Genomic DNA, 72,089 nt, shown 5'->3' on the forward strand with positions numbered 1-72,089 from the left:
CGTTGGAAAGCTTACAAAATCATATGCAATCCACTTTGAATAGTAATCTATTAAAACAATAAGATATTTCATATTACTACTCAAAATGTTATATGGCCCAGAAAAATCTATTGCTAATTTCTCCCAAGGCTAATCTGGCAATAAATTAGTTGAAGTAGTACTTTTACTGATTTTCAAATGTTTATCCGAGAGTAAACATTCAGGACATTTATTTACAAATTGATCTACGTATGATTCCATACTAGGCCACCAGTAATACTTTCTAATTAATTTTTTAGTTCCTGCCATACCTGGATGACCAATATGAGCTTTTTTTTATAAGACTTTCAATAAGATTCTTTGGAGGAACAAAAAGACCATTTCTTGTCACAATATCATTTTCTACACTTAGTTCTGAAGAAACCTGTTGAAAAGGTACCAAGTTTTTATCTAAATTTCTTAACGGTGGCCATCCATTGGTAATATACTTCATGACTTTTATAAGCACATCATCATTCTTATAACCATTAATCCAATCATCTTCAGAAATTACTTCCATTGAATTTTCGGATGCATCAATTGCCGAGACAACGACACATTCATCATCATCAAATTCAGGAGTTTCTTTAGTGTTGTTAACTGGTAATCTAGACAAACAATCCGCTCTAAAATTTGCTCCACCAGAAATATGCTTTATATCAAAATTGTATTCCTGCAACCTTGATATGATCCTTACCAATCTCGAAGATGCCAAACCAGTTCCGTTTCCATTCATTAAAAATATCAAAGGTTTATGGTCAGTAAACAAATCAAAATGACTACCCCATAAATAGCTTTTGAACTTCTCAACAGCCCAAGATCAGGCCTTATTTCTTTTTTTTTATTTTCCATCTTCAAGTCCAAAAAGAATTATCCCACGAAGAAAGCAGCACTTCTGTTGCGATGCTGTCAGGTCCGGTATCAAGATCAGAATGGCCTCGACAGCATCGCATCAGGAGTGAGTTCCAGAACATAGACCCAAGAACACAACAAAGTAATAAAGAGATTTAAAGGTACAGATACAACAGACTCCAATGCGAACAAACTACATATTCTTCCTGAACCAGGAGTGGAAACAAAAACCAGACGGACTTGTTTGCTTTGGGCGCCCCCCCCCACTTTTAATTTCTTGACTTACACTAATTGAGAACTTTATGAGAGCCTTTATTATTATTTTTAAGATGGAAAGAGATATAATAATGAACACCGAACAACAGGACCTTGACTCTGTGTATAAACAAACCAGCCCCCTTGACCTCCTTAAGTTCAGCGACATACAACAACCGCCTCGTGTTGCCGGGGAAACGAGGCAGGCGACACCGGTAGGCTCGGGGCAGCAGCGCACCGCCACTCCAGCAGCCTGGCAGTCTGACGGGTCCCCACGCTGCTGCTAGCTTGTCAGGAAGTGCCTCATGGGGCTGGGAATGGCCCTACGTCACTGCAAAGCACTGCGACAAGCCTGGTGTCCTGTTAATCAGGTGGGTCTGCATTGTCAGGCAGGATGGCAGCAGATGGGCATCGGCGACGGGAAAGTCTCTAAAGCTCGGCTGCCATCTTAGCCATCCAGGCCTTGCCACCTGATATGTCTGACTACATTCTAAACTGAGAGTATAAGAATGAGAGGGCAAAACAGGCAAGTTAGAAACGTGAGTAATCCCCTCAATACAGGAGAACATTGGACAGCTATTCTTGATGCCGTCAGAATTGTGGGAACCTTTACAAAGTATTACAAAGCATTATATTCTAGGTAAAATCCCCCTTACATAGAACGGGAGTGCCCAGTAGCGGAAGACCTCATTTTAGACACTTTTTCAGAGACAGGCTGAGGCAACTAGACCTCTCAATTGCAGCTGATAAGGTCCATCAGGCTATTGTGGACATACTCTCTGTAAGGTCCACAGCCTGAGTGGATTTCCATTGGAATTCCTTAAGAGGTAAGCTTTGCTGAAATTGACACATCTACAGGCACTCTTCGTGAAAGTGCTGAATACTGGCACTCGCAAGAAATTTGCAGGGTGCCCTAATCCCTGTAATTCTGAAACCTACCAACCCTCTCCTTATACCAACCTATATCATTGCCAAACGTGGAAGCAAAGCTCCTTGATGAAATTCTTGCCACCAGATTGAGTAGGGTAACATGTATTCTAATCCATAGCGACCAGAATGGCTTCATGCCAGAGAGGTGCACTAGGTATTGTCTTGTTTGCCTATAGGTGGCTCAGGGTAGCTCAAACAAACATAGTGGTCCGGCACCCATACTGCCAGCAGACATTTAAAAAAAGAATTTGATAGTGATTGAACCACTGGTAGATCCGAGATGCACAATTGACAGGTTTCCATTGGAGAAGTGGGACTGAAGACAGAGTGTTGCTTTATGCAGATAACTTGCTCCTCTAAATCCAGCAACCCTTCAATGTTATTCCGCGTAAAATTTTATTTCGCGTAGAATTCAAATGTTAGGGATCTTTGGAGACACCTCAACCCTTAGAGTAAACTTGGCAAATCTATATACCTGACAGTGAGAGGAAGATCGCAAACAGTTAGAAAGGACCAATATGTACATTGCAGTTGACCACTTTAGATACCTGGCTCTGATGTTAGAAAGAACGAGATGAGGTATTGGAACCAGCAGATTACTCCATTCCAGCAAGCCAAATGGGAACTCGAGGGATGGACCACTTTACCATTGCCCTTAATGGGAAATTGAGCCTTGTTTAAAGTGGTCACATTACCCCGTTTTTTTATACATCACTTAAAACTACACATTTTCCCTTACAGCGAAGTTCTTCCAACCTATACAGTTTCTACCCTGTAATTTTCTGTGGGCAGGCTCAACGCCAATATTTTCATTTAAAGGCGGGTTATGAATACCTGACATCTGGCAATATTACAGGGCCTCCCAACTGATTCTAGTCAATGATAGGCTTTTTTTGCGACAGGACTGACTCGGCTGTGAGCCTGGAACTAGATCTCCTACAGCCAAACGACCTGTAGGTCCTGCTTTATGGAGTATCCATCCCCCATGTCCTGTCACCCTTTACAAGGACACCCCTAAGATGCTGGGAGGCAGATGTGAGGTGAAATAAATGCAGCAAAAGATTACTAACAAAACCTCCCTGTGGCACGGGAAGTGGCTTACCCACGTAGATGGTCTTAAGACTTAAGGGATTCCACCTTGGGACATTATTGCCATTTCTAAATTCGAGGACGTTTGGGAGTCAAACCGCATTAAAACATTTGAGTATCTGGCGAAAAAATATGACTTTTGTAAAACTCAGTTCTTTAGATAGTTCCTGCTCCACCATGCACTGAAACCCTACAAAGAGATGGTAGCAGAAACACCTGTTTTCATTCCACCAGGAGCCAAGATAACGATGGAACAGCTGGGTAAGGGTGGCATATCCAGGGACTATAAGTCACTGCTACTCAATGCTCCAGACCACTTTTATGGAAGTTGAGTGGAGGCTGCAGAACCCCACTCCTTCTCGTAATGGCAGAATAGCGTAGGGCTATGGACAACTGTGCATCGACAGAGAAAAACATTTACAATGGATGCGGATGTATAAGGAAATAACAGATTTTTTTACCTTATGGGGTAGAGATGAGGGACGCAAATTTAAGTTATATATCAACTCCGACGCTACAACCTGAAGAACTGGATAAGGAGGGGGTGGGAAGTGTGGAGCACAGTAAAGTAATGAACTCAGTGTATACCACTTTCATATGGCACACCATGTCGGACTGTATGCACACTATCTGTAATGTTAAAGGAAAATAATAAAAGAGCTATAAAAAAAGATCACTAGCTAGATTTCTAAATCTTCTAATGTTCTATTTCCCGCCATCTCATTTATTTTTCATAGATTCAATCTTTCGTTGCCCTGGAACACCACATTTTAAATATATCCCTTTTTGCTCTTCTCTTCTCTTTCTTTTTCATTTAAATTTTTTCTATTAAGGCAGCTCGATATTGATAATTTTATTAATGTGACTTTTTGCACATACTTGTACTGTTTTATTTATTTTCAATCTTACCATTTGTAGATTCTGGTACTGAATTTGTGTAACTAGCAATAGAAAATTGCTTCAAAAAGAAATATTACACCTACACTGAGAAAATTAAAGCTTTTTTAATGTAAATATTTGTATAAGGTCTTAATTAATAGTGGTCCGGTGTATTGGCCGATATTTACCTGACGTGAAAAAAATCAGACCTTGCAGAGGTGACAAATTAACACGTCAATTTTGGTGCTTAGTGCACCACTTTTCACCAGATAATTTTGGGTGATAACAGGATTTACCGCAGACCACTCGTTAGGGGGTCTAACCGTGTGGCACATGGTAGTCCACCCAGTCTAAAATCTACATCACTGCAGCTTGCAGTCCTCTGAGGAAATGCTAGAATGCCTGAATGGCGAGAGTGACCCTGACAATTGTAACGTCTCAAACCCCCAAACTATTGGTTTATGAATGAGGGTGAAGTTCATTAGTTAGGTGGGTGAGCCAAGGGAACTGGTCGAATTGAATGATAATTTGATAAACCGCTTTAAGAGGGTGATAAATTTGCAAAGAGGTCGACCTTACTGACGTCTTTGGGAATGTCGTTTTTGGAAGATGAATATTATTGAAAAGCCGTTGAAGATTATTGAAAAGCTAATAATGGACACGGCGTCTGTTTACAATACTAAGTGTGTGGTGAAAAGCTATATAAAAAGCAAGTTATTAATACGAACACAGGTTCTCCAACCTTAAGTCTCACCTCTTTGTAGAGGGAACATGCCCCATGAACGCCATTTCACTTAACGGCTGCTGGAGTCAATTTGGGCAAGGGTGGTATTTTTTAACGGTTCACATCTGCCCTCGGCCTCCTCAGTTAGCAGCTCTAGCTGTGAAATGTATAATTAGGGGTCAGTCGGAAGCCCCCTGCTCTCAAATTCGTGTCAGCCAATAGGCGGACAGCGCGCGGGCCGTTGGTGGCGGCGCCATGATGGGGGGAGGCAGACAAAGCGGCGAAAGAAACAAAAAAAAAATAGGAACGATTAGAAGGACATTAAAAATGCTCATTTCTCTTCCCATTTCAAGTCCCTGGAAGTTTAATCTGGAGCAGAGGGGAATGGCTGGCCGGCCGGCCCCCTCCGGAGCGCGCGGCAGGGGGAGCGCGGGGGCGGCGGGGCTGAGAGGACAGTCATTTGTATAATGCGCCTCCCCGCAGGCCGCCTAATGGCTGCTCCTTTTGTGCCGCATTCAGCGGCTGCCAGTGATGGACTGGAAGCTGCAGCGTCCCTTTGTTCCACATTCATATTTAGCAATTTAGATCCATCATAAGAGAAGAAGAAAAGAAAATCAGACGTGAGCGCTCGTTCGCGGTCCCTGGGTCCGACGGCGCTCGGCCTAACCTTCGGTTAATTCCGAGCTCCAGCGTGGAAAATGTCAGACAGCCGGAGGGGGACGGGGCAGAGGGCCGCGGGAGGGACGCGGAGGCTGGAGACGAAGAGCGCGAGGGCATAGGGACGGCGAGCCAGAGGGGCTATGGGAGAGAGCGAGAACCTGCAGACACAGGGCTGTACAGGTTAGAGGGACATAAGGATGGACAGAGGACCTGCAGGCACAGTGCTATGGAGATTAGAGGGACCGACGCGGCATAAGCGGGGACAGAGGGTATGCAGACACAGGTCCAAAGAGGGAGAGGTATAAGGGAGCCAGAGAGGGAAAGGTGGGCAATGTAAAGAGGGACAAGGCAAAGGTGGCACAGACGCGAGGAACAGATAGAGGGACTACAGGAGGAGACAGAGGGGGTCTGCACTGCCGATGGAGGCTGGAGAGAGAGGCAAAGGAGCTAGACGGATGTTTTTTTTGCAGATTTATAAAGCGCGAACTCGACCCAAAGGTATTGGAGAGCTTTACATGAGCACCAGTTACGCTACACAAGAACACATTCCTTTTTTGGTAGGCACCAGGAGATTACGTTATTTTCCCAGAATCACAGGATGTGGAGTCGACCCGAGGCTCGAACCATGGTTTCTTGGTTTCCCAGCTCCAAGGTCAGCAGTCTAGCCGTGAGACCACATTCTCTCTCCCAGATGCATGGAGATGGACCATACCTGGAGAGATAGGGGGTCTAGAGGGGTGGCATAAGGATGCAAGATGGGGGAGAGAGAGGGAAAGGTGGGCATATGGGAGCAATTCAGAGAGGGACAAGGCAGAGGTTTCACAGACGCAATAAAGGGGAAGATATAGAGGGACTACAGGAGGGTCTGCACTGCAAGGGTGAAGGAGGCTAGTGAGAGGCAGAGGAGCTAGCAGAGAAAGATAGGGCATAGAGAGGGGCCACACTTGGAGAGACACCAGGCCTACAGATCCGTGGCTGGAGAGGGAAATGTAGGTAAGCTAGAGAGGGGAAAGGTGGTCAGAGGTACTAGAGAGGCTGTGAAGAGGGTGCACTACCGTGTGGCACCTTTTAGCAATTGAGCGATTGTCCCACAGCTTAGCTAACTCCTAGAAGAAATTTCAGCGCATCTGTAAGCCACTGATACACTACCTCATTCATATAGAATTTACATGCTTTAGCCCCCCGAAACCTAGGGCACTCAATCTCTTCGACTGACATTGGGTACACAAACCTCAGTCGCTAATGCAGGGATTGCTTCAGGTCTCTGCCGATCTGCCTCCGCGATGAGCTGGGCCGGTCCCAGTGCATGCCTGACGCAAAACATATTGCGGTCTGTGTAGATATTGTTAGTTAAATGTTTGAGTTACTATATGACAATGCTGTCAAGAATCTAGGAATCTGAGCACATGGGACCACGTAAACATACTCATCAGGGCGGGGCTGTGGGCGGATTATGAGCAAGGGATGGTTAGCATAGCAGCGGTAAAACTTGGCTCTGTACCCTACAGAGGTATGAGGCCTGTCCTTTGCCCTGCTTGCACCACGCTTTGTGCCTCTCAAAACAGAGACCTCCAGCACGCTCTCATTATGAGAATGCATCATTGCCTATTGCTTTCACTATCTAACACTTGTGAACAAACTCGGCCGGCCCGAAGAGGTAGTAGGCCCCTTGATGTGTATATACTGCATGTGCGTGTATCAAGAGGGAGAGAGTGGACCAGATAGCTAGTCCAGATCCCCGGTTTATATGTACAGTTAATCAAAAAAGGACTAGCTGGGATGGGGTTGGTATGATATTATATTATAATCATAATAGTGACTCAGTATTGTTTTGTCAGAAGGGGATGGCACCTGTTGGGTGTCTTTAGAAAGCCCTCACCCACCAACCTAGTTGGTGGCATGCTTCATCATCGGGCCCACCCAGTGACACCTAGCGTGTCCTTGGTGTGCTACGACGCCTGACTACAGCGGAGCAGGTATGTCACTGTGTGTGCGGTGAAGGGTGTTAAGTAAGTGAGTTTAAAACGGCTTGGCGGGGGTCCCAATACCCAAATGGTAAGAACACTTTATTAAATGGGCCTCCGCCAGCGGTTAAAAATAAGGCAGTGGGACGTTAGAGGCGGGTTACGACCTCCTACGTCCTTTGATGTGTCAACATGTTTCAGCCAGTGCCTTATCTGTAATCTGGCTTTCTTCAGGACTGATAAAAAGTGTGTGTAGTTAAAATAGGGGTTGTGTAGTGCAGGCTATGTGTCTACACGCCCTAAAGTGTATCTAACTGTGAGAGGGGGGATTCCCTTCTCAAGATCACCTGTACAAATAACATAAAGGGACATAGACAAAACATACATGGGAGAAAAGAGTCACTAGGAGAAATTTGTCATAGGTACTGACAGCCGGCTAAATAGCGATGGGGTGCAGGCTATTCACGGCTCAAGTGTAATGGTACTGGTGGTACCATTATGGTGAAAGATCGCACTAGAACTTCGGTGGTGAAGTGGTTAAAACAACGGAAATGTTAAACATAGGTGAAGAAAGTGAAAAAATTAGGCGTAAGGGCTATGGCTTACGCTAGTTTTAGGTAGGTCTGGCTTCAAGGTTATTGAAGTGGCATGGGGTTGACCCTATATAGGAGACAAAGGTGGGACCACTGGGGTTAGGAAACCTGTAGGGAGAAAGGTAGCGCTTACCCAGCGTAGAGGTGGTAGATCAGCATACTCACAGGATTTCTGGTCTGGGCCGGCGTGGGACCGGTTGTGCCTCCTTCGCAGAACCGGTAAATGATGGCTTGATCTGCTGGTTTATATACTGGTGCTGATAGGCAAAATGAGGGCACCTGGGGGTGGAGGTAATGGTAGAAAGACTCGAATTTTCGAGTCATAGTCGCGTTGCACGGACGCTGATAGGCTAAATGGGGCCACCTGGAGGGGGAAAGACTCGAGTTTCGAGTCATAATCGCTCTGCAGGTGTGCCGGTTGCTTAGCGCTGTTGCGCGTCGTTGTGGCTCGTTTTTGCGCATGCGCGCGAGTCAGCGGCTTGTCTTCGCGCATGCGCGAAACGGAAATCCGAAAGGGCGCATGCGCGGTAAAGCAGTGTTGCCGCGCATGCGTCTGAGTTGTTCTGGGCGCCCTAGTGTTACCGATGCTGTTGGCGCTGGGAGATAATCGGGATGGGTGGCATTCATTGGGTTATTTCAGAGGGGTGCCAATAAATAAAGGATTACAGAGAGTTACAGAGAATGTGCAAAATGATGAAATAATAAAGCACAAAATAATAAATTGCTTGTCACGAAGGCTGGTAGTAAATGGAAGTGTCATGGTGGTGACAAGCAACAAGACCCAGTATTCAGGGGAAAATGCAACCCAAATGTGCTGAGGGGTTCTGGGGGTTACTCAATGAGTGGGTAATTACGTGGTAGACAGAGAGTTCCAGGGGATGGCATCGTTCAGGCCATTAGTGGATGTAGAAAGGCGGTATATCCATCTTTGTTCTTAATTGAGCAGTTTTTTATCATTATTGATGGGGCTTTCGGGGATTTGCTCAATGACTGTCCAGGAGAAGTCATTGGGTGTGTGGCATTGGGTGATGAAATGGTTTGTCAGTTTACTGATATTCTTTTTACATCGCATCGTACTGCGATGCTCGGTGATCCTGGTTCTGACTTTACGTGTGGTCATGCCCACATATCTGAGGCCACATGTGCACGTGATTAAGTAAATCACATTACGGGAGTTACAGTTGGTGTGGCTCCTTTGGGACCAGATTTTGTTAGGTTCCAGGTCTAAAGTTTTAGTGTGGGATGTGAGATGGCATACACTGCAGTCATTGCAGGGGTAATGTCCTGTGACTCTGGGCATGCCCCAGGCATTGAGTATGGTGTTCTCCGCCGGTTTTGGGGGTGGTTTTGGGCGGGTGCTGACTAGTTGGTCTCGCAGGTTATGGCACCTCTTGTAAGCGAACCTTGGTAACTCCCAGTTTCTCTGTCCAGAGTTAATGATTTTCCAGTGCTTCTTGATAATCTTCGCCACCTCATTGGAGGCAGTGTTGTAAGTGGTGACACAGGTTGTAGGTTGTTCCTCATCTTCTTTGATGATGTCCTCCAGTAGTGCTTCCCGGTTTTGGTTTCTGGCCCTTTTCTGGGTCTTCTTAATGATGGCCTTAGGGTAACCGCGGTTTTCTAGTTTTGTAGCTAGATCCGTAGATTGTGATTTGTAATCATTCACATTTGTGCAGTTTCTTCTGATCCGAAGGAACTGACTGAACGGTAGGTTTTCTTTGAGCGGCCGGGGGTGGAAGCTGGTGAAATGGAGTAATGAGTTCCTCGCTGTGGGTTTATAGTAGGTGGTGGTCACCAGTGTTCCATTCATGGCAGTTATTTGTAGGTCAAGAAAAGGGAGTTGATAGTTGCTGGCTGTACTTGTGAAGTTTAGATATGGGTCTCTGCTGTTGAGCCAGTTCAAGAAGTTGTCCAGTTCATGCTGTGAACCTTGCCAGATGACCAGTATATCATCGATATACCTGTGCCATTTCAGGATATGGTGTTTGAACGGGTTGGTTTCCACTGCGATGTTGGTGCTTTCGAAGTGGTGTACATAAAGTCCAGCCACGCTCGGCGCGAAAACACTGCCCATTGAGGTTCCATTCGTCTGCAGGTAGAAGGTGCCGTCGTACTCGAAATAGTTTTCTTTCAGGGCGAGGGCTGCACATGCCAGTACAAAGCTCCTCGGAGTGTGGTAAGGCCAGGGTGAGGCTTCCAGGATGTCATGTAGTACCTGCAGGATAGCATCTTGTGGAAGACTGGTGTACAGGCTTTCCACGTCAAGCCCTACCAGTAATTGTGTGTCAGGGTTGAAGGTGATGTTATTGATTACCTGTAACAGGTGTTTGGTATCTTTAATGTAGGAGGGGGTCTTTTGTACCAGGGGATTCAAGAAGAAGTCACAATATCTAGAGAGTGGCTCTAGTACAGAGTTGATGCCCGACACAATTGGTCTTCCTGGGGGTGGGATGACCCCTTTGTGTACTTTCGGTACTGTATAGAAGTACGGTATTCTGGTATGTACTGGGCAAAGGTATTCGGCCTCCTGTTTGGATATGTGTTCCTCGTCTGCTGCCCTTTTGACAAGGGTATGCACAGTTGTTCGTAGCCGATCAGTTGGATCATGTTCTAGTCTGCGGTAATTCCTGCTGTCGCTGAGTAGTCTGCGGCATTCTGTTTCGTAGTCAGTTTTATCAAGGAGTACGATGCCACCTCCTTTGTCCGCTGGTTTTATTATTAGCATGGGATTGTTTTGGAGGCGTTGTATAGTCTGTCTGTCCTCCCATGACAGATTGTTGAAGTGTGTGGTTGGGTTGAGATTCTCAATGTCATGATATACTGCCTGTTCGAATGTGGTGATCTCAGGCGGGATGGTGGAAGGAGGTGGGACGAAGGTGGATTTGACTCTAAGCCCTGTGATGTTAGGGTTGTCATCAGGTTGTGTGGGATCGGGGGTTGTTTTCTCAAAGAAGGATTTCAATTTCAGTTTCCTGAAGAATTGTGCTAATTCAGCATGCAGCTTGAATTTGTCAAGTCTGGTTGTTGGCACGAATGACAATCCCTTCTCCAGGACTGCCTGTTCCTTGATGGACAGTGGGGTGCTGGATAGATTGAACACCAGTGACGGTTGGACAGTGGAGTTCGCTATTTGCTCGTTCCTGGTGTTGCTTCTTTCGTCTTCTGGCGTGTGTTGGAGCTCACTGGGTTTCCTTCTTCTGCCCAATGTACCTGTGTGTTGTTGTGCTGGGTTTTTCTTCGGCGACCTCGTGTTCTGTGGCCCCGTCCTAAAAAAGGAAAATTTGGGCCCTGGTTGCCTGCAAAAAGCGGCATAGGTCCGGTGGGGTACATGTTGGGGAAGCCAAAATAGGGGTTCTGCATGTGGCTTAAGTTTGGTGGGAAACCATAGAATTGGTTTGGTTGTCCTCCTTGCCAGTGGTTAGGCCATCGTTGTCCTCTGCGTCCTCTTCCTCCCCGTTTCTGTGATCCACTGCTAGAGTCACTAGAGACAGAGCTGTCATCACCTGAGGAGTTGGGTATATTAGTCTCTTTGGTAGGCGGGGTGTAGTTCTCCTCTGAGTATGGGTATACTTTGGCATAGGAGAATTTTTTGAGATCTTTCTCGAATTTTTTAAATTTGGCCTGGGTCAGGTAGTCCTTGTACTCATTGATCTCCCTGTTCTGGTCATCTAGTTTTTTCTTAAATGATGTGATAGTAGCTTTAAAGTGTCTCTCTGTTTCTTCGATTTCAATGGATAGTGTGTCTGACAGGCGTTTGGCTGTCTTGAGAATGAGAATCATCCAGTCCCTGGTGCAGTGCCAGGCGATCTGGGCCCAGTCCTTCCTGAACGTAGGGTCATCAAGGAAAATCCTGGGTGCGTTGGATACTAGGAGCCCTCTTGGAGCCGAGTTGGTTCTTAGATATTGGGCCAGGATTGTCCCATGGAGGATAGTGCATATCCTGTTGCGCTTTTTCTCTGTTAGGGTCTCCCAATCAGTGGTCTGTGCGATGGTGCTAGAGATGTTAAAATCTGTTTGGAATGACGGGTCAGATAGTATATCTGCCAAGTCACTTTCAGAAAAGGTCAAGCCATGGTTTTCGGCCATGGTCAGGTATACTCTCACAGCTGCGCGCTGTCGATAAGTGTGTGTATCAAGAGGGAGAGAGAGGACCAGATAGCTAGTCCAGATCCCCGGTTTATATGTACAGTTAATCAAAAAAGGACTAGCTGGGATGGGGTTGGTATGATATTATATTATAATCATAATAGTGACTCAGTATTGTTTTGTCAGAAGGGGATGGCACCTGTTGGGTGTCTTTAGAAAGCCCTCACCCACCAACCTAGTTGGTGGCATGCTTCATCATCGGGCCCACCCAGTGACACCTAGCTTGTCCCGGGTGTGCTACGACGCCTGACTACAGCGGAGCAGGTATGTCACTGTGTGTGCGGTGAAGGGTGTTAACTCACTTACTTAACACACCCGGGACACTGGGTGGGCCCGATGATGAAGCATGCCACCAACTAGGTTGGTGGGTGAGGGCTTTCTAAAGACACCCAACAGGTGCCACCCCCTTCTGACAAAACAATACTGAGTCACTATTATGATTATAATATAATATCATACCAACCCCATCCCAGCTAGTCCTTTTTTGATTAACTGTACATATAAACCGGGGATCTGGACTAGCTATCTGGGCCTCTCTCTCCCTCTTGATACACGCACTTATCGACAGCGCGCAGCTGTGAGAGTATACCTGACCATGGCCGAAAACCATGGCTTGACCTTTTCTGAAAGTGACTTGGCAGATATACTATCTAACCCGTCATTCCAAACAGATTTTAACATCTCTAGCACCATCGCACAGACCACTGATTGGGAGACCCTAACAGAGAAAAAGCGCAACAGGATACGCACTATCCTCCATGGGACAATCCTGGCCCAATATCTAAGAACCAACTCGGCTCCAAGAGGGCTCCTAGTATCCAACGCACCCAGGATTTTCCTTGATGACCCTACGTTCAGGAAGGACTGGGCCCAGATCGCCTGGCACTGCACCAGGGACTGGATGATTCTCATTCTCAAGACAGCCAAACGCCTGTCAGACACACTATCCATTGAAATCGAAGAAACAGAGAGACACTTTAAAGCTACTATCACATCATTTAAGAAAAAACTAGATGACCAGAACAGGGAGATCAATGAGTACAAGGACTACCTGACCCAGGCCAAATTTAAAAAATTCGAGAAAGATCTCAAAAAATTCTCCTATGCCAAAGTATACCCATACTCGGAGGAGAACTACACCCCGCCTACCAAAAAGACTAATATACCCAACTCCTCAGGTGATGACAGCTCCGTCTCTAGTGACTCTAGCAGTGGATCACAGAAACGGGGAGGAAGAGGACGCAGAGGACAACGATGGCCTAACCACTGGCAAGGAGGACAACCAAACCAATTCTATGGTTTCCCACCGAACTTAAGCCACATGCAGAACCCCTATTTTGGCTTCCCCAACATGTACCCCACCGGACCTATGCCGCTTTTTGCAGGCAACCAGGGCCCAAATTTTCCTTTTTTAGGACAGGGCCACAGAACACGAGGTCGCCGAAGAACAACCCAGCACAACAACACACAGGTACATTGGGCAGAAGAAGGAAACCCAGTGAGCTCCAACACACGCCAGAAGACGAAAGAAGCAACACCAGGAACGAGCAAATAGCGAACTCCACTGTCCAACCGTCACTGGTGTTCAATCTATCCAGCACCCCACTGTCCATCAAGGAACAGGCAGTCCTGGAGAAGGGATTGTCATTCGTGCCAACAACCAGACTTGACAAATTCAAGCTGCATGCTGAATTAGCACAATTCTTCAGGAAACTGAAATTGAAATCCTTCTTTGAGAAAACAACCCCCGATCCCACACAACCTGATGACAACCCTAACATCACAGGGCTTAGAGTCAAATCCACCTTCGTCCCACCTCCTTCCACCATCCCGCCTGAGATCACCACATTCGAACAGGCAGTATATCATGACATTGAGAATCTCAACCCAACCACACACTTCAACAATCTGTCATGGGAGGACAGACAGACTATACAACGCCTCCAAAACAATCCCACGCTAATAATAAAACCAGCGGACAAAGGAGGTGGCATCGTACTCCTTGATAAAACTGACTACGAAACAGAATGCCGCAGACTACTCAGCGACAGCAGGAATTACCGCAGACTAGAACATGATCCAACTGATCGGCTACGAACAACTGTGCATACCCTTGTCAAAATGGCCGCAGACGAGGAACACATCTCCAAACAGGAGGCCGAATACCTTTGCCCAGTACATACCAGAATACCGTACTTCTATACAGTACCCAAAGTACACAAAGGGGTCATCCCACCCCCAGGAAGACCAATTGTGTCGGGCATCAACTCTGTACTAGAGCCACTCTCTAGATATTGTGACTTCTTCTTGAATCCCCTGGTACAAAAGACCCCCTCCTACATTAAAGATACCAAACACCTGTTACAGGTAATCAATAACATCACCTTCAACCCTGACACACAATTACTGGTAGGGCTTGACGTGGAAAGCCTGTACACCAGTCTTCCACAAGATGCTACCCTGCAGGTACTACATGACATCCTGGAAGCCTCACCCTGGCCTTACCACACTCCGAGGAGCTTTGTACTGGCATGTGCAGCCCTCGCCCTGAAAGAAAACTATTTCGAGTACGACGGCACCTTCTACCTGCAGACGAATGGAACCTCAATGGGCAGTGTTTTCGCGCCGAGCGTGGCTGGACTTTATGTACACCACTTCGAAAGCACCAACATCGCAGTGGAAACCAACCCGTTCAAACACCATATCCTGAAATGGCACAGGTATATCGATGATATACTGGTCATCTGGCAAGGTTCACAGCATGAACTGGACAACTTCTTGAACTGGCTCAACAGCAGAGACCCATATCTAAACTTCACAAGTACAGCCAGCAACTATCAACTCCCTTTTCTTGACCTACAAATAACTGCCATGAATGGAACACTGGTGACCACCACCTACTATAAACCCACAGCGAGGAACTCATTACTCCATTTCACCAGCTTCCACCCCCGGCCGCTCAAAGAAAACCTACCGTTCGGTCAGTTCCTTCGGATCAGAAGAAACTGCACAAATGTGAATGATTACAAATCACAATCTACGGATCTAGCTACAAAACTAGAAAACCGCGGTTACCCTAAGGCCATCATTAAGAAGACCCAGAAAAGGGCCAGAAACCAAAACCGGGAAGCACTACTGGAGGACATCATCAAAGAAGATGAGGAACAACCTACAACCTGTGTCACCACTTACAACACTGCCTCCAATGAGGTGGCGAAGATTATCAAGAAGCACTGGAAAATCATTAACTCTGGACAGAGAAACTGGGAGTTACCAAGGTTCGCTTACAAGAGGTGCCATAACCTGCGAGACCAACTAGTCAGCACCCGCCCAAAACCACCCCCAAAACCGGCGGAGAACACCATACTCAATGCCTGGGGCATGCCCAGAGTCACAGGACATTACCCCTGCAATGACTGCAGTGTATGCCATCTCACATCCCACACTAAAACTTTAGACCTGGAACCTAACAAAATCTGGTCCCAAAGGAGCCACACCAACTGTAACTCCCGTAATGTGATTTACTTAATCACGTGCACATGTGGCCTCAGATATGTGGGCATGACCACACGTAAAGTCAGAACCAGGATCACCGAGCATCGCAGTACGATGCGATGTAAAAAGAATATCAGTAAACTGACAAACCATTTCATCACCCAATGCCACACACCCAATGACTTCTCCTGGACAGTCATTGAGCAAATCCCCAAAAGCCCCATCAATAATGATAAAAAACTGCTCAATAAAGAACAAAGATGGATATACCGCCTTTCTACATCCACTAATGGCCTGAACAATGCCATCCCCTGGAACTCTCTGTCTACCACGTAATTACCCACTCATTGAGTAACCCCCAGAATCCCTCAGCACATTTGGGTCGCATTTTCCCCTGAATACTAGGTCTTGTTGCTTGTCACCACCATGACACTCCCATTTACTACCAGCCTTCGTGACAAGCAATTTATTATTTTGTGCTTTATTATTTCATCATTTTGCACATTCTCTGTAACTCTCTGTAATCCTTTATTTATTGGCACCCCTCTGAAATAACCCAATGAATGCCACCCATCCCGATTATCTCCCAGCGCCAACAGCATCGGTAACACTAGGGCGCCCAGAACAACTCAGACGCATGCGCGGCAACACTGCTTTACCGCGCATGCGCCCTTACGGATTTCCGTTTCGCGCATGCGCGAAGACAAGCCACTGACTCGCGCGCATGCGCAAAAACGAGCCACAACGACGCGCAACAGCGCTAAGCAACCGGCACACCTGCAGCGCGATTATGACTCGAAACTCGAGTCTTTCCCCCTCCAGGTGGCCCCATTTAGCCTATCAGCGTCCATGCAACGCGACTATGACTCGAAAATTCGAGTCTTTCTACCATTACCTCCACCCCCAGGTGCCCTCATTTTGCCTATCAGCACCAGTATATAAACCAGCAGATCAAGCCATCATTTACCGGTTCTGCGAAGGAGGCACAACAGGTCCCACGCCGGCCCTGACCAGAAATCCTGTGAGTATGCTGATCTACCACCTCTACGCTGGGTAAGCGCTACCTTTCTCCCTACAGGTTTCCTAACCCCAGTGGTCCCACTTTTGTCTCCTATATAGGGTCAACCCCATGCCACTTCAATAACCTTGAAGCCAGACCTACCTAAAACTAGAGTAAGCCATAGCCCTTACGCCTAATTTTTTCACTTTCTTCACCTATGTTTAACATTTCCGTTGTTTTAACCACTTCACCACCGAAGTTCTAGTGCGATCTTTCACCATAATGGTACCACCAGTACCATTACACTTGAGCGGTGAATAGCCTGCACCCCATCGCTATTTAGCCGGCTGTCAGTACCTATGACAAATTTCTCCTAGTGACTCTTTTCTCCCATGTATGTTTTGTCTATGTCCCTTTATGTTATTTGTACAGGTGATCTTGAGAAGGGAATCCCCCCTCTCACAGTTAGATACACTTTAGGGCGTGTAGACACATAGCCTGCACTACACAACCCCTATTTTAACTACACACACTTTTTATCAGTCCTGAAGAAAGCCAGAGTACAGATAAGGCACTGGCTGAAACATGTTGACACATCAAAGGACGTAGGAGGTCGTAACCCGCCTCTAACGTCCCACTGCCTTATTTTTAACCGCTGGCGGAGGCCCATTTAATAAAGTGTTCTTACCCTTTGGGTATTGGGACCCCCGCCAAGCCGTTTTAAACTCACTTACTTAACACCCTTCACCGCACACACAGTGACATACCTGCTCCGCTGTAGTCAGGCATCGTAGCACACCCGGGACACGCTAGGTGTCACTGGGTGGGCCCGATGATGAAGCATGCCACCAACTAGGTTGGTGGGTGAGGGCTTTCTAAAGACACCCAACAGGTGCCACCCCCTTCTGACAAAACAATACTGAGTCACTATTATGATTATAATATAATATCATTCCAACCCCATCCCAGCTAGTCCTTTTTTGATTAACTATATACTGCATGTGACATCTCTTGCATATAAACGTGGCTGGCCCAGTGTGGGTTGTAGGTGGAATGCTGTGCACAACAAAGACTGCTCTGTTGATAATGACCAATAAAAAAAGGTTTTTTGTAAAAACGGAAATAAATAAATAAATTACCACATGAATGAAAAATAATAATTTATTATGCAAAAATAATTGTTGAAAGTGGTGTATAGAATTTATTAAAAGTAATTTCGCCATGTTTTAATACAATAAATGTTACATATGCTAAATTAAAAAAGACTAACATATTTTCTTATTAAATACGTATTTATTTACGTTATTAAAATTAAAAAATGCGAAATATTTAATTTAACACTATTTCCTATGAGCAGGACCACTGGAATTATGTGGCTGAAAGGCTAAATTATGCAGCAGGGTTGAGTAAATTATGCGTAAGAAAAGGCTAATTATGTGGCACAGTGCGCTACATTTTGTAATAGTATTACTTAATTATTTTGTCATTTTCTCACTGTCTGGGCAGCGTCCCCAGCGTACAATAGCGCTGGTATTTGGAAATTTCCAATTTTGGGCATGTCCCCACACCTTAGAACTAAGTCCCTGTCCAGATGGTTTATGTAAAGGGAGAAATAGAACAATGCTAGGACACATCCTTGTCTGATGCCCCTGCACACCGTAAACGTTTCAGAGCACTTCCCTCCCAGCCAGAACCTAACAGCAGCACTGAATTAACAATACATTTCCCTAATGGTGTTAATGATTGCTCTATCTATGCCCAAGCCTTCCATGATACCCCACAGTTTTGAACAGGATACACAAAGGCACTGGGTAAATCCATGACACCAGGGTGGAGGGCACCAGGCTTGCCAATTGTATATTTCCCCAGGACAGAGGTTAATGCATTGGTCTTCTGTCCCCATCCCTCTCCTGAACCAGTACTGAATATCCGATACAGAGATGCTCTCCTCTACTCAAGCCTCCAGACTCCAGGATGCGGCCCAGCGTCTTCACAGTGGAATCCAGGAGGGAAATGGGGCGATAACAGCTGCGGTCCTCCTTTTTGCCCTTCTTAAATATCGGGACGATAAGAGAGGTAGACCAATTTGAACGAGTGATTGCAGGTACGGAAGCCATGCGAACAGCTCCCTTTGCGGCTTCGTCAGCCAATGAATTCCCTTCAACGTGAACACCATCACGTTGATGACTCAATGTGTGTACACGTGAGCCCTTGATAGTTTGTTTTTCAACTCCACTACCTGTTCCCATAGTATTTTATGCTCAATGTGCCACCTTTTGCATCTTTAAACCCTTTCTTCCCCCAGTGATGTAAATATTCATTGTATGACCGTACACAGTAAAAGGAATCGCACACGATTAGTGTGGGGAATTCTCGATCCGTATTTACCAGTGCCAGTATTAGTGCTTTTAGTTCTAGTAACCCCGAATGAGCCCCTCGCCAGCCCCTGGATGTAGCAAGTAACTTTCCTGCAGGCGTCGGTCAAACGGCTTGGCGTTTTCGGGCGTGTAAAGCTCGCTCCCTTCATGTTCGGCAGGGCCATCACTTCAGCAGTGGTGCAATCGGTTTCTTAAATACACAGCTCCAGGTCCCACCAGCGATCTATACAAGCCCGAGGACGCCGAGCTATTTGACCGACGCGTGCAGGAAAGTTACTTGCTCATCCGGGGTTACTAGAACTTTGGCCTGCAACAGGGGACTAGGAGGGACTGCTTTAAGGAAACGACTAGCGGGGTGTCGAAGGCCTTCCCATTGTTACCGGAACCGGCCCATCGGGGATTAACGTTATTTTCCATCTGGGATGAATTTTGACTCATGTGATCGCCGGTACGATGTGGATTCCAGGACACAACACAGCTGTAGAATAGTAGCCACAAGGACTGTAGCCCTCCTATTGGCTGTGAGCCCACCAATGAGAAGTGATGACACGGCTCATAAGCCAACCAAACACAGGGTGACATACTTTAGCAGTTTAATCATTGAGAAAGGCATCACGCCGAAACATGTCTGAGATAACTGCTTTTAATAAATATTGGTTCCAACCCAAGAAGTGCGTTGTATCCTTTTGGATGGAGCTGTGATGTTAGAAGAGAGTACCCACCCTCTGTCACGATGCACCCACCCAAGGAGTTCAGCGGTTTTGGTGGGACCTGGAGCTGTGTATTCAAGAAACCGCTTGGACCGCCACTGAAGTGATGGCCCTGCCAACCATGAAGGGAGCGAGATATACAAGCCTGAGGGCGCCGAGCCATTTGACCGACACCTGCAGGAAAGTTACTTGCTACATCCAGCGGCTGGCGAGGGGCTCATCCGGGGTTACTAGAACTTTGGCCTGCAACGGGGGGCTAGGAGGGACTGCTTTAAGGAAATGACCAGCGGGGTGTCTAAGGCCTTCACATTGTTACCGGAACTGGCCCATCTGGGATAAACGTTATTTTCCATCAGGGATGAATTTTGACTCATGTGATCGCCGGTATGATGTGGACTCCGGGACACAACGCAGCTGTAGAATAGCAGCCACAAGGACTGTAGTCCTCCTATTGGCTGTGAGCCCACCAATGAGAAGTGATAACACCCCTCATAAGCCAACCAAACACCGGATGACATACTTTAGCAGTTTAATCATTGAGAAAGGCATCACACCGAAACATGTCTAAGATAACTGCTTTTAATAAATATTGGTTCCAACCCCAGAAGTGCGTTGTATCCTTTTGGATGGAGCTGTGATGTTAGAAGGGAGTACCCACCCTCTGTCACGATGCACCCACCCAAGGAGTTCAGCGGTTTTGGTGGGACCTGGAGCTGTGTATTCAAGAAACCGCTTGGACCGCCGCTGAAGTGATGGCCCTGCCAACCATGAAGGGAGCGAGATATACAAGCCTGAGGGCGCCGAGCCATTTGACCGACACCTGCAGGAAAGTTACTTGCTACATCCAGCGGCTGGCGAGGGGCTCATCCGGGGTTACTAGAACTTTGGCCTGCAACGGGGGGCTAGGAGGGACTGCTTTAAGGAAATGACCAAGAAGTCATCGACAAACTATGGCTTGCATTATATTCCCTGAGTCTGCTGCACCCTGCCAATGCCTGAGCCTAAGCCTCTCATTAGATAATTGTAGCTGGGGGCTGGCTCATGATGGAGTTGAGGCAAGGAAGCTGCGAGAGCGCATTTGGAACTTGGGAGTGAGGGCTCTTGAGGAAGAATAAACAAAAGTAAGTGTGATTTTCCACTTGCTGCGTAGCCAGAGTAGCATATCATGCAGCCCTGCATTGCTGCTATCCTCAACGTGCTCGATGCGCCTGTGGACCAATACAAATTTTTTGTGCGCCAATGCGCCACCTGTAGAATCTGTGCCCTGCACCGCAGCATGGTAATTGCTGAGCGTGCATGAGTCCAGTAGGCACCACAGCCATACTTACCGGCATTGGCAGCATTACGCCTTCGGACAATGCCTGTGCTGTAGCAGGCAGGGTCACAGCAAGCTGAGCAGTGGATGACGATGCCGTCGCCATCCCTGGACCTACTAATTACAGGCAGCACTAGCAATGACATCACCTGCTGTGATCGAGCAGCCGTCTGTTCCGCAATAAACCCAGTCATACAGCACTCATTAATATATGCAAAAAAAGCATTTTCATTTGGTGTACATTTTGTTTTTTCACTTGGTGTAGGTAATAAAGTAAAACACACCATCTTCCACTTCTTTAGGAATGACAACAGGAAAACGCAGAGTTCAAAATAGCAGGGACATGGATAGGGGTCACAGGCAGCAGCAGTGTTATAGATCAGAGAGAGAGCAGGAGTAAAGAGGAAAAAGAAACAACAGGAGAGGGAGAGAGATAAGACAGAGCTAAGTAGAAGAAAAGGAGAGCAAATCAGATACAAAGAGAGAGCAACCATGATGTGAAGAGAGCATTAAGAAGAGAGAAGATAGAATGAAAGGATGGACAGGACAGAGGAAAAAAAGCAGACAAATGATAAAACGGAGACACAGATAGAAGAGTGATAGTAAAGAGCCAAGATTGAGGGGAGAGAGAACAGAGCATGGATAAAAGTGAAGAGGAAAAAGGGAAGGGCTACAATGAATAGAGGGCAAATCAGAAATACAGGGAATAAGGTAACACACCAGGTGTGACAAAGATGATAGAAAACAATTAGAGAGGTGAGAGGAAAGACTCTTAGAGCAAAGACTTAGGTGACAGATGACAGACCAAGGTTAGAAGATAGAGACAGAGGCAGTGAGAGTGTTGAAAGTGGGGCTCACCAGAGGAAGAAGAGTTGTGGCCTCCTTGGCAACATTTTCAGCACCTGCACTTCTTTTTTAACAAATTAAGCACTGTTGAAAGCTTTGAATGGTGCTTAATCAAGGATGTAGAAATGTAAGAAAATAATTGCTTATTGATGGTGCTGGATGCTTCAGAAATCTGTAAAAGTGCCTACTTGTCTCTCTTTCAGTGCCATGCACGAAGGTGGCAAAATACGGCAGTAATGCCATTATATCAAAGCTCTGTGAACAGCCCTGACAATGTTAGGACCTATATTTCAAATAAGGCTCAGATTTGGTCACCCTTCTGCATATTTATCTAAAGGGACTGAAAGTAGTTACGCAGTGGTAGTTGCAGGAATATAGGGCCAGATATACTAAGGGCCATATTACGAGTTGACCGCCAAATCTGTGGTAGCAGTTCGACCACCGCCACACTGCGGGCCCACCCGCAGTTTTAGGGCTGGGGCAGTTTAACTGCCACAGGAACGCTGTGACTGCCAGTAATCCAGGATCCTGTTGCGGTCACACAGTGGTTAGAGGCAGAAATATGCTGGCAGTGCTGAAGCGGCACAGCCGAGCATATTTTAAATTGCTTCTCCATCGCCCTTTTCATGGCGGTGAGCCTGTCATGAAAAGGGTGGAAGAGAGGCAACAATGTGGGCCCTAACAGGGCCCTTTGCCACCTCTGGACCTGAGGATGCATGGGGGCGTGGGGGAAGGGCGCCCACTCTGGATTTGCACCTCTAGTTTCTGCACAGTGTGGCATGTATGCCACACTGTGCAGGAAGGTACAGCCGGCACTTTGAGAGTGGCGGTCTGCATGTTAGGCTCTTCTATGAGCCTAACAGGCTACCGCTGTCAGACCGCCACATGACGCTCACCAGACTAGGATTGAAGTCCTAATCTGGCGGGCAGCAGCACCATGGTTTTGGCGGTCCTATAGCAGATGGAGCGTTGCACCATCTGCTGTAGGACCTCCAAAGTAGTAATAAAGCCCTAAGCATTTTAGGAGTGACAAACACTTCAGTTCGGTGTCTGCAACTGTTAACATGTTTTTTTAATGTATTAATTTCATTTTAGGAGTCTGTAAACTTCTAGCCAACTCCTAATACTGAATCAACTTGATATGTATTAATGTTTTGCAACTGAAATCTGTGAGCAAACGATTGAAAAATTAAAGGCTCCAGAGTTGGGGTGGTAACACATCCGCAAAAGTGAAGGGGTCCCTTCGTGATTAAAAAAATAAAAAAGATGGCTGGGGAGCAGACTGTGGTTCAGAGGACTACCAGCTTTCAAACAAACTTTCTGAAAAAAGTTTTTTTTTCCTTCAAGGAAAAAGGGCTGGATTTAAAATAAAATTTACTTTATTAAACAGCTGTCTCAAACATAGTGATCTGCTTACCTTAGCATGTCACCATCCTCATAATGAGACTACATCTTTTACCTTCCTCATAAATATTAATGAGGTAGGTCGGATTGCCACTTTTTGATGTAATTTTATTATTACATAGGTCAGTTTGTGAAATTCTTCATTAGATGCAAAAATACTAGTCATAATTTGCAACCATATTTTGTACCAGTTTTTGTACATCAGGCCTGGAATGCCTTATGAGTCATTGCCCACCCACAAACTAACATGTTTAATGGTATTCATCAACGTCTCTCCAATAACTACACGTGCTGGTAAAGGTTGGATATTCTCTTTTGTAAAAGGTAGTAGCATACTTTTTTTAGTGTGGGGGAAAAGGCAGTGTAAGCAAAGTGAATTTGCAAAGAGGCTGCAGATTTTCACAAAAGTATATCTACACATTATAATTGCAGATGTGAAACTTTAAATAACAAACGTTTGAAAAGGGTATGATTTCCAAGCCTACGTCTGTGAACTCTTTTGAATTCTCTGAAAGTGTTAAATCTGCATCAGTACAAGTACATGTACCTGCAGGTACACGTTTGCGCCTTTAATTTTTGTCATTGTAGATATTGTTCCTCGTAATCATTTTTTATTGGGTCCACATTGACTAATTTTTCATTTTTACAATTGGGATGCATGAAACATGTTTTACTAATGAAGCTTCAGAGAAATGACATATAAATTTGTTCCAAATATTAGCAAACATTTTTTTTCCAAGTTGCATTTTTTGTGCACATTTTACTTTGAAAGCAAACAAGCTTTCCTGCTTGTGTGTGTACTTGTGTATAATCAGAGCATTCTGGGAGCATTATAAATAATCTAGACCTGTTAAATTTTACAAACACATGTACAGTTTTTATACTGGCACTACTGTCAGTAATACAAGCTGAAATCACAGCCCTTAACTTAATAATAATAGCTTTGCATTAATTAATCTTATATACAAGTTTGAACAATATCTATGTATGGATAGAAATATTGCCTTAATGGTAGAACATCCTCTTTCACAGATCCATACTGTGGTACTGTAAACTGGTAACCAAATGGTTTAAGGGTTGATGCTGCAGGGGATTGGACCTACTTGTCCAAAGGGCAAAATAAACACGATAACTTGTTGTCCTGGACCCAAACAAAATGTCCTGATCATAGGGCAGGGAGAATTCCACACCTGTACTTCACCCAAGGGTTTTCACAGAATGTCATTCCAATCACTAAACGAATCAAGAAGGGTGAAACCATTTAATAATCAGAAGAGCTGAGCAAGCTTTTCATTTCTTGAAAGAAGCCTTTACAACAGCTGCAATATTGCTTGATGCTGACCCAAGATAACTAGATTATATGGAGGTGGATATTGCAGATCAGGTCGTAAGGAACCGTGATATCTCAACAACACAAAGAGATTGCCTAAATACACCAAGGGGTGTATCTGTCAAGAAACCTAACTCCAGCTGTAGTTCATTACAAAATCACAGTTAAGGAACTATGGGGCAGATGTATCAAGAAACCATTTTGCACTTCTCTAATAGCGATTGTTAAGGAATCGCTATTTGAGAAGTGCAAAATGGTATGTATGTAGAATTTTGCTATTTTTTAGCGATTCCTTAAAATTCCTTAATTGCGATTAGCAAATTGCTAATCGCAATTAAGGAATAATTTTCCCATTCATTTCTATGGGCCAGGAGGCCCATAGGAATGATTGTGCAGTAATTCTCAAATTGCGAATTCGCAATTTGCTAATCGCAATTTGAGAATTATTTCAAGGGTGCAGGGGTGTCTCAAAGACACCCTGCTGCACCCCTCAAATCTACATGTGTGTGCATGTGGCACACATACATGCCCTATGGGCATGTATGAGTGTCACATGCCACCCTTACAAATGCCAATTAGGGCTTTTTTGTAAAAAATTGCAATTTACCACCAACTACAAGTTGATGGTAAAATGCGATTTTTTTACACAAATTCGCACACCAAAAATGTGTCATACATATCATTTAAGGAATCGCAAAATTTGCGATTCCTTAAATGCTATGTAAAAGAAGGAATCGCAAATAATTGCGATTAAATAAATTGCGATTATTTCATACATGTGAAATATCGCAAAACGGCCGTTTGCGAGTCGCAAAGGCCGAAAATCTGCGATTTTCAGCCTTTGCGAGTCGCAAAAGCCTTGATACATCTGGCCCTATAAGAGGTCAAGAATGTGTTCTGAGAATTCAGACATTATCTGTAAGGGACATAGCACATGGTATCAGTGTTCAACGATCATAAAAACGTCCTTAGTCACCTAATGCACTTGCTCCTCAACATCTCTGTGGTCCGTCTACTTCACTGACTTTGTGATCACATACCAACCAAGAATTTAAAATATGAAACCTGATGCCATATCACAAATCCAAATGAGTCTGATAAACATCCAATTGAAGATCAATCGATAATTCCAATCACAAACTGTGTATGTTGAATTACTGACAGTGGTTTAATTACCAAAATAAAAACCCCATGAGTAATACAAAGCTGTTAGAGGGGGCAAAACAAGAGGCAGCAAGTGAGAGAGATCAAATCAGTTAATTTACCATAAGAGAGTCCTATATTAAGTTTAACGTAACTCTTAGGCCAGCCTTTTAGCAGGACATAAAGGAATTCATGAGACAGAAGATCTAGTAAAGATACATTTCTGGTGGCTAATGGTGACCTTCTACATCTGCCAATATGTCTCAACCTGTGAAACATGTCTTTGAGGGAAGTCAGACAGGCACCTTAAAATAAAGTCCAACATCTACATGTATCCCCTCACCCATGGCTTACAATTCAATGGATTCAATTGTGGGCTTGCTATAATTTGAGGGATATAACACTATTCTAGTATCTGTAGATCCCTTCTCCACAATGAGTCACTGCATTCCTTTAAATGCTGTCCCAAATGTCCTACTACGGGCACAGTTATTCAGCAAGCACATTGGCAATGCCCACACAGTACCATCTATAGTGATCTCTAATGGGGGTGCTAATTCTTATTGTATTTCTGACAAGCTATTATTAGTAAGAGAAACTACAGTTTCCACTGTCAGAGTTAGCTGAAAAACATTAGAGAAACTCTAATGTTTTTTAGCTAACTCTGACATTGATTTTATGTATTTTTAATCAGATTATGTAACCTGTGTATATAAGTTGTTATTTATTTTTGTATAGGTTGATGTTTTGTTTATATATGCTACTCATCATATAGTCTGATTTTTGTTCAGTTTCTATATGATTTTTAATATGACAATTAAAAACATGTTTTTTATATAATTTTGTATTCTTTTGATTGTTCCCTATACGACTGGTACAGGTCTATTGTTCACTTCATTGGTTCACGGCCTAGGTTTTACTCACATACATATGCCGGCTTGAACCAGTTCCAGGGGCACACCAGCCCCTGAGCTGGGGAAAGTCCAGACAGAGGAGAGGGGTGTAACCACCCCCCTTCCTGGTCCCACCCATGGGCAGGACCTAGTAGCGTGCCAGCCCCTTTCTTTAGTATAAAGGTAGGAGCGGGCCCCCTTCCCAAATTGGATAATTCTGAATCTTGATGACTTTCCACAAAAGAACTCTTGAACCTTTCTGAAGACTCTCCCTTGTGGCTAAGGAGTAGCCACCCTGCACCAGCGGGCACCATCTAAGCACATGCGGTTTGCTGCACGTCCATCCTCCGGATCAAGACTGCCCAGCTCGACGAGACCCGGATTCCCTGGCACCTCTGACCTCTACCTGCATCATCAGCCACGCTGAGATTCGTGGGTGTGACGAGACCTCGAGGGACCGGCCATCTTCAAAACTGCACGACACTTATCCAGTACGGCCGCCGAGGGATCCTCGAGTGAGTGCTTTGGGGTTTGAGAAGCCCTGACCCTGAGCAGCTCCAGCACCGAAGTCCAGCCCCCCAGCATCCACGAGATCTGCGTGGGGCCCTTCTGCTCTTTGCTGCTCATCGCGTTGTCCGGTCACTTGCCTGCTGGTTAGTGGCCCTCCTGACGACGAACCACAACGATTACTTCGCTGGTCTGGTTGCTCCAGACTGGCCCTTGCTCCCTTCCAAGAGAGGAGCACCCCGGACCCTCCTGGTCCACTCCAGACGCCATTTTGAGTCCACCGCGTGGGCTTGCATTTGCCAAGAGTTGTTGCCCCAATCCTGGGTCCAGCATCGCCGACAGCAGATACCTTCGTGGGACAGCTCGCACCTCCATCCTGGTCGCCGACAACGCCTCCTGGTCCGAGAGACTGCAGAGCCCAGCGTCGCCCACTCACCTGGTCGAGGTGACTTCATCCGGTGCCATCCTGGTGCCTATCTGATCACTGGCTAGTGATCAAGAACTGAGTCCCCTCTGCTTTCAGGTCGTCTCGCATCTTCGATCCAGGCTTGGATCCCATCGAACTTCATCACTGGTCGCCTGCCAGCAACTTCTTCTTTCAGGCTCCATAGACTGTAACAAGGATTCCCGACGTCTTTTGAACCCTATGCAGCCGCAGCCCCTGGGCTAGGTAACTCGAGCATTTCGGTGCTCCAACGTAGGTCCACTATCTAAGTGTCCAGATCATTTTTCGTTTTCAGCCTAACTAGTCCGATTCGTCCGATAACACTAACTTTACGAAATCTAGCATCCATAGACTTTGTCCCGCATCCCACGTGAGAGTGCACACTCTGCACCCGATCTCCCTAGGCCTCCTGCTCCTAACCTGAAGGTTCAGTAGTGTAGTCCTAGCGATCCTAAAGCCTCTGGATCCAGTTACTTACCTACTAGTATTTCGCATTCCACTTTTAGAGTATATGGTTTTTCGTGCCCCTCGGGCATTTGTGTAAATTGTGCGACTTAAAGTATTTTCATAAGAGACTTATTTGTTTGGATTATCAAGTGCTCCCACAATATAGAATATATAAAAGAACTAGCAGCCCGCCCCGGCTTTGCCCGGGGCAGAAGGGGGCTGGGGGAAGCATTTTTAGCCTCTGTGCACCCCCCCCGACATTGCCCAGACCGCATCCCTCCCGCCTCCCGCCCCGACATTGGCGACATTGGCCATACCGCCTCCCGCCTCCCGCCTTCAGCCTTCAGCCTTCAGCCTTGAGCCTCCCGCCCGCCCCGACATTGGCCATACCGCCTACCGCCTCCCGGACAGAGGAGGCAGATTGGAAGTTGTTCAAACAGACAGCCATTCAGGAGACAGGGTATAAGGGCGAGAGTGCACAGACTGGTTATTGGGCAATCAGAATGCTTCGGTGCTGGAATTGGATGAACAGAATGCAGCATCAAAAGGAGTCAAATCACTAGAATGGTTCTACTGAAAGTAGCGGGAAGAAATCTGTGCACTTTAAACATGGGTGTGATCTCGCCAGAGACGCAATGCACTCCATAACCAGACATGCCCACTATGTGTCATTCGCCCTGTAGGTGCATCAATTCTTGCACTAAATGGATAAGAGTTTTACATTTAGGCATGGATCCTGTGCTACAGTTGCCAGAATGTGTAGAGCATGACATTTTGGAGAAAGTGTAGAACGGGCGGTTATCATTTACTATTCTAACTGCAGTCCAAGAAACATGGGATAAAGTGCAAAAAGTGGGGTGAAGGGGTTTTTCATTTACTATTCTAGCTCGCTCCAGCCCCACAGAAATTTGGGATTGTTTACGGGTTAAAGGGGTAAGAGTTAGTATTCTAACCGGAGTCTCCTAATCATTGAGAAAGTGCACAAATGTGTGTATTTGTGTGTGTGAGAGAATTGTAAGTTACTATTCTAACTCAAGTCCCAAAAATATTTTTGATATTGCCTGAATGAGGCCTGCACTGCCACCTATTTCCCCTTCTGAATTGTCCAGTGCATATTTACTTTTAACACTTCGGTAATACACAATTGTCTTTTGTTGGTGGCGTTTATTACACTTCACGGGCAGCTTGACAAACATCAACGTGTTTATACCGTTGTTGTATTTACAGCCTTGTTTCAGTATATTAGGTGAACTAACCTTCAGTGCCTCTCAACTACTAAAGTGACTTGCTAGCTTTTATATGTCTGTTTATGATGTAACTGATTCATAGCTACCAGGTGCCCTCATGTCTTGTATAAATATCCTGGCTCTTTAGCCCACACCATTTTGCATGCTGTGAATTTTAAGCAAATGCTTATCATGCTAAAAGCAAAAATACAACAGCAGACGTGAAGGGTGCGGTTTGGTAAAAATCCAGGACTGGCTGAAAGTAGAATATAGGTTCACTTGGCTGCAATGTAAGTGGGATTTTAAAAAACATGCATTGGCAAAGCAAGCCGGTCTGGCCTTTGGGCACTAGCAATGTTTTGTTTCTTTATTTATTTGCAAACACATCCAATAGGCACTAAAACTTTAAAAGCAATAAAAAGGAAAAATGCCACAATTTAAAAATGGTGCATAGGTTTAGAAAAAAGTACAAAAACAGTCAATTGCAAAAATAAACAAAAGCCATCTGAGACCTACACAATGTCACAGCTTAAATTGTCTGCAGTGACCCCTTAACTGTAATGCAAAGAACAGAGAGCTTTACCGAAGTGTAACCTGATATTTAGATCCCCCTTTCTTAATTTATTTAGGATTTACTGTCATATTTACCAGAAATCTTATAGACAGCGTTATAAAAAACCTAATGAAAAGTAGTCTTTGAAGCCTACAAAATGCTGCCCCATATTATTGACCTATTTTAACTAAAAATGCATTGCTTACACTAAAAGTCCTTTAATTTACGTGGAGTCGATTCCTTCACGCCCAAGGAAATTGTCCTCAAATACACCAAAGTGATCATTGTAACAGCCCTCAGTTGCTTAAATTTGCAGCAATAATGGCCAACATGTTCATGTGTGTTAACTCCCAAATGCCTCTGCGTGATATGTGGCAGTGTACAGAATAATGTGCTGTATATGTAGTACTTAATACAGCTCTATTACAATGTCTACGCCCTGCAAACCATAGATATTCCTGCAAACCATGGATGATATTACTTTGCTGTAATGTTTTAAATGTATTGATTCATTCATGCATACAATCAACTTTTACCTGCAGAAAGCACTGGCTACGGAGCGTGTAATAAAAATAGAAAGGACAAGAGAAAGCAGCCTTCAAATGCAAAGAAAATTGAGGAAGAAGAGGTAATTAATATGTACTCGCCTATGTTCACACTCTGGCCCTCATGTATGAAGCTATTTACGGTCGTTAAAGCTCCGATTTGTAAATTCAGAGCCCTTCTGAGCGCTAAATAGCATTTTTTTAATTCATCAAACCCAGTTTGCAATTCGAAAATATATTACAGAATTGCTCATTGGTTTTGGGAATAAATACCAATTCCGTATTTGCAAGGGGCATGCATGTTAATGGAGTTCCTTCTAGATACAGAATCTTAAAGGTATGCATTAATGTTTTGGGCCCATAATCCGGTTGCAAAATATTAATATTTTAGCAACTTCCCAAAGGAGGTTGGAAGTCATTTGCAAATGAGAAGGCGTTTCCATGGGTCCTCTTCTCCTTTGTGAATGTTCACAAACACGTTATTTACTAGCTGGAAGTTGTCCCTGGGACCACTGCCTGCTCATAGAAAAGGTTTGTGTAATTTTGCACTTTTTTTCCAATTGCATCCCGTTTTCCTTTAAGGGAATCAGGCTGCATTAAAAAATAAAATGTTGCTTTATTATTTAAAAGGAGTCACAGCCTTGGTAGTGTGCTGACCCTACGTGCCACCATGCCTGGCATTGTAGCCAATCTTAGTGGGTCTCAATTTTCGACTTACCTCATTTATATTAATAAGGTAGGTTGAATTGCGACTCACTACGAATTGGTATTTTGAGAACCAACCTATTAATATATAGGTCGGTTCTCAAAGTTGTTGCGCAAATTCTGACCATCTCTACCAAATCCATTTTTGTACATTCCATTTAAGGAGTACCAAATTGCGAACCATTATTTGTCACAATTTAGGATTCCTTAAATGGAACCTTTGTACACGAGGGTGTCTGTGCCAGGCAGTTTGCTGCTACCAGCTTCTAGTCCTGGGCACTTCAGCCTCAATCCTTTCGGACCTGGAGGGCCTGAGGTACCACAGTACGGTAGACTCATTTTACACGCAAATCGAATCACTTGCTCTCTCATAATGTACTTTTCAATGCTGCTCCTCATTCCTACAACCCTCCCTTGATCTGGTACATACAGTAAATGCCAAGCTTTAGCCCTGAATACAACAAAAAGAGGTCACAGTGTAAGTAGTGGGGATGATAAACATTGAATGTTGAGTCAAAGCCCAAAACGCCAGCTTTTAGCGGAACCAGACCACACTGTCATTCTCTATCATATACCACCTAGTTATGGAAACATAACCCTAGTGTTGAGTGAGAACTCCCCACCATGAGCTTTGACAGATTATTGTATACCACATTGTGTTCTGCACAAAAGTGTGAATGGTACGCAGAATCTTACCTATTTAAATGTACAACTTTTGACCCAGAACGTCAGCTATCTTACATATGCATCACCCATATGACTGCGCTAATGCTCTGGTACTCAGCGCGCCAATTCGTCATGCAAAGAGTTACCACTTAACCATGGAACAAGATTAAGTGCTAAAACAATACTAACAAGTAAGCATAGATATACTGGATGCTCCACTTTACTGGTGGAGGCCCCTGTCTATTTTTTCCCCAAACTAAATGGGGAATAGTGGCAATGACTAGAATACTCCAAGTTCAATGCCATTACAGTCAGAAATCACTATCCTCTCCTCTTGATATCTGTTCTCTTGGAAGAGTTAAAAAAAGCCCAAACAGGACTCTAGAGGAGCATACATTCTAGTCAAAATTCATGCGAGGATGTGGGGAAGACAGCATTTAACACTTGCTAAAGCACTTATGACTATGGAGTAATGTTATTCAGTTTATGTATTGCCCATGCCTTTCAGCATTTTGCTAAAGCTATTGCTAGGGACTTGCTGGACACATTCACAATTGTTTATTTAACAATTTTAACAATTTTTAACTGCATGCATGAGAAGTTTTATCTAGACTGAGGAATCAGTCTTTATACATAAAAGCAGAGACGTGTTTTAAAAAAGGATCAGATCACCTTTTTAGGGATTTGCATTTCCAAACAAGGCATTAGTATGGATCAAGACAAGTTAAAAGCTGTATGAGATTGACCAACTCCACTGTCTTCCAAAGAAAAACAATCATTTTTGACTTTTTCACACCTCTATTGTCCCTTCATTAAAGACTTTTCCACCATAGTGAAAACTATATCAGTACTGACTCAGAAAGGCCAACCCTTTGGGGGCGTGGCTTAGCCAGCAAGCATGGCGGTCGTGTAGAGCGTGAACTCCGACCAGCCTGTGAATATCCTGCATAAATATCCTGGCCCTGGTCTTTGTAAGCAGGTCCAGACGATCCAGATCGGTGCCCGATCCCGTGGACATCTCCCGACAGCGAGAGGAGGTGCGGGGTTTGGCTCAAGCGGCCCGGGCTTCGCCAGCGATCAGAGCGATCCGGTGCGGCCTATAAAGCCGGGACCTCGATTTTGGCGTAGCCCGACTACTTGGAGCAGCTGTGCCAGGAGCAGAGGCGGTGCGGCTCCATCGCTTCCTCGGAGGCCGGGAGCCCCCGCGGGCAGAGTATCCTGCGGAACGGCGGCGAGAGGTGTGGGGACGAGACGAGCCCAGTGGAGGCCCTGGTCGGGAGTCGCCGGAGACGCCCGGAGAGCGGAGCCATCCGGTAGAAGTGGGGTGACGGCGCTGAATAGCCTGGCTTGGACAGACAAGAGACGCTACCACTATCCCAGGTCGGTGCAGGGACTTTGCTGCCCAGTGAGCCATTCGGCAGTCGGTCAGGCCACAGGGAGTGAGGATACTGCGGCTGGCGGCCGATACTCGGGGGTCTCATCGGGCCCCGGTGTAAAGCTGTTGGTGGCGCTGAGCCTGATTGAGGTCGAGACCTGCGTCACAGAGTGGTGCGCGCTGGTCGGTACCATCGTGGTCCACTTGACGCCATCGGAGACACTAGTGCCCCCCCTCCCCATTACCACTGCCTTCTCTTGAACGGGAGACGGCAGTTGGCTGCCATATTTGAACCTGGGGCCTCGTGGCGGGAGTGGGCCACGCACCGAGAGCAACATGACGAGAGGCGGCGGTGGCCAGGGCAAACAAGGGACAATTGATAAATTTACAGAGGCGACCGGCGCAAAGGGAGCACAGTCGCAGGTGCCGGACAACGCAGCACTTATGGCGGCGATCACGCAGTCCAGGGACGTGCTAGACGCCAAGATTGGGGCAGTGGGCTCTGATGTCATGCTTCTCCGACAAGATCTGCGGAACGCAGTGGATCAAATTACAGGCACAGAGACTCGCATAACGGAGGTGGAGGACGACGTATCCTCCCTGAAGAAGAGAGTCCTGGTCCTGGAGTGGACTCAGAAGGGTCTTGTCCAGAGAGCGGAGGAGGTGGAGGGACGTGCACGGCGTAGCAACCTACGATTTATAGGCTTCCCAGAAGATTGTGAGAAAGGCAACGCAGAGAGCTTCTTGACACAATGGCTAGAGAGCTGGATTCCACCATACGCTCTCTCCCACTGCTTTGTGATTGAGAGGGCCCACCGGGCGTTGACACAAAAGCCCCCGGCTGGCGCGCGCCCGCTCCCCATGATCGCTAAACTCCTGAACTATGCTGATAGAGACATGGTACTGAAACAGGCAAGACTGAAGGGCAAGCTTACATACGACAATGCTAATATCCTGATTTTTCCGGACTACACTAACAACAACGCCAATCCTTCACTGCGGCCAAGGCTCGCCTCAGGGGCCTGCAGCTGCAGTATGCTTTGCTCTATCCTGCGAGGTTGCGGGTCGTCTTCCAGTCCCGCACCTTCTTCTTTGACACTCCAGAAGAGGTCTTCCAGTGGACAGGTGAGCTGTTAAGATTCGGACTAACATGGCGAAGGGCGGGGAGTCCGACTCCTCCGCGAGCAACTCGGCCGGGAGAGGCCCGGAGGGTCGGCGTAAGCGCAGGGGCCGATCGCGCTCGAGCCGTAGCTCGAAGTCTAGATCAACCACACGCCAAGTTGAGGAGGCGCCGGAAGTCCAGGAGGATGTGCCTTGACTTTTGGGTTTAAAGCATTTTATTAAAACATTTACAGAAGAAAATAGAGACAGTCGTTGCCTAAAATCAGTGCAATGGTACAACCATACAGGAGCGCAACCAGTGCGTAAAAGTTCCGCCATAGTAACGTCCATTTAGGCGCGGTGTCTGGTGCGTATGCTGCAACAACAACCTCAGCAGAAAGGGGAAAAAACACCCCGCTTCTAACAACTCCTCCCTCCCTCCCCGTCCCCTGAACCCCCGTCCGCCCTCCCCCGTATAGTACTAAATTCGCCTTCCCGCATCACCTCCCTCAAGTCACCCTCCCTTCGCAGCTGACCGTAACTCTAGACTCATTGGGCAGTGGGGTCCGTTTGTGTCGTTAATCTCAATAAGCGGAGATATCGGGGGCATGTGAGTTCCCTAAATTCTGTTACAAGCAGTGAGTGAAACGGCTGCCACAGGTCATTAAACTGCTCCACCTCTCCTGCCACCATGAGTGATAACTTCTCCATCCCTAGGACATGCCACAATCTGTGAAGCCAGCCTGTAGTAGAGGGGAGTGTGGTGGTGCGCCAATGAATGAGTATGTTTTGAACAGCAGAACCCAGTGCGATCGCTATCTGCCTACCCCTACGAGACTTCAAAGGTACATCAATCCGTTGGGCAAGCCCAACAGTACGTATGCAGGGAAGCGAGGTAGTTCTATGTCAAAACATGAATCAATCTCATCTAAGACGTCCTTCCAATAGGGGTGCAGCAGGGGGCAGTCCCACAAAATATGTGTAAGTGTGCCTATCTGCCCACAAGCCCGCCAACAAGTATTCTCAATGTTACGGTTCATTTCATGCAGTCTCTCCGGTGTGTAGTACCAATATGTGGAGACCTTAGTGAACGTTTCCGTGAGACCCGTGTGGTACGCTGAATGTTGTGCCCGGTAAGAAATGTGGTCCCACTCTGTGCGACTCAGGGCCCTCCCCAATTCCCTTTCCCAGCGTTCCCTACCAGGGTTATAGATGTGAGAGGAGGAAGGCTGCAAGAACTTATAGAGATCTGTAATAAGTTGTTTGTCTGAGGTGCGTGTCACCAGCCACTTCTCATACGGCCGGAGCCTCCTGTCTGCCGATTCGCGCACTTGCGGCTGGAGCGCCCAGTGGCGCACCTGCATGTACCGCATCCTTTCCGTCTCGGGCAGTTGGTATTCTCGCCTGAAATCTTGAAACGGGATGACGCCGTCTGGGGTGTACATATGAAACAGCGTGCTGCAGCCTGCAGTCCGCCAATGCGCGAAAGCTCCGAGTTCCATCCCTGGATGAAAGTCTGGTTCCCAAACAAAGGTGTGAATGGCGAGGGGAAAGTAGTGAGATTTTGTGTGACATTAGTAGCGTCCCACACTCTCATCGGGACTCGCGTGACGAAGGATGCATACAGATTTGGGGGGGGCGGTGAGCCCTACGTAAGAAGGGCACCTCCTGTAAGGTCCGGCCTGCGACCGCTTGATCCTGAAAAAGCCAGTGCTTGTCTAACTCCCATTTACTCCACTCCACCAGATATAGCAGTTGCACCGCTTGGAAGTACATGTGTAAGTCCAGTATGCCTAGACCTCCGGCCTCAGGGGCTAGCGTGGATAAGGCTCTCTTGAGTCTGGGTTTGCGGCCTTGCCAGATGAAGCGTGCAATGTCCGCCTGAGTCTGCTGAAACCACCCTTTCCGATACAGAAAAGGGGGTGGTGATGAACAGAGTATCTGAATTAAGCAGACCACTCTTACCCAGTCAAGAGATCAGGGCTTAATCCATCACCGTTTTTTAGCTCACTGCATCACCCCAGTTCAGAACCTGGCTATATGCAAATTAGCCTGACCCCGTGCCTCATGGGAACAGGGCAGACCAAACTACCAAGCCAATTCTTCACTGATAAGGAGACAAGCTTCCGGGGACCGGTTTCTGGCATTTCAGCCGTCGTCGGGCCGGCTTGCTTGAATCCTGGTGGTGCAGTGAGCAAGGGACTCATGTCTGAGTATACCCTGCCACACCTGTAGTGGCCAAAAACGATACAGAAAAGGGGGTGGTGATGAACAGAGTGTCTGAATTAAGCAGACCACTCTTACCCAGTCAAGAGATCAGGGCTTAATCCATCACCGTTTTTTAGCTCACTGCATCACCCCAGTTCAGAACCTGGCTATATGCAAATTAGCCTGACCCCGTGCCTCATGGGAACAGGGCAGACCAAACTACCAAGCCAATTCTTCACTGGTAAGGAGACAAGCTTCCGGGGACCGGTTTCTGGCATTTCAGCCGTCGTCGGCCCGGCTTGCTTGAATCCTGGTGGTGCAGTGAGCAAGGGACTCTTGTCTGAGTATACCCTGCCACACCTGTAGTGGCCAAAAACGATACAGAAAAGGGGGTGGTGATGAACAGAGTGTCGAAGACGGCTGAGATGCCAGAAACCGGTCCCCGGAAGCTTGTTTCCTTCCCAGTATAAGAATTGGCTTGGTAGTTTGGCCTGCCCTGTTCCCATGATGCACTGGGCCAGGGTCAGACTAATTTGCATATAGCCAAGTTCTGAGCTGGGATGGTGCAGTGAGCTAAAAAACGGTGATGGATCAAGCCCTGATCTTTGGACTGGGTAAGAGTGGTCTGCTTAATTCAGACACTCTGTTCATCACCACCCCCTTTTCTGAATAATTTTTGTCCACCATAAGCGTGGAAGGGTATACTCAGATGTGAGTCCCTTGCTCATTGCACCATCAGGATTCAAGCAAGCCGGGCCGAAGACGGCTGAAATGCCAGAAACCGGTCCCCGGAAGCTTGTTTCCTTCCCAGTATAAGAATTGGCTTGGTAGTTTGGTCTGCCCTGTTCCCATGATGCACTGGGCCAGGGTCAGACTAATTTGCATATAGCCAAGTTCTGAGCTGGGATGGTGCAGTGAGCTAAAAAAACGGTGATGGATCAAGCCCTGATCTTTGGACTGGGTAAGAGTGGTCTGCTTAATTCAGACACTCTGTTCATCACCACCCCCTTTTCTGAATCAAACCACCCTTTCGGCGGCTGGAGCGGCAGAGCTCGGAACAGGTATTGCACCTGCGGCAGTAGAGTCATCTTCACTGCAGCTATTCTGCCTAACCAAGACAGTGTTCCTCTGCTCCAGCAGTTCCGTTCCTCCTTGATTTTTTTACTCAAGGCTGCGTAATTGGCGGTCACCATAGCAGGTAGGGTGGGCGCCAATAGTATGCCCAGGTATGTCACCAGGTCCATAGATCAGTGCATGGGGAAGAGGTCCTGCAAATCAGTTCTAGTGGCAGCAGTCAGTGAAACATCAAGGGCCGCAGACTTTCCCATATTCATCTTGAAGCCCGCGACAGCAGCGAAGTCCTCTAGCTCCGCGATACACGCAGGGAGTGCCCTCCTCGGATCTGCAAGCGTTAGTATAATATCATCTGCGTAGAGGCTAATGGTGTGTGTATATTTCCCCATCTTTATGCCGGCCGCGTTCGGGTTTTGGCGTATCCGTTGGGCAAGGGGCTCCATAGAGAGTGCGAAGAGCAGCGGGGACAAAGGGCACCCTTGTCTGGTTCCCCGTTCTATCGCAAATCTCTGAGAGCTACAGCCATTCACCCGTACCACCGCAGATGGAAATCGGTAGCAGTTGAACACCAGCGTGCGAAATTTCTCTCCTATGCCCGCCTTCGAAAAAACTTTCTCCAAGTAAGGCCAATGTACCCGATCGAAGGCCTTCTCTGCGTCGACCGACAGCAGCATTCTCTCCCCTGGAATCCGGGAGGCCTTCTCTAGGATATGAACCACTCTCTTGGTATTGTCCACCGTTTGCCCCCCAGGGACAAACCCCGCCTGATCCGGGTCCACTAGGCCCGGCAGATGAAGTGCCAGACGGGCCGCCAGGATCCCGGTGTATATTTTGAGGTCGATGTTTAAAAGAGAGATCGGTCTATACGAGCTACATTGAGTCCGGTCCTTCCCCGGTTTGGGGATGACCGACACCGTTGCTTGGAGTAAATCTGGAGGGATAGCGCCAGGGGCGGAGAATAAATTAAAAAGGCGTGTAAGGATAGGTGCTAGCGTGGGGCAAAATGTTTTATAAAAGAGGGATGTGTAACCATCCGGGCCTGGAGCCTTCCCGTGCTTGAGCTTGGAAATGGCTGTAATCACCTCCTCAACCCGGAAGTCTCGTTCCAGATGTTCCGCTTGTTCCGTGGTGAGGGAGGGAAACCGCGATCTGGCTATCCTCTGTGGCGGTCTCTCCAGCAGAGATCGATAGCTCTTTCACTAAGTGTCTTTGATGCGCCACTCGGAGCTTATTCGCTAGGAGCCGGCCGCACTTATCGCCGCCCGTGTAGTACGCGTTTCAAGCGCAACGCTGCATATTCCGCTCTATCCATATCCAACGCTGACAGGAGTTTCCTCTCTGCCTTAAGTTGCTTCCATACTCTGGGGGCCCCTGTTCTCTGATGTACCAGTTCCAGCTCACGTACCTTACGGGTGAGTTCATCCCGCTTTCGCTGCCGTTCCCTATTCTCCGCCGAGGAGATAGCAATGAATTCTCCTCGGATCACCGCCTTCAAAGCTGCCCACTGTGTCGCCTGGGTGGTATCAGCATTATCATTGTGCGTCTGGTAGTCACGGATCGAGTCCTTTATGTGCTTCACCACCGTCTTCTTATGCAGAAGAGTATCTCTGAGGCGCCAAACCCCGCATGAAGGAGACATCGGTGGCAGATGGAATGTGCCCGTGACTGGGGCGTGGTCCGAAAGTGAGAGAACCCCTATTTCAGAGTCTGTGGCCAGGTCCCAGACCGGCCCAGTGACCAGAAGGTGGTCTAGTCTCGCATACGTTTTGTGTGCGTTTGAATAGTAGGAAAAGTCACGGGTGGTGGGATGGAGGCGGCGCCAGAGATCGTGGAGATCTAGTTCGGCCAGTTGGGATCTACCTATCTGCGAGATTTCCCCCGTCTGATGGTGCCTCTGCGCCGATCTGTCCAAAGACGAGTTGAAGACCATATTCAAATCTCCCCCTATGATTATGTGCCTATCCGGAGTGGCCGTAATGTCCACCAAGGCCGAACTGAGGAATCGTTCTTGGCGTTCGTTGGGGCTGTATACCGACCCAATGGTGAACAACAGACCACCCAACTTTACTCTGTATGCTAGAAGCCTCCCTTTCTGTTCCGCCAATTTATCTAGGACCTCTCCCCTGAATGTTTTGGACACCAGGATCGCTACCCCTGCCGTTTTGATGGTATTGGAGGAGAAAAACTGTGTTGGGAATTTGTGGGACCGCATCCTGTGACAGTCTCGAGCTAAGAGGTGGGTCTCCTGTAAAAGACAAATATCAGCATGTGTGTTTTCAAGTAATGATAGCACTGCTCTCCTCTTCACAGGGTTATTCAATCCTTTCACATTAAGAGTAACGACCTTAAGGTCAGTCATCGATGTGGGTAGAAGTACAGCTCTATCAATGGGTCACGGCCCAGAATGGGCGGTCCCAGTGCTAGTAGTGTGTGGAAGTAATATAGAAGCAGAGCGAATGCATCAAAAGTACTGTACGGTCCCCGCCCCTGTTTGTTTCCCCAACTTCCTGTGAACGTCCCAGAACTGCCCATCCCTCCCCACCCCCTTCCCTCTCTCCCCTTCAACAGACCCGTCATGCCAACCACCAGCCTCTTCCCCCCATCTCCTCCCCTCCTCGTCCTCCTAGGCTGCCATCTCAGTGTCACAGTAACGCTTCCAACTCCCCCCCGCAACAACCCCGCAAACCTCATAGTCCCAGTCCGGTTCCAAGTGGAACAAGTCTGTGGTGAGTCAATGTAGTGGACGTCCGGCCACCACGTCTCCCTCGCTGTCCCCCCACCCCCCCCAGCCCCCGGTGCAGCAATGGAAACAATGCAAGAAAGGTGATCTCCCCCCGGAATCAGCCTAGGCCGCATATCAAGCTGTGAGGGCCACTGAGCATATTGCCTCCTCTCTGCCCTCTCTCGCTGTAGGCGAATCTGGTCTGGTGCTTTGCCTCGAGCCTCGCCGTCGCGGGGCTTGCTGCCAACCATCCCTGGTCATCCTCCGCCTTTGAGGCGCCTGCTCTCCCTCCTCCGCCATATCAATGCCCAGCACATCACACGTGTCTCTGAGCGAGCGAAGCTAATGTAGCGTTCCATTCCAACGAAAAATGATGCGAAATGGGTGCCCCCATGAGTACGGTGTTTCCTTTTCCCGTAGAAAATCCGTGGCCACCTTGAACGCACGTCGTTTCCTGAGAGTAATCGTTGAGAGGTCCTGGAAGAGGGCCACCAGGTAATCCCTTAGTTGCAAAGGTTCATGCTTCCTTGCTTCTCGGAGGATACGTTCTTTAAGTGCGTAGTCGGGTAAGAAGGCAAGAATGTCCGGTGGCGGGGCTGTAGGATTCTGTGCCTGGCCCACCCTGTGGGCCCTGTCGATCCGAATCGGAAAGGCCGCGTCTTCTCCCAGAATCTCCCTGAACAACACTTGGAGAAACCCAGCCACATCCGCACCTTCTTCCTTGGATGGCACTCCCCGGACCCGTATGTTGTTTCGCCGGGATCTGTTCTCGAGGTCCTCTTTGTGTGCCTGGAGGTCCAATTGTTGGTCTTGTAAACGCAGGACCTCCTGCTGCAGATGAGCAATTTCTTCATCTCGAGAGTGTCCAGCAGTCTCCATGGTAGCCACCCGTTCTCCGAGGCTGTCTACCTCGCGTCGTACCTCTCTAACCTCCCCCGCCACCTCCTGCTTCAGCGTGTGGAAGTCCTCATGCAGGGAATTGAAGAGGGCCTCCAAGAAGGACCTGGTGATGGGGACTTCTCCTCCCTCTGCTCCCCGCGCGGCTCCGGATGTGCCCTGGGAGTTGGGCCCCCTCTCGCCTTTCTGTTGTCCCCTGGCTAACATCTCTGGGAGGGTTCGATCTCCTTTCTTCCCACGTTGCCCTGCCATTGCGATGCCCCTCACTGCAGCTGCTCCGTATTCTGTTGCGCTGCGACGGTCGCCCACCTTCACCGTCACAGGCCCCTGGTCTTCGTTGCACCAATATCCGCAACCGGGGGCTTGTCAGAGGGGCAACTCTTCGTCTCTGATCTGCCGCAATGCAGTCCACCGGGCCTTTGATAGTCTTAGCCCCACGACCGGGGCTCCGCCAATCCAACGAGTCTCGCTCCTCCCTGCGGTGCTCCGGTGTGCTTCGGGGCTCTCAGTGCCCCAGACAGGGCTCCGCCACCTTTCCTCAACTGCGGGGCCAGCCCAGGGGCGCACCAACCTCACCGGGTCACAAGTCTATGGCAGTTCCCAACCGCAGCGAAGGCGGCAAGAGTTTCGCCGATGCCGGGGGGGGGTGAGGGGCGGAGGGCAAGCCCAGTGGTCAGCCTAACCGCAGAAATCACGCCACACCTTCACCAGGTTCCAGTCCTCCCTCCCAGGTGAAGCGCTGATGCACGGACCCCGTCTGTAGCCCGAGCCGCCTCCCGGACCTTAGCGATGCCTGCGGTCTACTTCGAGCCTCCCCACCTCCAGGTCCCGCAGGGGGTCCGCCGCCACCTCCGAGGCTCACCTCGTCAACTCCGGGTCCGCTGTGGGAGTCGCCCGGTCCGGAGCTCCGGTCTTCTCCTCACCGGAAGCACAGGCCGCAGCACCGGCCTAAATTAGGCATCTTCCGGGTCCGTCACTGCTCCACTCCGGATTGCCGAAGGGCAGATTTCTCACCCTGATCCGCGTCCGGGGAGGCAGTCCACTAGGCGCCCTCAGTATCTTGCAGGTGAGGCCCACGCTCCGCTTCCGCTCCTCCAGCCCCACCGGATCTCCCGACAGCGTCACCTCGGCGCTAGGCCCGCACACGAAGATGGCGCAGACACGGGCCGCCGCTCATCCCGGTGCAGCCTCACGCTGTGTCGGTTCTTCCACCTCTCCGCCAGCCACTCCGCTCACGGGCCCTGTGCAGTTGGCTCCGGCGGGTGGTCCGAGCAGGCTCTCGGCAATTCGGCAGAGGAAAGGCCGCAGTCCCCGTCCTCGCTTCTTCCTCCGGGCTGACGAGACTCCTCCCCGTTCCGGCCGCTCCAGGTTCAGTCGCACCTCAGAGATAGCCAGCGGCTGTCCAAGCCCCTTCAGCAGGCGATTTCGCAGTTTCTTCGATCCGCTCACTACCACACGGCGCCTAGTGTCCCCGGCCCCTACTAGAAGTGCAGGGGGGGGGGGAGATCGCGCTGATTATAGACACCGGGACGGCCGGGATCGGAGGAGCTCGCAGGGGACACGTCCTCTCACTCCGCCATCTTGGCCACGCCCCCGTGCCTTGACTTTTGAGGGACCTGACATGTGATTCGCTTTAATGCTTAAATTAGATGACCAGACACAATGATGCCGAGGCTGGTGGCCACACATGGTTTGGTTGGGGAGGGAGCAACAGCCTGGTTCCATATGGGCTGCTGTGAGGGGTTTTATTGGCGGGGGTGGTGCTTGGCTCCCAGTTGGGGCCAGGACCATGCTCCGACCACAACAGGTGCTACCACATTTGGGAGGTGCGGGTGGGGGGAGGTTGGGGAGAAGTTGGGGGTTGGTTTCGAGGGAAGGGGAGAGGGTTTGCGCTGAAATCGCTGCTTGCTGACCGTCTTCAGATTTGCCAGGGCTGCCGGCTTAGGGTTGGGCTGCGACACATTGTACAACACGAATGTCTCTGTGCGGCTAGGTCTGGGTGGGACACGGATCATGAGCTGGAATGTGCGGGGGATGCTGGACAAGGTGAAGAGGGGGGCTGTATTTACGTGGGCTAAGAGGAGGGGGACGGATATACTCCTCCTGCAAGAAACACACCTACTCGGCACCAAGGCGCTGTGCCTTCAGAGAAATGGGTTCACACGCATACCATTCTGGGTTTATGAGGGGATCACAAGGGGTGGCAGTCCTCGGGCACCGTAGGGTCCCTTTCGCTCATAAACGTACATGGACTGACGCGCAGGGCAGATTTGTATTTGTGCATGGAGAGATTGGAGGAGACCCAGTACTCATTGGTAGTGTATATGCCCCGCCACTGTTACAGTGGCCCCTGGTTGAGAAGCTGCTTTCCCTCTGGGTGGACATGCCCAATGCCCTGTCCATAGTAGGAGGGGATTGGAACGATGTGGTGGACGTCACATGTGACAGATGGCGCAGCGCTGCTGGCGATCAGAGCGCGGCAGGAAGGGAGAGTCATACATCTAGGTTGCGGGCCCTGGTCACAGGTCTGGATTGGGTAGACACGTGGAGACACAAACATGGCTCGCGCAGAGAGTACACGTATTTTTCCACAGCGCGAGACTCCTTCTCTAGGCTCGACTACATATTCGTTCCGAGAGGGATGGCGATTAGAGTGCTGTCTGCCGAGATCCTGCCACGGGCGCTGTCTGACCATTCGCCGGTCTACGTTATACTTGACACTGGTCACGCTCGGCAGCCCTTCCGGTGGCGTTTGTCACCATGGCAGCTGATGCAAGAGGCCTACCGTGCCCACATGACCTGTGAACTTGATAATTTCCTGTCTGCTAACGTAGGCACAGTGGACTCCCCGACGACGCTCTGGGAGGCGATGAAGCCCACACTGCGCGGCGTTGACATTTCATGGTGCGCGGCAGCGCGTAAGGAGAGGCGTAGTGACCTAGTGCGGCGCGAGGCTGACCTGGAGGCGCTGGAGCGTAGGGGCAGAGAGGACGATGGGGGGCCGGCCAGGAGGCAGCTGGCTCTGGCACAACAACAATATACTGCAGTGCTTCTAAACGAAGCCAGGCAGGCTTGGCTGGCTAGGCGTAGTCGTATATACCAATGGGGCGATTAGTCCTGCAAGATGCTGCATCGTCTATGTCAGGGCATCATGCACGCCCAACCCCTGCCCCAGATAGTGGGACTAGATGGGGAGCCTATTTTGGAGCCGGCGGCGATGGCCGGAAGCTTTGCTACATATTATGAGGCTTTATACGCGCCACAGGAATGTTTGGAAGCAGAGGTCGTACAACGATTTATCAATGACCTTCCACCAAGGGCCGTCTCAGACGAGGCTCGTGAGATATTGGACCGCTCCCTGACAGATGCTGAGCTAGCCACAGCGCTGGGCGAATTGAATCCGGGGAAAGCGCCTGGACCGAACGGGTTCCCTAGTGAATTTTTTCGGCGCTTCGCGACGCAACTGAGCCCACATTTCTGCCCGGTTATAGAAGAAGCGCGGGAGAATGGTACACTGCCACCGGACTGGCGACACGCGGAGGTGGTGGTTTTCTTGAAGCCAGGGTGACCCCCTGAGAGCCACGCGTCCTACCGCCCGATCTCCCTGCTCAACACGGAGGCCAAGATACTGGCCAAGGCCCTCGCCAATAGACTTAAGCCATACATCACCGACCTGGTACATCTGGACCAGGCCGGCTTTATCCGACAGAGGGCCACTCGCCATAATATAAGACGCGCTCAGGTCGCGGTGTCGGCCTGACGAAGACTGGGGGAGCAGGCAGCGCTGTTTTTAGCAGACATGGATAGGGCATGCGACTCCCTGAGCTGGACGTACTTGTTCGCCTTGCTGGGACGTCTGAACCTGGGCCCTCGATTTTTGACATATGAGCGGCTCCTTTACACGGACCTCACGACAGCGGTGCGAGTGGGGGAGAGATATCCCACTCCTTCCGGATCGAGCGTGGGACGAGGCTGGGCTGCCCCCTCTCTCCATATCTGTTTGCGCTAGCTATGGAGCCCCTTGCGGCTTGGGTGCAAATAGACGCTCAGCTCAGGGGATTCCAATGGGCGGTTGGCGCGATGGATAGAATAGCGCTATACGCCGACGATGTGCCCCGTCTCATGCGAATCCAACAAATTTTTGGCGAAACCTCTGGATTGTATATGAATCCCCGGAAATCTACACTCTGGATCTTGGGCGGTCCGCAGCCAGTGGGGGACTGGGCGAGTGAGCTCCAGATAGCCACGGACGGCGTGAAATATTTGGGAGTGTTCCTATCCGAGGACGCGACCGCTGCTATGGAGCGCAACATTACCCCAGTCTGGGAACGCACTCGAGTAGACCTTAAGGTGTGGTCCAAGATGCCGCTTTCCATCCATGGTAGATCGGCCATCTTTAAGATGGTGGCACTCCCACGTCTGATCTACCAACTGCAGAATCACCCAGTCCTGATTGCGCAGGGTTGGTTCCGGCGCCTTAATTCGGTGCTCAGTCGGTTCCTGTGGGAAGGGGGCGTGGCACGGGTTGCCCTGCGGACTTGCTTCCGGTCAACCTATACCGGGGGCCTGGCCACTTCAGATGTCCTATCATATTACCAGTAAGCATGAGCGAATTTTGCGGATCTCGCGTTCGCGAATTTGCGGATTTTTGAACTCGCAATCCGCAAAATCCGCGAATTCTTGCGAATTTGCGGATTTTTTTTTTTTTTTGTGTTCGCAAGGATTTCTGCCAGTTCGCGAGGGTTTCGTACCAGTTCGCAATTGCGAACTTACATTTCGTCGCGCAACGGTCGCGAATTATGTTGTTTCTACGTCTGGTTCATCATCACAGGTTCCCAGCACCCTCTGTTTCACCACTGCAACCCTCTGTTACATCAATGCCACCCTCTGGTTCATCATTACTGTAGATTATGGGGGGGAAAAGCAAGCACACCATCCCTGCTTCAACTCAGATGAATTAATTTGGGGTTAGTTTATTAATGTGTCACTGTTTTAAAATTCCAGTCTGGCACCTGCTTCCTTATCTGTAATTTTGCTTTCTGTTGCAGTGCATTTTTTTTCCCCAGGACCTTCTTTGTGGCCTACTTGTAGCTATTGTATGAGCCTGCTGTGAGGGTCAGAGCAGGGTCATACAATTGTTGCAACTAGCAACTGAATTCTGGAGGGGCCCCAGTCAGGAAGCACTACCGGGAATTGTTACTAATGATGAGTTTGAACTCTTGCCCCTGCCGAGTGCTTTCACTTTTGAAAAACTCGTTTTTCTGCAATTTCGCGGGGTTCGCGGGGTGCGAACACGCGCAAGATCGGATTCGGAAGCCGCAAATTCGTGCGAATATGCAATTTGTTTTTTTTGCAGCGTGTTAGTTGGCAAGGTTTTGTGCGTTTTTGCGAGCCGCTCGTAGCGCAAGACGCGAAGTTACCCTCGCGGTCGTGCAAGGGCGCAGCCATCTTGTTTGCCTGACGTATTTCCGTTTCCGGGCGCGAAGTGTAATCTCGCAAAGTCCGCGGTTTGCCAGTACAGTCTCGCGCGTGTTCGCAAGGAAAATCTCGCGCGAACTTACCCGCGCGGTCGTGAACGGGCGCGGCCATCTTGTTTCTCATTCATTGCTATGGTTCTGGGCATGGTCTTTGTATCCTCTGTCAATCTCTGCCATCCTTTGCTTGTTTGAAGTTTTTTTTTATCTATTTTACTTATTATCTATCCCTCTATTTTTCTAGCCCTATATTTTTGTGTTTACTGCTACTTTTGGTTAATTTTAAACTACTTTTGTAAACTCTTTTCTTTTCTTCTCTTCCCTATTCTATTTTCTTTATTCCTTTCCGCCCAGACCATGGTGAAGGGAGCCGGGAAGCATCCCGAGAAGGGGAAGGGTCCCGCACCCCGTGTCCGGCTCCCGTGCGGGCGTTTGAGGGGGGAGCTAGTGATGCCACGGGAGATCTTTACCCCGGAGGAGGTGGGCCAGCTCATTTTTTATGTTCAGCGCCGCCTCCCCAGGACCATCATGGGAGGCGGCAAGATCAGTGCCGGGTACGGGGCCCGGGAGCGCCGGAAGCGGTGGGAGAAGGTGTGCCAGGCCATTTACCACCACTCTCGGGTCTGGCGCACCTACAACCAGGCCACCCACCGCTGGACGGATGTCCTGACCCGTGAGCGAGATCTGCTCGACCTCCTTGGCCTTGAGATCCCCGGGCTTGGTGAGTAGTAGTAGCTATGTCTTTACTACTATGTTTTCTCCTGCTGTGTTATTATATTGCAAATTTTTGTTTTTTTTACAAGAGCAATAATGCTGCTCATTACATTGTAGGTACATTTTATTTCAAAATCTTCTGTGCATTTCAGGTACACTGCTCTCCTTCTCAGTAGTGTTGCTACTATGCTTATTTGTTTTAGATTTTGTGTTCATTTCATTGGCCTGTGAAATTATGTATGAGTGTAGTTGAAAGAACTGCGCAATGCTACACACTAAGGTTCAGATTTTTAATTACCGGCGCATCCCTGCAAAGTTGCAGGGATGCGCCAGTAATTGTGCGTCACGCCACCATCACCCATGGTGCGCCGTATTACAATGCGGCGCGCCATGGGCCCAAAACGTCACCAAAGCGTTACGCATCTGTGCCGTAAAGGTGGCGCATTGCTGGAGTTGCGTCGCAACGATGGTGCAGCTCCATCAATTCTCTGGGGTGCCCTATCTCCCCAATGCTGCGTCAAGCCGTACGTCTGCTTCAAGCAGGCGCAGGGTTTGAGTCACGCATCATTGTCCTCAAAGTGACTGATTGAAATCTTGTAGATTTCCCTCAGCCACTTTTAGGATGCGTTCCTGCGCAGGAACGCCCTCCCTTGCGCCGGAACACCCCTATTGGCGCAGGGCTTTACAACGTGATGCATCTCCCAGATGCGTCACGTTGTTAATATACGCCGCACCATTGCGCCTCTTATGTGCTGTCGCTGCGTCACAAAAGTCACGCAACAATGGAGCAAAAGAGCCGCAAGGGCCTTATAAATCAGCCCCTACAGACTCAAGTCCAGTCCTTCCTTTGTACACATGGCGATAAGAAGAAATAGTGGTGGTGGATTAATAGTTTGAGTATTTTAATGACTGGTGAATGTAGTAGGAAACTTTAGTGTTGTCGCTGATCTTCAATCACAATGGACTTTGGCTGTCACTTTGCGTGCTGCGGACTGCTGCCTGCCAATCCTAGGCAAACCTTTTTAGTACTTTGTTTAGTGAGTTACATAGGGTAGTTTCCAATTCGACGGTCCGCAAATCAAGCAATACTAAAGTAATGACGTAGTCGACCACATGAGATTGGTCAATAATATATCCCGTGGAGTCGTTCCCTATTTGCTATTTCGCAAAAATATTTTGTTACTTTGTTAGTTCTTTTTTAAATGTTTGATTTGGTTGAGAAATAAATATCATCCATGTTTTCTGTTTTTCTTTCTTTCATGTTGTACATCAGCTTCCCCCAGGGGCAAGAGGAGGACACAGGAGGAGGAGGAGGAGGGTGCTGTTGTCGATGCAGGCCAGGACCGGGCAGTCGAGGGCTCCTTTGCTGGCCCCAGTAAGTTTTAATTTTAATATAGAGTACTTATTTTTTCCTAGCGTTCCTCATTCGATTTTTTCTAAATCGTCTTTGATCTTCTTGTAGACAGGATCTAAATTCTTATCCCTATGACTCCGTGTGGTATTACTAGATTATTCTTATTAGTCTGTCTGTGTAGCTAACTAAGATTGCACATTTGGCATTTCCATTGGACTCCCATTCTAGTCAGCAATAGCTCTATGCACTGAGTGTAGTCCTCTGGGATTGTCCATATTGTCTTTTCAAGTATTCTAAATGTTTATGCTTTGACCATTGCCAACAATAAAAAGGTGAATGACCACCACCAAGAAATAATAAGATACTACTTTACTTTTGGTTTGGATAGGACAATCCATTCTACTACTGTTGCAGGGACAAATCTGCACAAACAGAACTATGGACACTAAATAATGCATCGCTTAGCTTATCAATTATAATAGGTGCTGTAACTGTTAGACTTTCCACATACCTCAGTGATAACAGACTTTGTAGTTGAACCCCGGCCCCAATCTCCTTACTGACTAGATAGTGTGGCAGAGTCATTTAGCTCCCAAAGTCACCGATGGCAGAGGCACGGACTCATGCTTGCAAAAATTCGAAAACCTTTAGCTCATCCACTCTAGTCTGGAGGACCAAAAACCACAGACTCTATTTAAGTTTAAAAGCTTTATTAAAAGTAAACACATTTATTAAATTCAAGTTTGTCATAAAAGTGAACGTGTAACTGAAAATGGAAAAGTGCTTAGTGCTGACGATTAATTGGACACATTTCTTGTGGTCGAGCCGAGCTCTCACCTGGTTTGAACTTGATCCTGCTCGTGTTCTTAGAAGTCAAGGTTCTGTCTGTTAGGAGAAAAAGTGGTGCGTGTTAAAAAGTAAAAAGCAAACATTCATCAGTTGTGCCAAAAAGTGCAGCAAGACAACAGCCTTCCCTGGAAAAAGGGACCTTTTTACTCTAGAGTAGACAGTCAAAAATTATTAAATTGTACACTTTTTTTCACATTTCTTTCTTCCTCCTAGACCAAATATTATATAGTAGTGAGTGGTGTATTCTAACATTATTAAATGTACTTTGTAGGTGGAACATCTGGAGACGGGGCCAGCGCGGAGGTGGTGGCATTGGACGAGGAGGACAACTCTGGGGAGGAGGCGGTGCAAGTGCCGGAAAAGGACATGCCTGTGAGGGTTCACACGGTGGTGGCGGGCAGAGGTAAGCTATACATTCCTTAGTCATTGAGATTGAAGACTGCAGAGTGTGCTTTCTGCACGGGTGTATTATAAAAAAAGCAGGTAGTAGCCTCCTCTAAATGTACTTCGACTTAGCAGAAGTTTTTAGCGAGAAGAATCCCAATCAGATCTGAGGTGAACTTGATGGATGGGATGAACGAAAAGCGAAAGAAGGGTGTAAGTAAGTGTGGAAGCACGAGAAATGTAATGATGACTGGCAAAGAAGAATGATATGTGTTTGCTTGGTCCCCGAGGTGGCTGGGAAGGTAAGAAAATGGTATGGTGCATGGCTGGGTGAATGATGAAGCAAGGATGGGTGGAAGGAGAACAGCCTGGGTGGGTGAGACAGAAACTGTATGTGTGCAATATACTTTGAATGGATGGATGCCTGGATCATTCATGGTACTATCTGACTCTTAGATAGCATATGTGAATCTAGAGAGAGTAGACGGTCACTGGATGAACTAAGTGTTACTTTGAAGAGCATGTAACACCGCACCCGCACGTCCGTTCCAGTGTAGGAAAGGCAAGGAAAAGAAGTTGTAACGTTGTCCAAAGACTACCATGAATAGTAGCAGTAGTTTGTATTGCAACTGCAAGCACAGCATATATCCAGTTATTACGGTGGGCACTCCCTACCTCCCTTAATAACTTTAGTTTAGTAGTAGTACGTCATTCATGTGTGGGGGTATCACTGTTCACTCAATAATAAGCAAAGCACCTAAAGTCATCCCATATGTCATCAAATACATCCCATGTGAAGTGATAGATAATCAGATAATTTAGCTTCTTCATTTTCCTTTTCTAATACTCATTTGCACTGTAGGGTGAAAGCTAAATTAATTAAGCAGTAGCCCTTTTAACAGAGTATTCTCAGTGCCACCCGTAATAGAAAAGTAAGAGCTTCACCACCTGCATGTACTGGACCGGTACAGTAACGCAAGTCTGTCTCACTCACCATGGTGTGCGTCTGTTTTTCTCGGGTGCAAGTTCACTGCGCTGGCATTATGCCGGCTTGCATAAGATAACGTACCAATTGTCCTAAACAAGAGAGAAGAAGAAGAATAAGAGTGGTGTACTGTCATAGTCGACTGTAATAGAAGTCCATAGTGCTCGTAGAATTTGTTCCTTAAACTCCCACTAATGTTAGAGCAAGGATGAAGAAGTCGGAGGTTACATAGATACTGTCCTCAATAGTTATGCACTGTGCTTTCAATTTGCTACTTGTACTGTGACAACTTTCTGCTCAATCATTTTGTGTTAATCTTAAGGAGCATTGGTTACAGACTATGTCTTTCTTTTTTCATGTAGTTGCTCCTTCCAAATCCAAGACACCATCAAGGAGGAAGGAGCAGGCTCGAATGGCCCGGCAACGGAGGCTGGATGCCACTGTTGCTGAATATCGGCGGCTGGTGGCCCTGGAGGAGGAGGAGACGCAGTCTGGAACAACAACAACGTCCACTGGGACAGCTGCCTCCTCCTCCGTGCGGGCTGCCAGCCAGCGCAGTGCTCCAGCGGTACGGAGCCGGGCTACCAAAGCCAAACGCCACCGCCCAGCAGCAAAGAAAGCAGCTGCCCCTCACAGGAATTGCAAGGCACACCGGCGCCGCTTATCCCTCAGACTGTCCTACCTGGAGCAGGAGGTCCATAATTATAAGAACGTGGTGGAGGGCCTCCGCTTCGAACTTGCCACCCTCCGCAAGGAGCATGATGCCCTGGCTGCTAATTCCAACAGCACCCTGCCATAGTGTCCCTTGCCCCTTTTTTAGAGACTTTTGGGGGGTGGGAATTGGGAGTTGTGATTTTTGGGGACTTTTGAAGGACAATCGTTGGGGTTAGGGAGGGTCTTGCGGGAGATTCTTTTGTTAGGGCTATAAAAATATACTTTTTGAAACTTTATCTGACCATACCTGTTTTTTACTGCTTTTGAGTCTGGTGGGTGGGGGTTTAACATAACAGTAAGTTTGTTTTCCTGAATAGTCCTAGGACTTTAGTAGTACTACCGTCAATCAAATCTCTCGTCTCTCCTAATACTCCATTATACTACCTCCAACCAAACGCCTATCTTACCTGTAATTTCTGTTTGCAAGTAGGGCTAGGCCCAGGGCTGGCTCCACGGGAAACAGCAAATAAGGTTGGCAATCCTGGGCGGATAAAATTTCCTCATAGCGGTGGTACTAGTGGTGTGACACAGTGGCAGTTGCTTGCCTATGAAAAAAAGAAAATGAAATCTGGTTTGTGCTCCTGAGCAATACAAAGGTACAATACAGAATATAGCAGGTGACAGAAGTACACTAGAACAGTGCCACGTTGTAGCCTAACAAATGTTAAAGTATAACTAATTCGGTTGAAGTTCTTTGACATTAGCCATGGGTCTTTGTCAAGCAGAGTAAGAATATATCATCGGATTTCTTCACCAGCCTGTTGCTATCACCTTATCCTCCCCAGCAAGTGTGTGGATTTATTGCTGTAATTTAGTCACACATCAATCAAAACCACACAGCCCGGGGGAAGAGGGTTAGGGTTTGAAAAATGGATGGGTACGGGGGTTTTTGGGAAAGGTTTTGGGAGACAAGAAAAAGTAGCACAGCATGAACGAACAATTGTGAACATAAACAAATCTTTGGGTACAAACCTATCCATCAATCTTTGAAAGTGCATACACTACTGTAACTGCATGCATGTCAGTTAAAAGTAATTAGTACTTTCGACAACTGTGGAAGAAAGAATGCGACAGTACAGGGCGTGGGTGGAAATATTGATAACTATATTCAACATAAGGTCTCTGTAGCCAGATACCTGAGAGCCTTGCTGGTCACTATAAATCCATTCACAACAACACTCAATGGGGTTGGTCTGGAAGGTGTCAGGTTTACTCCCCGTGATCCAGTCGATGCAAATATGGTTCCACTTCCAAATGTCACCAACACCCAGAAGTGTAAACACAGGGTGTTCGAGGCATTAGGCGGGGGAGAAAAATAACAAACTAAAATAAAAAATGTGGGATGGGTAAAGGTAGGGTCAGCAGGGAAAGGATACCTGTAACAGAAGACAAGACAGGCATCAGTGAAGTGCTGTCCTAACATACAAGGGTACTCTCATATAGTCTCACTAAATAGTCTGCAAGTCTCCCGCCTACTCATGGGAAATGTAGTTTCATAGTACGGTAGGCGCTTAGGGGCTGCGTAACCTGACAGAAGGTATAGTAGATAGAAAAGGAGAAATTGCTTTTTTTCTAGGTGTCCCCTCACTCACCAGGGTTGCCCCTTGGTGACATGCTTCATCATTGGGGCCATCCCAGTCCTCTACGGCCTGGGGCGTGCTGCGACTTGCGAATTACGTAGGAGCACTTACAAATGACTATGTGTGGTGCAGATGTGATAGTGGAGTGGACTAAGTGATGTGTTAAGGGATCAATGTAGAAGCAGAGAGAGAGCCAAGAAATGCAGTCACAGTCAGAGAAAAAGGCAAGGGATACTGTATCTATGTGGTTGTAGTGGTCCTGTTGGAAGTGGTAAGTAAGTTGCCCGCAGAAAAAAAATCCTCCTATTAGCGGCACTCCTCCATTGCAGCCGACGCTTCGTCCATCGATGTTGGTCACCAGAAGACACCCTGTCCACTGCCTGCCTGATGCTGAATTGTGGCTCGCTACTGTGAAGCCTGACTCCATCCTTTTTTCCCCATTGCAGAGACTGAAACCCGGCCTGTAATTATTCAACGAAAAACAGGAAGTGATATAATATTACAACACCACTGATAAATAAATATAAGGCATGTAGGCTGTGGAGTGCAAAAAGTCACAATTTGTTTTTCCTAGTAGACAGTACAATGTTTTTGAAAGTGCGTACTCTGAGTCACCTTTTGAAGGATGTATGGGCAAATTAATGTATCGGATCTTGCCCCTCAAGCTAGGTGTACTGTAAACTGTGTTTTAGAACAAAATTAGATCTTCCTAGCAGTGCTCCCACCCAGACCCTTACTAAAGCCAGTCGCAAAAATGTAGAAGACCCCCAATCAAATCTCAAAAAACGAGGCCTAGCAGAAAACTGGTGACAAAACTTACTTTGAAAGTAAAAGTAGGCCGAAGTACCCTAATTACCCATTACCCACCGTGGATTGCATTCAAACCACTTGCAAGCAACCAAGCAAAAGTAGCCATAGCCAGCATCGCTCCAAGACTCGAAATCCCCCCCACTCAAACACATGCAATAGAAATACTGCTAACCCTAACGAACCCTAAGTTAAGAATAGTGGCAAAGGCTTTCTTTAACTATGCCAAATCCCCCCTTTCCCACCATGGATTTTCTTCAAATGACTTGCAACCAAAATTACACATTCTCACGAGTGCTCTAAGACCCCAGAACTCAGTTTGAAAAATCTAGAACACCCCGAAACACATGCAATCCTGCTGCTAGGGCTAACCCTAACGAACCCTAAGTTACAAAAAGTGCCAAAACTAAAGGCTTTTCCGCGCGGATTTTGTCCCAACCACTTCTACCCGGTATTAGACCTTCCCAGGAATGCCCCAAGACCCGGCAACCCACCCGCCAAGAAGCGTAACACCCCCAAACAGGCCAAAAGCAAAATCTCATACTTGCAATATTTCTGGGCCTTCGGTCCAAACGCGCTGCGTAGCTAGGCCATAAGTCGGGGTTGGCACGACGGATTTCCTGAAAAGCAAATGCAATCAAGATTAGAGTGTCCCAGCAGTGCTCCCAGACCACGAAACTCACCCGCAAACAGACGGAACCCCCCCTAAGAGCACCTCAAAGGCAAGCAAGTCATCAAAAACACAAAAAAAATTCCGCCTGGGATTTGGTCCAAAACACTTTTATCCGGTATTAGAGCTTCCCAGCAATGGCCCCAGAGCCGTCAACCCAGGAGAAAACGAGTAGAAGACCCCCAAACAGCCAAAGAGCAAAAGTACAAAAATGGGGACTTAGTCACTTTTTCACAAATTTCCCAAATCACTCCGCGCGCGCTCTGCAGCTAGGCCCTAAGTCCCCTCAGCCACCATGGATTTGCTTCAAACCTCTTGCAAAGTAAAGTATATATAGCCAGCAGTGCTCCCACACCACGAAACTCACCCGCAAACACCAGGAAGCCCCCCAAACAGGCCCCCGAAAACGCTACATAGAGCAAAATGTCAGAAATAGCCCAAAAAAAAATCGGCCTGGATTTTGTCCCAACCACTTCTACCCGGTATTAGACCTTCCCAGGAATGCCCCAAGACCCGGCAACCCACCCGCCAAGAAGCATAACACCCCCAAACAGGCCAAAAGCAAAATCTCATACTTGCAATATTTCTGGGCCTTCGGTCCAAACGCGCTGCGTAGCTAGGCCATAAGTCGGGGTTGGCACGACGGATTTCCTGAAAAGCAAATGCAATCAAGATTAGAGTGTCCCAGCAGTGCTCCCAGACCACGAAACTCACCCGCAAACACCAGGAAGCCCCCCAAACAGGCCCCCGAAAACGCTACATAGAGCAAAATGTCTGAAATAGCCCAAAAAAAATCGGCCTGGATTTTGTCCCAACCACTTCTACCCGGTATTAGACCTTCCCAGGAATGCCCCAAGACCCGGCAACCCACCCGCCAAGAAGCATAACACCCCCAAACAGGCCAAAAGCAAAATCTCATACTTGCAATATTTCTGGGCCTTCGGTCCAAACGCGCTGCGTAGCTAGGCCATAAGTCGGGGTTGGCACGACGGATTTCCTGAAAAGCAAATGCAATCAAGATTAGAGTGTCCCAGCAGTGCTCCCAGACCACGAAACTCACCCGCAAACACCAGGAAGCCCCCCAAACAGGCCCCCGAAAACGCTACATAGAGCAAAATGTCAGAAATAGCCCAAAAAAAAATCGGCCTGGATTTAGTCCCAACCACTTCTACCCGGTATTAGACCTTCCCAGGAATGCCCCAAGACCCGGCAACCCACCCGCCAAGAAGCATAACACCCCCAAACAGGCCAAAAGCAAAATCTCATACTTGCAATATTTCTGGGCCTTCGGTCCAAACGCGCTGCGTAGCTAGGCCATAAGTCGGGGTTGGCACGACGGATTTCCTGAAAAGCAAATGCAATCAAGATTAGAGTGTCCCAGCAGTGCTCCCAGACCACGAAACTCACCCAGAAACACCAGGAAGCCCCCCAAACAGGCCCCCGAAAACGCTACATAGAGCAAAATGTCAGAAATAGCCCCAAAAAAAATCGGCCTGGATTTTGTCCCAACCACTTCTACCCGGTATTAGACCTTCCCAGGAATGCCCCAAGACCCGGCAACCCACCCGCCAAGAAGTATAACACCCCCAAACAGGCCAAAAGCAAACTCTCATACTTGCAATATTTCTGGGCCTTCGGTCCAAACGCGCTGCGTAGCTGGGCCATAAGTCGGGGTTGGCACGACGGATTTCCTGAAAAGCAAATGCAATCAAGATTAGAGTGTCCCAGCAGTGCTCCCAGACCACGAAACTCACCCGCAAACACCAGGAAGCCCCCCAAACAGGCCCCCGAAAACGCTACATAGAGCAAAATGTCAGAAATAGCCCAAAAAAAAATCGGCCTGGATTTAGTCCCAACCACTTCTACCCGGTATTAGACCTTCCCAGGAATGCCCCAAGACCCGGCAACCCACCCGCCAAGAAGTATAACACCCCCAAACAGGCCAAAAGCAAACTCTCATACTTGCAATATTTCTGGGCCTTCGGTCCAAACGCGCTGCGTAGCTGGGCCATAAGTCGGGGTTGGCACGACGGATTTCCTGAAAAGCAAATGCAATCAAGATTAGAGTGTCCCAGCAATGCTCTCAGACCATGAAACTCACCCACAAACAGACGGAACCCCCCCTAAGAGCACCTCAAAGGCAAGCAAGTCATCAAAAACACAAAAAAATTTCCGCCTCGGATTTGGCACAAACCACTTTTAGTGCTTCCCAGCAATGGCCCCAGACCCGTCAACTCACCTGCAAAGAGGTAGAACAACACCCCCACAAGTGCTGAGTCTTTCTTCATTGGGCGTAAACCAGCCCTCTGCTTTGATGGAAATAGGAGTCTGGAGGAGGAGGATAGAGGAGCATGTTCTTCTGAACTTGTGAACCTGAGGAATGCAGACTGCGGCACCTTCAAATAAATTAGCAAACAAGTGAAGACAGTTCTGCTGATGGGCTTGTCTTTGTGATTATCTGATTAAAGTTTGAATTATATTAACTGTGCACAACAAAGAAAGACAGACACACAGGAATAAAAGTGAATAAGGATGAAAAAGAAAGTTATTGATTCGTTGTCTCATTTTCAGGGCTCGAAGTCGGAATCACGGTCCAGGAATAAGAATAAGGCTTCGTCATCATACTCTGCGAATTCAGCCCGGGTGAGGTCAGTGCCACCTGACAGAGTAGAAATTCCCTCATCTATGGTGCTGGCCACCTCCTCTTCATCCGGCACGCTCTCTCGTACTCTTATATCTGGTGGTATGAGGTGCTGATTCATCTTGATCATTGTTAACCTCTCCACATTTTTGGGCGAGAGGCGGCTCCGTTTGGGAGTTACAATCCCACCAGCCGCACTGAAAACCCGTTCAGAAGACACACTTGCGAGTGGGCAAGACAAGTAGTTTAAAGCCAGGTTGGTGAGCTGTGGCCACAATTCTTTTTTCCCATGCCAATACGCCAATGGGTCAGAATTAACATAGACCTCTGTGGAGTCATTCAGATAGTCCTTCACCATCGACTCAAGGTCCTCCTCCAAGGTTCCTCCACTTTGCGTAGCTCTTGCTGTGCCTCTGGCCTTTTGAGAACCAAACCCACGCAGAGCTAGCCAATCCTCTTCAGCCTCCAATGTTTCTGCTGCCTTTCGTGCAGATGATGCGGTTGCCGGTGTCTTTAACGGCTGAGAGGTCACTTGTGCCACAGCCACAGGTGCAGAAGTGGATTGTTTTGACTGGGGATGGCCTGCTGATGTACTGCCATTTCCTTCAATTTCCAGCCGTTCTGTTTCAAACTTCTTGGCTGACAAGGCTAGCCAACGTTTGTACTTTGTAACATCTTCATCAGCAAAAGGAAAGAATGCTCTGCCTGCCAGCGCCTTTTTGTAGCGTGGATCCAGAATAGTAGCACAAATGTAATGCTGTTCTGAGTGGATCTTTTGAAGACGTTCATCACCTTGTAGGAGCTCTAATAATGTCTCAGCCAGAAGCAAAGAGTCTTTCTTTTTGTCATCTTTTCGAAACACAGAACACACCTCCTTCAGTTGGTCCTCCAGCATGTACAACAATGGGATAGCTTTTCCCAAATTAGAGTCCTCCTTGCTGACTGCACGTGTGAAGACCTCAAAAGGACGAAGCATGCGTGTTAGGCTTTCAACTATGTTCCATTGCGGCCCACCCATCCTCAGCTCCTCTATACCCTCTTTCAAGAAAAATTGATCGAGTTGCGTATACTGCTCATACAGACGCTCAAGCATGTAGAAGGTTGAGTTCCAACGTGTTACCACCTCCTGGATGAGTGCTTTCACTGGCATTTGACTTTGATATAGCATGCTCCTCAGCTGCTTGCGGGCCTTAAAAGAATGCCTGAAATGCTTGCAAATTTTTCGGCAGTTGTCCAATACACTGTACGCTGCACTGCGTTTATTACCCAAGAATTTTTGGACAACCAGGTTTATACAGTGCGCCAAACACGGCACTCTGAAATAGTAACCGTCCCTCATGGCCTTAACTATATTGGAGCCATTGTCTGTGGAAACATAACCAACCTTGCGTTTTAGTGGGGACAGACAGTTAAGGACCTTTGTGTTAAAGACATCCAAAATGTTTTCTGCTGTGTGACGTTTCTCCAAACCAAACATGGCTAGTGTTGCATGTTTCCGAGCACCTTTAAAAACAATGTTAGTGTCAACACCTGAGTTTAGCTTTGCTTTAGCCCCTGAAAAAGAGACCCAGTGTGCAGTGATGCACATGTAATCAGCGCCTGCGCCACTGGTCCACATGTCTGTTGTCAGATGTATAGTGTGAACAGCACTCTTCTCCAAAGCTGCCCCAATCACCTTCAGAACATCTTCATGTAGTGCTGGAACCGCAACTCGGGCAAAATAGAACCGGCTAGGAACCTTCCATTTAGGGCAGAGCACTGTCACTAATTCTAGAAAACCAACCCCTTCTACAAAAGAAAAAGGGAGAAGGTCCAGAGCTAGCATTTTAGCCAGCTTAGTGTTATACAGACGGGTCATTGGGTGGTTGCGTTCATATTGCGCTTCTGTAAACAACATCTTTTTAATGTTGCCCTGGACCAATGATTTACGGGATGAGGATGATCTCTTCGACCCAGTTATGCTCGCTGATGAACTTTTCCGCATTGATGTCTCACTCTCTCCCACACTCTTAGTGTGGCTCCCATGGGGTGTGCTGCTGACATGGGAACTGGGTGTAAGTGAAGTGTTTGAATCGTCTTCTTCTACCTCCTCGTCATCAGCAGATGACAAATCAACGTTTTCATTACGTGCAATTCCGGCTTTCTTGACCGCCTCTAGGTGCGGAAACCATTCGACAGGGTGCCTTCTCTCAAGATGACCTCTCTGGCCTCCGGTACCATAGTTAGAACCAAGCTTACCACGACTATATCGAAGCTTACAAAGGCTACAAATGGCTACGTTTTCCTTTTTTGGGCAAACACTAAAGAAGTCCCAAACTGGAGACTTGAAATGTCTTCGGGGGCCGGAGGAGGCGGCGATACTGGTGGTGGTGGTCCTGCTGCTAATGACAGATGAAGTGGAGGATGTGGATTGCCGAACTTCAGTACGTTTTGCACTTTCACCACCACGAATTGAGGTCGAGGACGAGGTGGGTACCTTCTTGCGAGGAAGAAATATGGAAGCGGTAGGTTTTGGTGTACTACTTAACTCCAAATCTAATGATTCCATTTCCATTGCCTCCTCGCCGACATCATCATCACGCTCAGCAGCTTCTCGGGATAGGGTCAAAATGTCTCTTTGCTGCATGCCCGGTGGGGCTGCAGTGACCTTTGTGATGACTGCCTCGTCGTCATCGTGAGAGGCTTCATCACCAGCAGTATCTGTCACTTCTTGTTGAGCCTCATCACACTCCATAGGTTTGAGTTTTTGGACGACCTTCCTTTTACGCTTAGGTACCGGTGGCAGATCATGGTGTGCCTCTGCCTCACTGTCAGACCGCAGTTGTCGTGGTTCCCAAGACAGATCACTTGCACCAGAACGAGGTGGGCTTGAAGAAGATGTAGACACCCCCCTTGATCTTTTCCTTGCTAGGGATGTGGAAGACAATGAATGATCATCAGGAGGAGTGGCTTCCAATGATACCTCAGCTTCATTGTCGATTTCCAAATGTGCCCCTACTTCGGGAGGAACAACTATTGTGGGCACTTGTGAACGTCCATGCACCTTTGCTTGCGCATCTCCTTTTGCTGCCTCTCCTTCCACATGTACTTGGGCGTGTACTTGCACATGGTGTTGTTGTTGCGGCTGTGGTTGTTCAACACTTGTCAGATGAGTTACAACAACCTGTGTTGATTCAGGGACATTGCTGCTACTTTCTTGCGATGAGCCAACATCACTGGTCGATGGTGATTGGAGAAGTACACTGACTGCCTCTGAAGCACTCAAGGGATTTGACTTAAGTTGGCGTGGTGGTGGAGGCACTGAACCCAATGGAGCAGGGGTGCTGCTCTCAGGTTGGTCCCCAGCAGATCCTGCTGCTGCAGGCGTACTTTTTTTTTTGCTCCCAAAAAAAGTGGTGGGTGGCACACCAGCCTCCTTGGTAACTTGCTTCTTCTGCTCCTTACTAGCAACTTTCTTGCTAGAGGAGCTACGGAGAACTTTCTTTGGGGCCATCTTCTTCAGAGCAGGTCAGACAGCAGGCCGCAGTTGCACGAATTGTAGAGTTGTCTGAGGCCAGACGTGACGTCGCGTGACGTTATGCTGCACACACACACCGCTGCAGGACTTCTTCCTGGCACTGGTGGTTCTCTTGAGTCTTGTGCACCTAAAAAAAATGGAAGACAGAGGAACATCAGTTCAGTTATAGAGCACAAAAAAATCGAAAAACACTGCAAAATCAGCACAATCCCAATCCATCCATGCCCTCCATAATGTTTAAATTCAAGACAACCCACAGAAAGACTAGGCCCATGCAAGACTCACTACCCCTGGGCATAAATAAAGGTTGAAAAGTAGGCAAAATGGTTGGAGGCCTAACAACAAAGCCTGCATTCAAAATGGCCACTTGCCTGCCAAGCACATGGCCAGTGCCTGTAGCTGCACTCAAAATGGCCACCAGCCACATGGCATGTCCCTCCCCATGAACACCCCCAAAAATCGAAAAACACTGCAAAATCAGCACAATCCCATTCCATCCATGATGTTTAAATTCAAGACAGCCCACAGAAAGACTAGGCCCCATGCACCACTCACTACCCCTGGTCAAGGCCCCAACAACAGGTCAAAAATCGAAAAACACAAAATTTTACAAAAAAAAAAAATCGAAAAACACAGAAAAATCAGCACAATCCCAATTCATCTATGGCCTCCATGATGTTTAAATTCAAGACAACCCACAGAAATACTAGGCCCATGCAAGACTCACTACCCCTGGCATAAATAAAGGTTGAAAAGTAGGCAAAATGGTTGGAGGCCTAACAACAAAGCCTGCATTCAAAATGGCCACTTGCCTGCCAGCACATGGCCAGTGCCTGTAGCTGCACTCAAAATGGCCACCAGCCACATGGCATGTCCCTCCCCATGAACACCCCCAAAAATCGAAAAACACTGCAAAATCAGCACAATCCCATTCCATCCATGATGTTTAAATTCAAGACAGCCCACAGAAAGACTAGGCCCCATGCACCACTCACTACCCCTGGTCAAGGCCCCAACAACAGGTCAAAAATCGAAAAACACAAAATTTTACAAAAAAAAAAAATCGAAAAACACAGAAAAATCAGCACAATCCCAATTCATCTATGGCCTCCATGATGTTTAAATTCAAGACAACCCACAGAAATACTAGGCCCATGCAAGACTCACTACCCCTGGCATAAATAAAGGTTGAAAAGTAGGCAAAATGGTTGGAGGCCTAACAACAAAGCCTGCATTCAAAATGGCCACTTGCCTGCCAGCACATGGCAAGTGCCTGTAGCTGCACTCAAAATGGCCACCAGCCACATGGCATGTCCCTCCCCATGAACACCCCCAAAAATCGAAAAACACTGCAAAATCAGCACAATCCCATTCCATCCATGATGTTTAAATTCAAGACAGCCCACAGAAAGACTAGGCCCCATGCACCACTCACTACCCCTGGTCAAGGCCCCAACAACAGGTCAAAAATCGAAAAACACAAAATTTTACAAAAAAAAAAAATCGAAAAACACAGAAAAATCAGCACAATCCCAATTCATCTATGGCCTCCATGATGTTTAAATTCAAGACAACCCACAGAAAGAATCAGTCCACCCACCACTGAGTACCCCTGGGAAAAGGCCCCAAAACAGCCCAAAAATCGAAAATCCCAAAATTTTAGTTGCAGCAACTGTAATGCCCCAAACAAACTTACTTGTAAAATTTCTAATCCAACAGTGATCCAAAGAAAGTCAAAAAGGCCTCAAATCCAAAGATCCAGCAGCATCCACAAAAGGTAATCCTTCCAGGTCCACATCCGAATGAAAAGTGACCAGGAGATGGACAAAGCACTGGGAGGAGCCTGCTGAACAGGAACAGGAAGTTGAAGACTATGGGGCACTTCCTTCCTCCCACCCCCCTGCCCCCTCCCCAAAATGGACTCCTCGCTAAAAAAGTGCAGGCAAATGTCAAACTAAGGAGTTATTCACATAAAAATCATCATTTCTAGAAGGTTTATGCTGCTTGCTGGTGGATTTCTTGTGCAGAATTGCAAATTTATATTTTCGCTCGCCGCATCTCAAATCTCGCAAATTGCGAAGTACCGCGAGACGTGATCTCGCCGTACTCGCGTTGACAAACTATCGCTGGCAAGCCGCGATGACGTAATCGCGCTCGCCAATTCCCGCGGGATCATACAGCAAGATCCAAAATGGCGCAGCACTCGCAAACTATCGAAAAAAACAACTCGGCAAACGATGATAAACGCCGCGCGCCGCAAAAATTGTATCACCAACGCCGCGCGCCGCCAAAAAAATCCGCTGCGTGCGAATTTGCGGATTTTGCGGGAAATCCGCAAATCTCGCGGATTGCGGATTTCCCGAAAATCCGCAAAATCCGCGAGCGGAACGGATTTTCCGCCCACGCTTAATTACCAGGCATCCCACCTATTGGTCTTAAATGATTGGTGGTATGCGGATAGAAGCGACCCCGCCTACGCAGTGGAGAGGGCATTGATGGGCACCGCGTCCGTCCACACACTGCTGTACTCGGCGCCCCTCAGGAAATCTCTACCATCTATTACGCAGGTGGTTTTTCAAGTTTGGAGGCAGGCACTACGTAGGATGGGTTGGTGGAACGTGCTCACCCAAGAAACCCCACTGTGGCACAATGGCCGATTGCCGCAGATGGACACACTGATGGGCTTCCGGGGATGAGACGCGATCAGCATCTCTACCTTAAGAGACGTCATGTCGGGGGGTGTGCTCAGGTCCTTCGATGATCTGCGGGTTGAATTCGAGATGCCGAGAACTCAATTCTATAAATATCTTCAATTCCGTCATGCCCCGACGCCATATATAGCGGGGCTGGAGGACCTCCCAGAGTTTAGCCCGCTAGAGGCAAAGTTTTCATGGGGGAGCTACCCGACAAGAAACTGTCCCGAATCTACCAAACCATAGTACGGCACTGCTCCACCGATCTGCAACACCTTAAAACAGCATGGGAACAAGATGTTGGGGAATTGGATGAGGAGGATTGGGTGGAGGCACTGGAGAGCCCTAGGAGAGCTGCAATCTCCACGCGCGTGCGACTCATTCAATTTAGGTACCTACACCGTACATATTACACTAGGCAGTGCTTGTGGAAGGCAGGTTTGATTGCGTCCCCGGATTGCCTTAGGTGTGGGTCGGAGGTTGGAACGTTACTGCATACAATGTGGGAATACAGGGCGCTGCAGAGATTCTGGACGGGGGTGCTCCGGTGTTTAGACGAAGTCCTAGCCTGGGTACTTCAGTGAGACCCTAAACTGACACTGCTACACATCATGGCTGGGGTGGGAGGCAATAGGTACAAGCGCCACTTACTTCTACTGGGCTTAACATTAGCAAAGAGGGATATAGCACGCTCATGGAAGGCGCCCCAGGCTCCATCACTAGCGGCATGGAAAAATGGTATGGACTTCAGCATGGGGCTGGAGCAGCCTATCTTTGTGGTTAGGGGCTGCCCGCGTAAGCATTTTAAGATCTGGAAGAGGTGGGCGGACTATCGTGGACTGGAACTAGACCCGCCACCCGAGGACACTACAGACCAGCCTCGGATATAGCCGGACAATCATGGCAAAACTGTGTACTTATCGGTGCATGATCTGTATTGTGCACTGGAGGTGTATTACTTGAATCGAGCAGGAAGCAGCGCATAGGGGGGGTGGGAGTTGTGGGTGGTGGGGGGGTTGGTGGGGGGGACAAGTTTGATGCACTATTTGTTTGGACATTCTACTTCCTTTAAAAGAAATGACTGCATTTGTGATTTGTTCAATGATGATGGTGATTGTCTCTGGGTGACAGAGCATTGCAGAATATATGCTTACTATGCAATCAATAAAATCTGTTTAAAAAAAAAAAAAGAAAGGCCAACCCTTTATGTGGGCTCATGAACAAGAAGACTTCCTTAACGTTTTACATCAGCACCTATTTTACGACATACAAATCTGCTGAAGCCTTTCATAGTAGAGACTGATAGATCAGCGTTCGCTGTTTGTGCATTACTATCTAAAAGAGGTCCATATACCGAGGCAGTACATCCAGTAGCTTATTATTCAAGAATACTTTCTACTTCTGAAAGGAACTATATCATCGATGATAGTGAGGTGCTAACGATTAAGGAGGCCTTCACACAAAAGCAGCACTATTTAGAATGGGCATTTCATGAGGCCTTCAGGTCGTGCCATGAAAATCGTCTGTATGTCTAAATGTGAGATCAGCCTTGTTTTTTCAAGATTCCAGTGTTCAGTCACCAAAGCATAAACATGACAAGGCGGATGCTCTCTCAAGATAAGGAGAAGTACAGGAAGAATGGATCCGTATCCTAACATCCTATTGATCACGTCACAAGAATCCTCTACGGATTGAGGCGTGCTGAGACTTCCTAAATACGTAGGAGCATTTTATGGTGTAGACTATGTGTAGTGCAGTGATGTGGAGTGGAAAAGGGAAAGAAAACTTAAAAATACCTAACTAGTTGGCCACTCTATTATTGAGACAGACTCCAATGATGAAGCATGCCACCTAGGGGCAACCCTGGTGGGTGAGGGGTCCCTAGAAAAAAAGTATTTTTCCTAGACGAGTGATCACAATGAATTCTCGTTGTATCCTATCAATTTCCCTAATGGCAGGTTTTCTTCTAAACACTCGATTTTTGTTTCTACGTAACTGTAAGGAGGATAAACCTAGCCTCTACCTCTGCCTCCCTCTCTTTTTTGTCAAATCTGTTTTATTAGCATTTTGGGTTACATAGTACATTACAAGCATTGTCAATAGAAGCTCAGCGGCATAGGCACATCAGTCATAGAGGCACAAGCACATTATCATATTCTGTTTACAAGTGTTCAAGTTATGCAAAAAATAAGACATGAGATGCTCGCCCAAAGTTGACGGAACTGTAATGCTCCTGCCCTGATGCAGGCTCCAGGGCTGTCCATGAGAACCCTCTGCCTCCCTCTCTTCTTTGTTGGTAATCACATTTTTCTTAATCACATCTTTAAATTCCACACATTCCAAGACTTTATTTCAACTTGAGGGACATAGCTAATTGCACATTTCAGGAAAGAATGAATAAAAGCCACAGGAATCAAATATTTTCCATCCAAAGGCTATCATCCACAACCAGAAGGACAGACCAAGAGACTGAATCAAGCAATAGGATATCTTCACTGTTTCATGATCTCCCTGGAAGAGTTTGCAGACAACAACTATTTACACTTTTCCATGGGAGTCACTCCCTTCTATCCCAGGTTGTGGGTGGGGCTTCTGGGAGATACTGACAATATAACCTCAGCATAGACACAGAGGCAGTGCTCTGCAATACCTCCTAATTCTTTCTGCTCCTTTGACACTATGTAGTTCATCACTCGTTACTCTATACCTCACCTTGTTTTGTTTTCTTTAGTTCATTGCTCCTCCGACTCTTTGTGTATCTTTCCTGTTATACCTTCTGCATTAGCTGGCTTTACTGTTCTTGTGTTCGCTGCTCTGCTACAGGTGCTACCGCTCACCATCATGGCAGCCTCTCTATTGCTTTAAGCAACTACTTTCCTTACCTGCTTGCTCCTCCGGTGAGCCACCTTCCTCCATTTCAGCAGTCCCAGTCCCCTTTCTCTGCTAGTTGGTTCTTGGATATATTTCTGGTAGAACTGGGGCTAGTGGTGGCCCCACTGTATAAAACAGGAGGCTTGTGTGTGCAGTTGGGAGGCACACAACTTTTCCAGGGTCCCATCCCAAATCAGTCTTAGATTTGTGGGTAATTCCCAGTGAGACAGGTAGCGGTTTGAGTCAAAACTATCTCCTATGCTACATGTTAGAGCAGGTGCCACCTAGGGTGAAGGTGTTTCTGACTGGCCATGCAGCATTCAAATTCAGTAAGCCCTGGAGCCGCATGCAGATCTGCGAGCGAGCACCCTCACTTTTCTTAGATTACCTGATCTTTCACTCGGCCGCTTCAAGGGCATTCGTCTCCATCATGAAGTCTGCAGCAGAAAGGTAAACCCCTGCTTGGTGAAGAGGGGTTAAGCAGGTGCTCCCCAGTGTGAAGCTGCTTCTGATTGACCTGTGCAACATTTAAATTCAGTGACACCAGAAGGGGTTCACCAGTCTACTAGCAAGTATAATGCACTTTAGATTACCTGGTCTTTAAGTCTGAAGATTCAAGGGTGTTGTGGCTGTCACCGCACCTTTCAGAATTCTGCAGTGAGAAAGCATGGGCATTGGGGAGGCAGGTATGGCATGGTCCCGTGACCGCAGGGTAGAGAATTGGTGGTTAGGACATAATGGGCAGGCCCAGGTTTTTTTTAGGTAAAGGCAGTTGACCTTCATGCCTCCTTTTGTTCTTTGAAAGGTGAGCATGCCGATCCGCAAGGCCAGTGGTGCGATTGTTTGTTGAGGAGAGAATGGGTAGGGTATTGCAGTTAATTAAGAAATACCCATATGAGAATGTAGGTAGTGTGCAAAGTCAGGGAGGCATTGATGTTATTAAGGCTTTAGAGGCATCGTGGAGGGCTGACTTGATTAAGCTCAGTTTTCTGGCGCAGGCTTGGGTTTCAAAAGAGGGACATCTGCAGCGATGTTCAGCTGGGGATTAGTGACTGCTGTTCTGGCCTGCTCTACCTCGAACAGAAAGATGAAACAGTTTTTGGTGCTGTAGGAGCGGAGACAAAGGGAGCAGGTGCAACCAGTCGGGCGGCATTCCAGGGCAGAAGGGCCCCACTGGGAGGTTGTAGCAGTGGCCAGGAAGGGTAGAAACAAACCAGAACCCTTACTGGTTGTGGAGGAGGTGGCACACAGTTCTGTCAGATCCGTGGCTGCTGGGAAAGCTGGGCCCTGCCTCGTGGCGTGTAAGTCAACACACAAGGAAGTGGCCTGGTCCAAAAACTGTTAGTGTGCCGTAACTGAACTAGAACCCCAAAACCATTAGTAACACTAGAAGTGATAACCCTGGGCTGGTAAAGAAATTCCCATCAGCCCACCCATTTGGTGGAGTGTCGTCATGTGGGAGATGTCATCAATCCAAATCTCAGACAATGCACCTAGGGATGGTGCAGAGATGGATTATCATGATGTAAATCCAGACCACTGGGCTTCACTGGTGATGCTAATGGGGTGCAGTGCAAGTGAAAAAATTAAAGTGAAAAAAGTGAGAATAAAATTGACTCCAAGGACCAAAATTAAGTTTAATCAGTATGGTACTAGGGTCAATATTAAAAATGCCCAAATAGTTTGAATTAATAACTATATGTAGGCAAAGTGAGTGGAGGTTGACATGTTTCAGCTAAACTGACTATTGGTCTAAGCTTTCTTCAGGACCATTGGGAAACTGCGACTGCAAATCTAAACAAAAACTTAGTGACTGTTCACGCTATATACGCTGGATAAATCCTACCAGTTCCTCTGAGCCCAGATGTGTACTGGAGGGAATCCAGATCTTTCAGTATCTCCTATAAAAAGAGGAGGATAAGCGTGCATCAGAAAATATAGTGTGTAACGGAATTAAGGAAACAAGAACAAGTTACTAAGCACACAAACACTGCGGTGAGAAGGTCTCTCGCCCTGACAGAACAAACAATCAAATCCTGTCTATGTTAACACGTGTATACAATCACGCACATGAGTAAAAAGCGTAATGACTTACCCAGCATTATGTGGGAGTACGCCTCACCTCACCCGGCACCCACTCGGGAAGAAGGAGGCCCCGCTCTAGTTAGGATGGAAATGTGAAAAAGAACCTCAGAAAAATAGCAGAGGGACTTATACCCAAATTGTTTACATTCCCAGTAATCTCCTAAGAAAACCTAGTTATAAAGAGAAAAGACTCAACCTCATTAAAAGCTCATGGCCAAAACTATGCAGGAAAAAAGTTAACAAGAGTCTCTGATTAAAGTCACCACTCAAAAGAGCTCTTCATGGCGTTAAGATGGCTAAAAACGGCTCCTAATAAAGTAAGGGGCATCAAGATGTATTGCCCTACCTTTCCGTCGGTACCTCTACACCAGCGTCCGAGAGGGAGTGGAGGTAACTGACTCTTAGGCGCGCATGTCTATTTATGTCCACGTTAATGAAATGATTAGCCACAGCTGTGTAAGGGATTGTGGAATCGCTGCGCTAATGAGACATCACGGCTGATCTGCGCATGCGCTATGTGTCTAAGATAGACTCTGCATGCGTCGACTTGAAGTTAGTTGATGTCGAGCCGCGCAAGCGCTGTATAGTCCAATCAGATGGACTGCTCTGATTAGTTACAGCTATGTGAGGGATTGTGGAATCGCCGCGCGAATGAAATACTGCGGCTGATCTGCGCATGCGCTATGTATCTTGAATAGACTTGAGGTTGATTGTTGTCGAGCCGCGCCTGCGCTATATGATCCGATCAAGTGGACTGCGCTTGCGCTAATGCTAGGTCGCTGATGGTAGTGCAAATCCTCGCGCGCATGTGTTTGTAAACTACTGTGCAATACTGGACCAATGTTAGAGCCGTTGTTTCTGCAGTATGTACGCTCCTGGTAACTAATTAAATTGACTACAATGAGTATACCAGAATTAAACTCAATGTGTGTGACAAAGCATATATTTGTATAGCGCCACACCGAGGACTGAAGCATATATTTATATAGCGCCATACCAAGGTGCTAATGTACGGAACAATATATCAGGTTTAATAAAGAAATAAACCAAGATATGATCGACTTGAAGTTTATCGAATTGCACATGCGCTGTAAGACTGATCAAATGAACAGTGCATGTGTTGATGTCAAATCGCTGATGGTAGTGCAGACCCTCGCACGCTTATGTACTGTAATGCATGAACCAGAATTAAATTCAATGTACGTAACTCGTCATATATTAATATAGCGCAACACCGAGGGCTGGAATGTGGAACAGTGTACCAGGTTTAATAAAGAAATGCACCAAGATACGGTATGGGATTTATAGAATTCAGGATCCCAATTAAATTCATGTGATGAAACGGTCACGAGATACCCGGACTAGTTGATTACAGCAATGTCCATGGTATATCATCATTTAGACCTTGAATGTGACTCTTCAGAAGGAAAACCCACTTCTGTTCCTTCTTGAACAAGAATTTAGACACGTCACTGATATGTGCTGGAATAAATGGCTGTTCGAGTATGACCCATTTCATCTCATCAGCAGTATGTCTATGGTCTAGAAAATGATTTGTTAATTTAGTGGCCTGTTTCCGACATCTAATGGTGCTTTTGTGTTCCCCTATTCTTATTTTGATCTTGCGGGTGGTGTAGCCGACATATCTTAAGGAGCAAGGACAGGTTATCATGTAAATGACATTGTCAGTATTACAATTTGTGTGTTTCTTAAGTAACCATGTCTTACCAGTCCCTATATCGACTGTAGTCGTTTTTTCAGTCTGGGGGCAAACACTACATGACCCACAAGGGTGATGGCCAGAAACCGGAGGAAGGTTCCATAAGGTTGTTGAACTGTCAGTCCTGGTTGTCCTTGGTCTTGTATGGACAAGGGTATCACGCAGACTAGGTGCCCTTTTGAATGCAAACAATGGTAACGGAAGATTTGCATCAGTACTGTTCAAAATCGCCCAGTGTTTACGTCCAACTCTGTCCAAAAACTGATCTTTATAACTAGGTTTTCTTAGGAGATTACTGGGAATGTAAACAATTTGGGTATAAGTCCCTCTGCTATTTTTCTGAGGTTCTTTTTCACATTTCCATCCTAACTAGAGCGGGGCCTCCTTCTTCCCGAGTGGGTGCCGGGTGAGGTGCGGCGTACTCCCACATAATGCTGGGTAAGTCATTACGCTTTTTACTCATGTGCGTGATTGTATACACGTGTTAACATAGACAGGATTTGATTGTTTGTTCTGTCAGCGGCGAGAGACCTTCTCACCGCAGTGTTTGTGTGCTTAGTAACTTGTTCTTGTTTCCTTAATTCCGTTACACACTATATTTTCTGATGCATGCTTATCCTCCTCTTTTTATAGGAGATACTGAAAGATCTGGATTCCCTCCAGTACACATCTGGGCTCAGAGGAACTGGTAGGATTTATCCAGCGTATATAGCGTGAACAGTCACTAAGTTTTTGTTTAGATTTGCAGTTGCGGTTTCCCAATGGTCCTGAAGAAAGCTTAGACCAATAGTCAGTTTAGCTGAAACATGTCGACCTCCACTCACTTTGCCTACATATAGTTATTATTTCAAACTATTTGGGCATTTTTAATATTGACCCTAGTACCATACTGATTAAACTTAATTTTGGTCCTTGGAGTCAATTTTATTCTCACTTTTTTCACTTTAATTTTTTCACTTGCACTGCACCCCATTAGCATCACCAGTGAAGCCCAGTGGTCTGGATTTACATCATGATAATCCATCTCCGCACCATCCCTAGGTGCATTGTCTGAGATTTGGATTGATGACATCTCACACATGACGACACTCCACCAAATGGGTGGGCTGATGGGAATTTCTTTACCAGCCCAGGGTTATCACTTCTAGTGTTACTAATGGTTTTGGGGTTCTAGTTCAGTTACGGCACACTAACAGTTTTTGGACCAGGCCACTTCCTTGTGTGTTGACAGTTATAATAAGGGCGCAAGTGGTCTTGGTCGTTAAATATGCCCTGTTGACCCTCCCCACATTTATCTTCTGTGTCGGCGTGTAAGTCAAGGCAGGAGGTGATTTGCTCCACAAAGGGAGCCATGAGTCGCAGGCCCAGCAGGTGGCGCATGGTCCAATCAATCAATCAATTATTTGTAAGGCGCACTACATACCCGCGAGGGTCTCAAGGGGCTGAAGGGGGGGGGGGCGCTACTGATCGAACAGCCAGGTGTTGAGTATCCTCCTGAAGGTCAGCAGGTCTTGGGTCTGTCGTAGGCTCAGTGGGAGGGTGTTCCATGTCTTGGCGGCGAGGTGGGAGAAGGATCTCCCGCCGGTGGTTGTTCTTCGGATGCACGGGACAGTGGCGAGTGAGAGGTGGGCGGAGCGTAGCTGGCGGTTGGGGATGTAGAAGGAGAGCCGTCTGTTGAGGCAGGTGGGCCAGTCTTGTGGAGTGCCTTGTGTGCGTGGGTGAGGAGCTTGAAGGATATCCTCTTGTTGACGGGGAGCCAGTGCAGGTTTCTCAGGTGGGGGTTATGTGTCTTTGTTCATTACTTATTAACCCCACCTGTATCCAGCACCCCCAATTATGAATTTTGAGGAAATATCACACTTAACGGCTAACCAAGCCGAAGTGAAAGGATACACAGATGAAGAAGCAACAAGCATATACTCTCTGATTAAAGAAA

The sequence above is a fragment of the Lissotriton vulgaris genome, chromosome 12 (genome assembly GCF_964263255.1).
Source record: "Lissotriton vulgaris chromosome 12, aLisVul1.2, whole genome shotgun sequence".
Taxonomy (NCBI): domain Eukaryota; kingdom Metazoa; phylum Chordata; class Amphibia; order Caudata; family Salamandridae; genus Lissotriton; species Lissotriton vulgaris.